Source organism: Lycium barbarum, chromosome 4 (genome assembly GCF_019175385.1).
Source record: "Lycium barbarum isolate Lr01 chromosome 4, ASM1917538v2, whole genome shotgun sequence".
Lineage (NCBI taxonomy): Eukaryota > Viridiplantae > Streptophyta > Magnoliopsida > Solanales > Solanaceae > Lycium > Lycium barbarum.
Genome location: NC_083340.1, coordinates 101379181 through 101451269, shown reverse-complemented (window position 1 = coordinate 101451269; position 72089 = coordinate 101379181).

Below are 72089 nucleotides of genomic sequence, written 5' to 3'. Positions count from 1 at the left end.
ATGGTTCTACAAGGCTAATGATCCATATTATGATCCATTGATGTTGTTCATTGAATAAACTCACCTTATATATGCTAATTCCTTCAAGGTAAGGCAAAATGCTTATGAATGCTCCATAATGGAATCGGCGGTTCTCGACCTTATGTCACCCCGACATTGTTATAGATTGTCAATAAGCTCTAATGCATGTCCTACGACCAATGTTCCGAAAAGTTACGAGTCTATGTTCATAGAGGACTTCATATGAGATAAAGGTAAGAGATATGCTATTGAAACGATAATGTAATGATAAGCCTAAGTCTAGAGATTATAAAGTCTATCATACGATATTTATACGAAGTTCATGCTACGGATATGATATGGTTTTCATAGATTGTCTGTAAATTCAAATGTATGTTGTATGAAAAGTCATGATAAGTTATGAGATATATGTGATGATAATAATGACGATGTTGATACTGATGATGATAAAGATGACGATGATAATAGTGATGACGCTAAAGATATTTGTGGGCTTTTATGTATATATGTGCCTATGTATGGCTATTACGAAACCTAGAGCTCATATGGTCGGGTAGAATGTATATGTATATATATATATATATATATATATATATATATATATATATATATATATATATTTATGTAACGTGCGCGCACCTCTGCAGTTCGGTACGGATAACCCTGAATCCTTGGTAGGGCTAGGTATGTGTAACCCTGATGCTTTGGTAGGGCCAGGCACATATAACACCAAGCTTTATTATAGCTGGGCATGTAAAACACCGACCCTATATGGTCGGGCACGATACTACTATGATTATATATATGATATATGTATGAAAAGCCCGGAAAAATATGTATGTGATATTGTCGAGCCACTACGTGGCCGAATGCGGATAACGTTTAATGTGTGTGAGCTGATACGGTATTATGATATATGTATGATACGATGATGTATGCACTATGATGATACATTCACTGTGGTTATATATGATATAGGCATGAAAGGTATCCTCTCTTAAAAGTCAAGCAGGTTGTATCTTCATCTTATGTATTATGATTTCTCTATGATATTCATTTCATTCATGCCTTACATACTAAGTATAATATTGGTACTAACGTCCGCTTTCTTTGGACGTTGTGCTCATGCCCATAGGTAGATAGGGAGTCGACCCAGATTTATAGAAGCCGTTATGCAGACTTTTGAGGGCACTTCATTATTCCGGAGGTGCGATTGATGTACTATTTTATGTACATATATGTTTTGGGCACGACGGGGTCCTGTCCCGTCCATATATCTAGTACTCTAGTAGAGGCTCGTAGATACGCATGTGTGGGCAGTATATTTATCCAAGAGGGGCATCATTCTCTGGACCAAACATATGGCCATACATACAGCCCGTATAAATTTTACGAATCGTATGTTGGTCCGTATATCTCGGTCGGGACTGAGTTCATGATTTAATATAGGGACCCCTCTCTCATTTATTTCATTTCATCTAACTCCTCCACATAAGATACGGGTTCATGAATTCTTTTGAAGGTAGAAACGTGAGCATGGAAGGAGGACAATCAAGTGATGGAATTGTTAAACAAAAGACTCTTAAGGCATGACTCTTATGGTATGAATCCTCCCATATCTCCATTATTTTCTACATATTGGGATCTATGAATCTACGAGTACTAAGGACTTCCTACAAGATAAAGAAAACATATATGTTACGAACATAACAATACCGATGATGAATCTAAGTCTAGAAGTCATAAAGCACATGATATGATATTCCTACGAAGCTAATGATCCCAATATGATTCCTATAATATTATTTCCTTACCTCTCCACGACTTTCCTACCTTCCAAAAAACTAAGAGCCTATGTTCATGAGTAGCCATATGGGATAAGATAAGAGGTATGTTATGAATGCGATAACGATGATGATGAGTCTATGTATAAGGATTCTAAGGCCTATAATATTATGGTTCTACAAGGCTAATGATCCATTGATGTTGTTCATTGAATAAACTCACCTTATATATGCTAATTCCTTCAAGGTAAGGCAGAATGCTTATGAATGCTCCATAATGGAATCGGGGGTTCTCGACCTTATGTCACCCCGACATTTTTATAGATTGTCTATAAGCTCTAATGCATGTCCTACGACCAATGTTCCGAAAAGTTACGAGTCTATGTTCATAGAGGACTTCATATGAGATAAAGGGAAGAGATATGCTATAGAAACGATAATGTAATGATGAGCCTAAGTCTAGAGATTAGAAAGTCTATCATACGATATTTATACGAAGTTCATGCTACGGATATGATATGGTTTTCATAGATTGTCTGTTAATTCAAATGTATGCTGTATAAAAAGTCATGATACGTTATGAGATATATGTGATGATAATAATGACGATGTTGATACTGATGATGATAAAGATGACAATGATAATAGTGATGACGCTAAAGATATTTGTGGGCTTTTATGTATATATGTGCCTATGTATGGCTATTATGAAACCTCGAGCTCATATGGTCGGGTAGAATGTATATGTATATATATATACATATGATCGGGCACGATACTACTATGATTATACATATAAGGTAGGTTTTATGGTATTTACATGTTGTTTAAGGTATTAAAAAGTTGAGAAACATGGATTGTTGAAGAATATAGAAAATAGGTCATGAATGTGGGAATAGTGTCACTTTTGAGTAATAGCTTGAATTGAGTCATGATTCATGATGTGTTGTGATATGGTCACGTTATAAATGATATAAAGGACATGGGATAAACATTATATGTGAGAAAATGTACTAGTATACTATGACCATGATTATGGATGAATTGAAGTGGAATTTTGAAATGAGGGTAATGTAGATGAATGACGATTGATGGTTATGATACTGTGAAAGTTATTATAAATGTTTGGGAGTTGATATACGATATGGGAAAGGTTGTATAAACAAAGGAAATTCTTCCCAATTTTCTTTAGCTTTAATAAGCACGTTCATGTAATCGATTAGCTAATGTGAATGTGAATTCTCTTGAAGGTAGAAACGTGAGCATGGAAGGAGGACAATCAAGTGATGGAATTGTTAAACAAAAGAAGTATGTAAGGCTAGTCCCTTCTTTCTAAGGAATGACTCTTATGGTATGAATCCTCCCATATCTCCATTATTTTTCTACATATTGGGATCTATGAATCTACGAGTACAAAGGACTTCATACAAGATAAAGAAAACATATATGTTACGAACATAACAATACCGATGATGAATCTAAGTCTAGAAGTCATAAAGCCCATGATATGATATTCCTACGAAGCTAATGATCCCTATATGATTCCTATAATATTATTTCCTTACCTCTCCACGACTTTCCTACCTTCAAAAAAACTAAGAGCCTATGTTCATGAGTAGCCATATGGGATAAGATAAGAGGTATGTTATGAATGCGATAATGATGATGATGAGTCTATGTCTAAGGATTATAAGGCCTATAATATTATAGTTCTACAAGGCTAATGATCCATATTATGATCCATTGATGTTATTCATTGAATAAACTCACCTTATATATGCTAATTCCTTCAAGGTAAGGCAGAATGCTTATGAATGCTCCATAATGGAATCGGGGGTTCTCGACCTTATGTCACCCCGACATTGTTATAGATTGTCTATAACCTCTAATGCATGTCCTACGACCAATGTTCCGAAAAGTTACGAGTCTATGTTCATAGAGGACTTCATATGAGATAAAGGTAAGAGATATGCTATAGAAACGATAATGTAATGATGAGCCTAAGTCTAGAGATTATAAAGTCTATCATACGATATTTATACGAAGTTCATGCTATGGATATGAGATGGTTTTGATAGATTGTCTGTTAATTCAAATGTATGCTGTATAAAAAGTCATGATAAGTTATGAGATATATGTGATGATAATAATGACGATGTTGATACTGATGATGATAAAGATGACGCTGATAATAGTGATGACGCTAAAGATATTTGTGGGCTTTTATGTATATATGTACCTATGTATGGCTATTATGAAACCTCGAGCTCATATGGTAGGGTAGAATGTATATGTATATATATATACATATGATCGGGCACGATACTACTATGATTATACACCGACCCTATATGGTCGGGCACGATACTACTATGATTATACATATGATATATGTATGAAAAGCCCGGAGAAATATGTATGTGATATTGTCGAGCCACTACGTGGCCGAATGCGGATAACGTTTAATGTGTGTGAGCAGATACGGTATTATGATATATGTATGATACGATAATGCATGCACTATGATGATACATGCATTGTGGTTATATATGATATAGGCATGAAAGGTATCCTCTCTTAAAAGTCAAGCAGGTTGTATCTTCATCTTATGTATTATGATTTCTCTATGATATTCATTTCATTCATGCCTTCCATACTCAGTATAATATTTGTACTGACGTCCGCTTTCTTTGGACGTTGTGCTCATGCCCATAGGTAGACAGGGAGTCGACCCAGATTTATAGAAGCCGTTATGCAGACTTTTGAGAGAACTTCATTATTCCGGAGGTGCGATTGATGTACTATTTTATGTACATATATGTTTTGGGCACGACGGGGTCCTGTCCCGTCCATATATCTAGTACTCTAGTAGAGGCTCGTAGATACGCATGTGTTGGCAGTATATTTATCCAAGAGGGGTATCATTCTCTGGACCAAACATATGGCCACATATACGGCCCGTATAAATTTTTCGAATCGTATGTTTGTCCGTATATCTCGGTTGGGACTGAGTTCATGATTTAATATAAGGACCCCTCTCTCATTTATTTCATTTCATCTAACTCCTCCACATACCAAGAATCCTCTAGAACCTTCTCCATTATTCATCCACAAGAAATCAAGGGACAACCATGATCAACTACACCAAATCCATGAAATCAAGTGTATGAGACCTATTAAAAGTTCATCTACACCAACAAAACTCAAGGGAAGTGAGTTAGGGTTTTGGTGAAAGAAGAGAAGTTCCACTCAAGGCCTATTCTTCCATTGTTTAAGGTGAGTTTTATGATCATTCTTGGTTGTTTAAGGTGTTGAAAGTTAAAAGCACTTGGATTGTAGAAAGATACAGGAAATGAGTCATGAATGTGTGAATAGTGACATTGTTGGGTGAAGGTTTGGATTGAATTATGGATATTGGTATATTGTGGTTGTAAGTATGTTGTGAATGACATTTAAACCATGGAATAAGTATTATATATGAGAAAACGCAATAGTGAACTCTAATCATAATTATGGAGAAATTGAAAAGGAAGTGTGAAATGTGGATAATGTAGATAAATGATGATTGTTGTCTATTAGATTGTGAATGTTGTTATGAATGTTTTGGAGTTGATAAAGAATATGGGAAAAGTTTTATAAACAAAGGAAATGCTGCCCAATTTTCTTTAGCTTTAGTAAGCACGGTTAAGTAATCGATTAGCTAATGTTCATGCGACTTTTCTTGAAGGTAGAAACGTGGGCATCAAAGGAGAACAAGCAAGCGATAGAATAATTAAACGGAAAAGGTATGTGAGGCTAGCCATTTCTTTCTATGGCATGAATCCTATAGCATGACTTCTCCTTCCTCTCCATGAATCTCCTACATTCCGGAAAACGATGAGTCTATATTCATGAATAGCTATATGTGATAAGAGATATATTATGAGCCTAAAAATGATGATGATCCGCTCGAGTCTAAAGATTCTAGAGTTCATGATATGATGTCCCTATAACGCTAATGATGTCATTTATTGTATACACTCACCTTATATGCTATTCCCTTAAAGGTGAGGCAGAATACTTATAAATGCTCCATAATGGAATTAGGGATTCACGACCTTTTGTCACCCCGATAGAGTATAATTGTCTTAAGTTTCCAGTCCTGCATTATGATAATAGTGTGATGTGAATATGGTAAGTCTATGATATGTACATGATGCTATCACACCGCGCCTATATGGCCGGGCAGACACCGCTAAGGCAGGCAGCGTATACACCATGTCCAGATGACATGGGCAGACACCACTAGTGGGCGGCATGAGATGGTACCCCGGACGCGGGAGGCCTGGACGCAGGCTAATGATTATCACAGCGTACCTATATGGACGGGCAGCTTATTCATTTATGCATACATGATATGAGAATGATTGTGAGTAAGACAACATGTATTTTTTCTTTTATATATGATAGTCAGATACAGATGTTTCTTATTGATGCTTGCTTTATCTCATTGACGTATCCTTACTGTTTATGCCTCTCATACTCAGTACAATGTTCGTACTGACGTCCGTTTTCTTTGGATGTTGTGTTCATGCCAACAGGTAGACAGAGAGGTGATCTTGATCCAGACTCGTGGGAGCTAGTAGCTGATTTGAGAGCTCTCCATTATTCCGGAGGTGCCTTGATTATTCTTTTGTGTACATATGTATATTTTGGGCACGACGGGGTCCTGTCCTGTCCCTATGTATAGCACTCTAGTAGAGGCTCGTAGATATGCAGTGTGGGTTATATGGTCTCACGAGGTTGATATTATGTATATACATATATTATTTTGATAGCCGAAAGGCTTATGTATATAAAAGCATTTATGTTCTAAAATGAAGATGATTTTCTTATGACTTGAGTATGAATTTGATAGAAGAACGTTTAATGAATATGATATGTAGTAGAACGAGTGGTGCTCGGTTGTTAGCCCCGGGTACCCTACGCGGCCCCTAGTCTGGTCGTGACAAAAGTGGTATCAGAGCAGTTCAGTCCTAGGAAGTGTCTACGAGTCGTGTCTAGTAGAGTCTTGTTTATAGTGTGCGCGCAACATTAATAAACAGAAGGCTAAGGGCATTTAGGAAAAATGACCATCTTTCATCTTAAGAGATCGTGCGATAGAGCCATGTTATAAGATTTTCTCCTCCCTAGTAGTGTGCTGTGATTTTAGAAATGCCGCAAAAAAGAAAAGCTACAGCCGCCCAGAAAGGCAAGACTACGACAAAAAGGCGGGTGGAAAGAGAGCCGCCAATGAATGTAGAAGAGGGCGAGTCAGATAACGAGGACCCATCTAATGCTTCCTCATATGACGAGTAAGCCTAAGATATGGATGTAGCAATAATGATGATGATAGTGATGACGATAATAATAATAATGATGCTAAAGGTGCCTACGGGCTATTATACTTATATGTGCCTATGAAGGGCTATAATGATACCCCGAGCTTATAACGCCGGGTAGGATATATGTATATGATTATGTATAAAGTATGTATACGATTACGTAACGCGCGCACACCTCTGCAGATGGTACGGATAACCCTGAAGCCTTGGTAGGGCCAGGTAGAAATAACATTGAGCCTTGGTTGGCCAAGTACCTATGAAACACCGAGCCTTATGGTCGGGTACGCTATGTATGTATATAAGTGTATGGCTATGTCTACGATATGAATATGAATGTGAAAAGACTATGTATATGAATGCGAATAGGGGCATATATACGAATACGAGCACTATTATGAAATATGCATGAGAAATGGAAAGTCCCTATGAAAGGCAGGTAAGTGCCATGATGATGATATTATTGTCTTCCCTCCTATGCCACTTCATATATTGTCTATGATGCTTCTTTATTGATGTTAATCATGCTTTACATACTCAGTACATTCTTCGTACTGACGTCCTTTTGTTTGTGGACGCTGCGTCATGCCCGCAGGTGCACAGGGAGACAGGCTTGATCCATAGCTGCTTATCCAGAGATTGCATAGCAGAGCTCTATTTATTTCTGAGCCGCAACTTTTGGGTACTCATTCTTTTGTGTACGTAATTATGGGCATAGCGGGGTCCGGTCCCGCTCATACGATATGTCATACTCTTAGAGGCTCGTAGTCATGTGGATGTGGGTAGAGATGTTCGGCCATGTTGGCCCCTGTTTTGTATACCTTTTGTTGGCCTCGTCGGCCTTGTAATTATGATGTGGCATAAATGCCTATGATATGTTAAATGATGACGGTCGTCTAATGGGATCAATATGATTAGCGATAAAAAAAAAGCATGAATTGACTTATGGTTCACATAGATGTTATGTTATGTACGATAAGGGGGTGCCCGGGTGGGGTAGCACCGGGTGCTCGTCGCGGCCCCCTAGCCGGGTCGTGACACTTAGATTATTAATGAAGTGATAAACAAGTGTTAAGAAGGTTCTTTAAGGATTGGGGATCAAACGAGTCGACGAGAACGAAATCGGATCAGCTGGGCATTATAGGGCCCAACATACTGGCTGTTTAAATTATACTGGCCATATGTTAGGCCGTATATTTCGCCAATATGGGCAACCCTCACTGGACCAAACATACGGCCCGTATAAAAGATACGGACCGTATGTTGGTCTGTATATCCGTGACGGCTCAGATTTTTGTGTATTAATAAGGGATCCAAGTTCATTTCATTTCATTTTCCCTTCACACCCCTTCTCTCTAAAACATCTCTCTACTCTTCACCCACAAGAATGCAAGGGATAATTGTGATCAACTACATCAAACCAAGGAAATCAAGTGTAAGAAACTCATTAAAGTTCATCAAAGACAAAGAATCCAAGCGAAGGTGAAACTAGGGTTTTGCTCAAGTGAAGTGTTTGCACTGAAGGTTCATTCCCACACAATATAAGGTAGGTTTTATGGTATTTACATGTTGTTTAAGGTATTAAAAAGTTGAGAAACTTGGATTGTAGAAGAATATAGAAAATAGGTCATAAATGTGGGAATAGTGTCACTTTTGAGTAATAGCTTGAATTGAATCATGATTCTTGATGTGTTGTGATATGGTCACGTTATAAATGATATAAAGGACATGGGATAAACATTATATGTGAGAAAACGTACTAATATACTATGACCATGATTATGGATGAATTGAAGTGGAATTTTGAAATGAGGGTAATGTAGATGAATGACGATTGATGGTTATGATACTGTGAAAGTTATTATAAATGTTTGGGAGTTGATATACGATATGGGAAAGGTTGTATAAACAAAGGAAATTCTTCCCAACTTTCTTTAGCTTTAATAAGCACGTTCATGTAATCGATTAGCTAATGTGAATGCGAATTCTCTTGAATTTAGAAACGTGAGCATGGAAGGAGGACAATCAAGTGATGGAATTGTTAAACAAAAGAAGTATGTAAGGCTAGTCCCTTATTTCTAAGGCATGACTCTTATGGTATGAATCCTCCCATATCTCCATTATTTTTCTACATATTGGGATCTATGAATCTACGAGTACAAAGGACTTCATACAAGATAAAGAAAACATATATGTTATGAACATAACAATACCGATGATGAATCTATGTCTAGAAGTCGTAAAGCCCATGATATGATATTCCTACGAAGCTAATGATCCCTATATGATTCCTATAATATTATTTCCTTACCTCTCCACGACTTTACTACCTTCCAAAAAAGTAAGAGCCTATGTTCATGAGTAGCCATATGTGATAAGATAAGAGGTATGTTATGAATGCGATAATGATGATGATGATTCTATGTCTAAGGATTCTAAAGCCTATAATATTATGGTTCTACAAGGCTAATGATCCATATTATGATCCATTGATGTTGTTCATTGAATAAACTCACCTTATATATGCTAATTCCTTCAAGGTAAGGCAGAATGCTTATGAATGCTCCATAATAGAATCGGCGGTTCTCGACCTTATGTCACCCCGACATTGTTATAGATTGTCTATAAGCTCTAATGCATGTCCTACGACCAATGTTCCGAAAAGTTACGAGTCTATGTTCATAGAGGACTTCATACGAGATAAAGGTAAGAGATATGCTATAGAAACGATAATGTAATGATGAGCCTAAGTCTAGAGATTATAAAGTCTATCATACGATATTTATACGAAGTTCATGCTACGGATATGATATGGTTTTCATAGATTGTCTGTTAATTCAAATGTATGCTGTATGAAAGGTCATGATAAGTTATGAGATATATGTGATGATAATAATGACGATGTTGATACTGATGATGATAAAGATGACGATGATAATAGTGATGACGCTAAAGATATTTGTGGGCTTTTATGTATATATGTGCCTATGTATGGCTATTATGAAACCTCGAGCTCATATGGTCGGGTAGAATGTATATGTATATATATATATATATATTTATGTAACGTGCGCGCACCTCTGCAGTTGGGTACGGATAACCCTGAATCCTTGGTAGGGCTAGGTATGTGTAACCCTGATGCTTTGGTAGGGCCAGGCACGTATAACACCAAGCTTTATTATAGCTGGGCACATAAAACAACGACCCTATATGGTCGGGCACGATACTACTATGATTATATATATGATATATGTATGAAAAGCCCGGAAAAATATGTATGTGATATTGTCGAGCCACTACGTGGCCGAATGCGGATAACGTTTAATGTGTGTGAGCTGATACGGTATTATGATATATGTATGATACGATGATGTATGCACTATGATGATACATTCACTGTGGTTATATATGATATAGGCATGAAAGGTATCCTCTCTTAAAAGTCAGGCAGGTTGTATCTTCATCTTATGTATTATGATTTCTCTATGATATTCATTTCATTCATGCCTTACATACTCAGTATAATATTGGTACTAACGTCCGCTTTCTTTGGACGTTGTGCTCATGCCCATAGGTAGATAGGGAGTCGACCCAGATTTATAGAAGCCGTTATGCAGACTTTTGAGGGCACTTCATTATTCCGGAGGTGCGATTGATGTACTATTTTATGTACATATATGTTTTGGGCACGACGGGGTCCTGTCCCGTCCATATATCTAGTACTCTAGTAGAGGCTCGTAGATACGCATGTGTGGGCAGTATATTTATCCAAGAGGGGCATCATTCTCTGGACCAAACATATGGCCACACATACAACCCGTATAAATTTTACGAATCGTATGTTGGTCCGTATATCTCAGTCGGGACTGAGTTCATGATTTAATATAGGGACCCCTCTCTCATTTATTTCATTTCATCTAACTCCTCCACATAAGATACGGGTTCATGAATTCTTTTGAAGGTAGAAACGTGAGCATGGAAGGAGGACAATCAAGTGATGGAATTGTTAAACAAAAGACTCTTAAGGCATGACTCTTATGGTATGAATCCTCCCATATCTACATTATTTTTCTACATATTGGGATCTATGAATCTACGAGTACAAAGGACTTCATACAAGATAAAGAAAACATATATGTTACGAACATAACAATACCGATGATGAATCTAAGTCTAGAAGTCATAAAGCCCATGATATGATATTCCTACGAAGCTAATGATCCCTATATGACTCCTATAATATTATTTCCTTACCTCTCCACGACTTTCCTACCTTCCAAAAAACTAAGAGCCTATGTTCATGAGTAGCCATATGGGATAAGATAAGAGGTATGTTATGAATGCGATAATGATGATGATGAGTCTATGTATAAGGATTCTAAGGCCTATAATATTATGGTTCTACAAGGCTAATGATCCATATTATGATCCATTGATGTTGTTCATTGAATAAACTCACCTTATATATGCTAATTCCTTCAAGGTAAGGCAGAATGCTTATGAATGCTCCATAATGGAATCGGGGGTTCTCGACCTTATGTCATCCCGACATTGTTATAGATTGTCTATAAGCTCTAATGCATGTCCTACGACCAATGTTTCGAAAAGTTACGAGTCTATGTTCATAGAGGACTTCATATGAGATAAAGGTAAGAGATATGCTATAGAAACGATAATGTAATGATGAGCCTAAGTCTAGAGATTAGAAAGTCTATCATACGATATTTATACGAAGTTCATGCTACGGATATGATATGGTTTTCATAGATTGTCTGTTAATTCAAATGTATGCTGTATAAAAAGTCATGATAAGTTATGAGATATATGTGATGATAATAATGACGATGTTGATACTGATGATGATAAAGATGACGATGATAATAGTGATGACGCTAAAGATATTTGTGGGCTTTTATGTATATATGTGCCTATGTATGGCTATTATGAAACCTCGAGCTCATATGGTCGGGTAGAATGTATATGTATATATATATACATATGATCGGGCACGATACTACTATGATTATACATATAAGGTAGGTTTTATGGTATTTACATGTTGTTTAAGGTATTAAAAAGTTGAGAAACATGGATTGTAGAAGAATATAGAAAATAGGTCATGAAGGAGGACAATCAAGTGATGGAATTGTTAAACAAAAGAAGTATGTAAGGCTAGTCCCTTCTTTCTAAGGCATGACTCTTATGGTATGAATCCTCCCATATCTCCATTATTTTTCTACATATTGGGATCTATGAATCTACGAGTACAAAGGACTTCATACAAGATAAAGAAAACATATATGTTACGAACATAACAATACCGATGATGAATCTAAGTCTAGAAGTCATAAAGCCCATGATATGATATTCCTACGAAGCTAATGATCCCTATATGATTCCGATAATATTATTTCCTTACCTCTCCACGACTTTCCTACCTTCCAAAAACCTAAGAGCCTATGTTCATGAGTAGCCATATGGGATAAGATAAGAGGTATGTTATGAATGCGATAATGATGATGATGAGTCTATGTCTAAGGATTATAAGGCCTATAATATTATGGTTCTACAAGGCTAATGATCCATATTATGATCCATTGATGTTGTTCATTGAATAAACTCACCTTATATATGCTAATTCCTTCAAGGTAAGGCAGAATGCTTATGAATGCTCCATAATGGAATCGGGGGTTCTCGACCTTATGTCACCCCGACATTTTTATAGATTGTCTATAAGCTCTAATGCATGTCCTACGACCAATGTTTCGAAAAGTTACGAGTCTATGTTCATAGAGGACTTCATATGAGATAAAGGTAAGAGATATGCTATAGAAACGATAATGTAATGATGAGCCTAAGTCTAGAGATTATAAAGTCTATCATACGATATTTATATGAAGTTCATGCTACGGATATGATATGGTTTTCATAGATTGTCTGTTAATTCAAATGTATGCTGTATGAAAGGTCATGATAAGTTATGAGATATATGTGTTGATAATAATGACGATGTTGATACTGATGATGATAAAGATGTCGATGACAATAGTGATGACGCTAAAGATATTTGTGGGCTTTTATGTATATATGTGCCTATGTACGGCTATTATGAAACCTCGAGCTCATATGGTCGGGTAGAATGTATATGTATATATATATATATATATTTATGTAACGTGCGCGCACCTCTGCAGTTGGGTACGGATAACCCTGAATCCTTGGTAGGGCTAGGTATGTGTAACCCTGATGCTTTGGTAGGGCCAGGCACGTATAACACCAAGCTTTATTATAGCTGGGCACATAAAACACCGACCCTATATGGTCGGGCACGATACTACTATGATTATATATATGATATATGTATGAAAAGCCCGGAAAAATATGTATGTGATATTGTCGACCCACTACGTGGCCGAATGCGGATAACGTTTAATGTGTGTGAGCAGATACGGTATTATGATATATGTATGATACGATGATGTATGCACTATGATGATACATTCACTGTGGTTATATATGATATAGGCATGAAAGGTATCCTCTCTTAAAAGTCAAGAGGTTGTATCTTCATCTTATGTATTATGATTTCTCTATGATATTCGTTTCATTCATGCCTTACATACTCAGTATAATATTTGTACTGACGTCCGCTTTCTTTGGACGTTGTGCTCATGCCCATAGGTTGATAGGGAGTCGACCCAGATTTATAGAAGCCGTTATGCAGACTTTTGAGAGCACTTCATAATTCCGGAGGTGCGATTGATGTACTATTTTATGTACATATATGTTTTGGGCACGACGGGGTCCTGTCCCGTCCATATATCTAGTACTCTAGTAGAGGCTCGTAGATACGCATGTGTGGGAAGTATATTTATCCAAGAGGGGCATCATTCTCTGGACCAAACATATGGCCACACATACAGCCCGTATAAATTTTACGAATCGTATGTTGGTCCGTATATCTCGGTCGGGACTGAGTTCATGATTTAATATAAGGACCCCTCTCTCATTTATTTCATTTTATCTAACTCCTCCACATAAGATACGGGTTCATGAATTCTTTTGAAGGTATAAACGTGAGCATGGAAGGAGAACAATCAAGTGATGCAATTGTTAAACAAAAGACTCTTAAGGCATGACTCTTATGGTATGAATCCTCCCATATCTCCATTATTTTTCTGCATATTGGGATCTATGAATCTACGAGTACAAAGGACTTCATACAAGATAAAGAAAACATATATGTTACGAACATAACAATACCGATGATGAATCTAAGTCTAGAAGTCATAAAGCCCATGATATGATATTCCTACGAAGCTAATGATCCCTATATGATTCCTATAATATTATTTCCTTACCTCTCCACGACCTTCCTACCTTCCAAAAAACTAAGAGCCTATGTTCATGAGTAGCCATATGGGATAAGATAAGAGGTATGTTATGAATGCGATAATGATGATGATGAGTCTATGTATAAGGATTCTAAGGCCTATAATATTATAGTTCTACAAGGCTAATGATCCATATTATGATCCATTGATGTTGTTCATTGAATAAACTCACCTTATATATGCTAATTCCTTCAAGGTAAGGCAGAATGCTTATGAATGCTCCATAATGGAATCGGGGGTTCTCGACCTTATGTCACCCCGACATTGTTATAGATTGTCTATAAGCTCTAATGCATGTCCTACGACCAGTGTTTCGAAAAGTTACGAGTCTATGTTCATAGAGGACTTCATATGAGATAAAGGTAAGAGATATGCTATAGAAACGATAATGTAATGATGAGCCTAAGTCTAGAGATTAGAAAGTCTATCATACGATATTTATACGAAGTTAATGCTACGGATATGATATGGTTTTCATAGATTGTCTGTTAATTCAAATGTATGTTGTATAAAAAGTCATGATAAGTTATGAGATATATGTGATGATAATAATGATGATGTTGATACTGATGATGATAAAGATGACGATGATAATAGTGATGACGCTAAAGATATTTGTGGGCTTTTATGTATATATGTGCCTATGTATGGCTATTATGAAACCTCGAGCTCATATGGTCAGGTAGAATGTATATGTATATATATATACATATGATCGGGCACGATACTACTATGATTATACATATAAGGTAGGTTTTATGGTATTTACATGTTGTTTAAGGTATTAAGAAGTTGAGAAACATGGATTGTAGAAGAATATAGAAAATAGGTCATGAATGTGGGAATAGTGTCACTTTTGAGTAATAGCTTGAATTGAGTCATGATTCTTGATGTGTTGTGATATGGTCACGTTATAAATGATATAAAGGACATGGCATAAACATTATATGTGAGAAAACTTACTAGTATACTATGACCATGATTGTGGATGAATTGAAGTGGAATTTTGAAATGAGGGTAATGTAGATGAATGACGATTGATGGTTATGATACTGTGAAAGTTATTATAAATGTTTGGGAGTTGATATACGATATGGGAAAGGTTGTATAAACAAAGGAAATTCTTCCAAATTTTCTTTAGCTTTAATAAACACGTTCTTGGAATCGTTTAGCTAATGTGAATGTGAATTCTCTTGAAGGTAGAAACGTGAGCATGGAAGGAGGACAATCAAGTGATGGAATTGTTAAACAAAAGAAGTATGTAAGGCTAGTCCCTTCTTTCTAAGGCATGACTCTTATGGTATGAATCCTCCCATATCTCCATTATTTTTCTACATATTGGGATCTATGAATCTACGAGTACAAAGGACTTCATACAAGGTAAAGAAAACATATATGTTACGAACATAACAATACCGATGATGAATCTAAGTCTAGAAGTCATAAAGCCCATGATATGATATTCCTACGAAGCTAATGATCCCTATATGATTCCTATAATATTATTTCCTTACCTCTCCACGACTTTCCTACCTTCCAAAAAACTAAGAGCCTATGTTCATGAGTAGCCATATGGGATAAGATAAGAGGTATGTTATGAATGCGATAATGATGATGATGAGTCTATGTCTAAGGATTATAAGGCCTATAATATTATGGTTCTACAAGGCTAATGATCCACATTATGATCCATTGATGTTGTTCATTGAATAAACTCACCTTATATATGCTAATACCTTCAAGGTAAGGCGGAATGCTTATGAATGCTCCATAATGGAATCGGGGGTTCTCGACCTTATGTCACCCCGACATTTTTATAGATTGTCTATAAGCTCTAATGCATGTCCTACGACCAATGTTCCGAAAAGTTACGAGTCTATGTTCATATAGGACTTCATATGAGATAAAGGTAAGAGATATGATATAGAAACGATAATGTAATGATGAGCCTAAGTCTAGAGATTATAAAGCCTATCATACGATATTTATATGAAGTTCATGCTACGGATATGACATGGTTTTCATAGATTGTCTGTTAATTCAAATGTATGCTGTATAAAAAGTCATGATAAGTTATGAGATATATGTGATATTAATAATGACGATGTTGATACTGATGATGATAAAGATGACTATGATAATAGTGATGACGCTAAAGATAATTGTGGGCTTTTATGTATATATGTGCCTATGTATGGCTATTATGAAACCTCGAGCTCATATGGTATGGTAGAATGTATATGTATATATATATACATATGATCGGGCACAATACTACTATGATTATACACCGACCCTATATGGTCGGGCACGATACTACTATGATTATACATATGATATATGTATGAAAAGCCCGGAAAAATATGTATGTGATATGGTCGAGCCACTACGTGGCCGAATGCGGATAACGTTTAATGTGTGTGAGCAGATACGGTATTATGATATATGTATGATACGATAATGTATGCACTATGATGATACATGCACTGTGGTTATATATGATATAGGCATGAAAGGTATCCTCTCTTAAAAGTCAAGCAGGTTGTATCTTCATCTTATGTATTATGATTTCTCTATGATATAAATTTCATTCGTGCCTTACATACTCAGTATAATATTTGTACTGACGTTCGCTTTCTTTGGACGTTGTGCTCATGCCCATAGGTAGACAGGGAGTCGACCCAGATTTATAGAAGCCGTTATGCAGACTTTTGAGAGCACTCCATTATTCCGGAGGTGCGATTGATGTACTATTTTATGTACATATATATTTTGGGCACGACGGGGTCCTGTCCCGTCCATATATCTAGTACTCTAGTAGAGGCTCGTAGATACGCATGTGTGGGCAGTATATTTTTCCAAGTGGGGAATCATTCTCTGGACCAAACATATGGCCACACATACGGCCCGTATAAATTTTACGAATCGTATGTTGGTCCGTATATCTCGGTCGGGACTGAGTTCATGATTTAATATAAGGACCCCTCTCTCATTTATTTCATTTCATCTAACTCCTCCACATACCAAGAAACCTCTAGAACCTTCTCCATTATTCATCCACAAGAAATCAAGGGAAAACCATGATCAACTACACCAAATCCAGGAAATCAAGTGTATGAGACCTATTAAAAGTTCATCTACACCAAGAAAACTCAAGGGAAGTGAGTTAGGGTTTTGGTGAAAGAAGAGAAGTTCCACTCAAGGCCTATTCTTCCATTGTTTAAGGTGAGTTTTATGATCATTCTTGGTTGTTTAAGGTGTTGAAAGTTAAAAGCACTTGGATTGTAGAAAGATACAGGAAATGAGTCATGAATGTGTGAATAGTGACATTGTTGGGTGAAGGTTTGGATTGAATTATGGATATTGGTATATTGTGGTTGTATGTATGTTGTGAATGACATTTAAACCATGGAATAAGTATTATATATGAGAAAACGCAATAGTGAACTCTAATCATAATTATGGAGAAATTGAAAAGGAAGTGTGAAATGTGGATAATGTAGATAAATGATGATTGTTGTCTATTAGATTGTGAATGTTGTTATGAATGTTTTGGAGTCGATAAAAAATATGGGAAAAGTTTTATAAACAAAGGAAATGCTGCCCAATTTTCTTTAGCTTTAGTAAGCACGGTTAAGTAATCGATTAGCTAATGTTCATGCGACTTCTCTTGAAGGTAGAAACGTGGGCATCAAAGGAGAACAATCAGGCAATAGAATAGTCAAACGGAAAAGGTATGTGAGGCTAGACATTTCTTTCTGTGGCATGAATCCTATAGCATGACTTCTCCTTCCTCTCCATGAATCTCCTACATTCCGGAAAACGATGAGTCTATATTCATGAATAGCTATATGTGATAAGAGATATATTATGAGCCTAAAAATGATGATGATCAGCTCGAGTCTAAAGATTCTATAGTTCATGATATGATGTCCCTATAACGCTAATGATGTCATTTATTGTATACACTCACCTTATATGCTATTCCCTTAAAGGTGAGGCAGAATACTTATAAATGCTCCATAATGGAATTGGGGGTTCACGACCTTTTATCACCCCGATAGAGTATAATTGTCTTAAGTTTCCAGTCCTGCATTATGGTAATAGTATGATGTGAATATGGTAGGTCTATGATATGTACATGATGCTATCACACCGCGCCTATATGGCCGGGCAGACACCGCTAAGGCAGACAGCGTATACACCATGTCCAGATGACATGGGCAGACACCACTAGTGGGCGGCATGAGATGGTACCCCGGACGCGGGAGGCCTGGACGCAGGCTAATGATTATCACAGCGTACCTATATGGACGGGCAACTTATTCATTTATGCATACATGATATGAGGATGATTGTGAGTAAGACAACATGTATTTTTTCTTTTATAAATGATAGTCAGATACAGATGTTTCTTATTGATGCTTGCTTTATCTCATTGACGTATCCTTACTGTTTATGCCTCTCATACTCAGTACAATGTTTGTACTGACGTCCGTTTTCTTTGGATGCTGTGTTCATGCCAACAGGTAGACAGAGAGGTGATCTTGATCCAGACTCGTGGGAGCTAGTAGCTGATTTGAGAGCTCTCCATTATTCCGGAGGTGCCTTGATTATTCTTTTGTGTACATATGTATATTTTGGCCACGACGGGGTCCTGTCCTGTCCCTATGTATAGCACTCTAGTAGAGGCTCGTAGATATGCAGTGTAGGTTATATGGTCTCACGAGGTTGATATTATGTATATACATATATTATTTTGATAGCCGAAAGGCTTATGTATATAAAAGCATTTATGTTCTAAAATGAAGATGATTTCCTTATGACTTGAGTATGAATTTGATAGAAGAACGTTTAATGAATATGATATGTAGTAGAACGAGTGGTGCTCGGTTGTTAGCCCCGGGTACCCGACGCGGCCCCTAGTCTGGTCGTGACAAAAGTGGTATCAGAGCAGTTTAGTCCTAGGAAGTGTCTACGAGCCGTGTCTAGTAGAGTCTTGTTTATGGTGTGCGCGCAACATTAATAAACAGAAGGCTAAGGGCATTTAGGAAAAATTGCCATCTTTTATCTTAAGAGATCGTGCGATAGAGCCATGTTATAAGATTTTCTCCTCCCTTGTAGTGTGCTGTGATTTTAGAAATGCCGCCAAAAAGAAAAGCTACAGCCGCCCAGAAAGGCAAGACTATGACAAAAAGGCGGGTGGAAAGAGAGCCGCCAATGAATGTAGAAGAGGGCGAGTCAGATAACGAGGACCCATCTAATGCTTCCTCATATGACGAGTAAGCCTAAGATATGGATGTAGCAATAATGATGATGATAGTGATGACGATAATAATAATAATGATGCTAAAGGTGCCTACGGGCTATTATACTTATATGTGCCTATGAAGGGCTATAATGATACCCCGAGCTTATAACGCCGGGTAGGATATATGTATATGATTATGTATAAAGTATGTATACGATTACGTAACGCGCGCACACCTCTGCAGATGGTACGGATAACCCTGAAGCCTTGGTAGGGCCAGGTAGAAATAACATTGAGCCTTGGTTGGCCAAGTACCTATGAAACACCGAGCCTTATGGTCGGGTACGCTATGTATGTATATAAGTGTATGGCAATGTATACGATATGAATATGAATGTGAAAAGACTATGTATATGAATGCGAATAGGGGCATATATACGAATACGAGCACTATTATGAAATACGCATGAGAAATGGAAAGTCCCTATGAAAGGCAGGTAAGTGCCATGATGATGATATTATTGTCTTCCCTCCTATGCCACTTCATATATTGTCTATGATGCTTCTATATTGATGTTAATCATGTTTTACATACTCAGTACATTCTTCGTACTGACGTCCTTTTGTTTGTGGACGCTGCGTCATGCCCGCAGGTGCACAGGGAGACAGGCTTGATCCATAGCTGCTTATCAAGAGATTGCATAGCAGAGCTCTATTTATTTCGGAGCCGTAGCTTTTGGGTACTCATTCTTTTGTGTACATAATTATGGGCATAGCGGGGTCCTGTCCCGCTCATACGATATGTCATACTCTTAGAGGCTCGTAGTCATGTGTATGTGGGTAGAGATGTTCGGCCATGTTGGCCCCTGTTTTGTATACCTTTTGTTGGCCTCGTTGGCCTTGTACTTATGATGTGGCATAAATGCCTATGATATGTTAAATGATGATGGTCGTCTAATGGGATCAATATGATTAGCGATAAAAAAAAAGCATGAATTGACTTATGGTTCACCTAGATATTATGTTATGTACGATAAGGGGGTGCCCGGGTGGGGTAGCACCGGGTGCTCGTCGCGGCCCCCTAGCCGGGTCGTGACACTTAGATTATTAATGAAGTGATAAACAAGTGTTAAGAAGGTTCTATAAGGATTGGGGATCAAACGAGTCGACGAGAACGAAATCGGATCAGCTGGGCATTATAGGGCCCAACATACTGGCCGTTTAAATTATACTGGCCATATGTTAGGCCGTATATTTCGCCAATATGGGCAACCCTCACTGGACCAAACATACGGCCCGTATAAAAGATACGGACCGTATGTTGGTCTGTATATCCGTGACGGCTCAGATTTTTGTGTATTAATAAGGGATTCAAGTTCATTTCATTTCATTTTCCCTTCACACCCCTTCTCTCTATAACATCTCTCTACTCTTCTCCCACAAGAATTCAAGGGATAATTGTGATCAACTACATCAAACCAAGGAAATCAAGTGTAAGAAACTCATTAAAGTTCGTCAAAGACAAGGAATCCAAGTGAAGGTGAAACTAGGGTTTTGCTCAAGTGAAGTGTTTGCACTCAAGGTTCATTCCCACACAATATAAGGTAGGTTTTATGGTATTTACATGTTGTTTAAGGTATTAAAAAGTTGAGAAACTTGGATTGTAGAAGAATATAGAAAATAGGTCATGAATGTGGGAATAGTGTCACTTGATGTGTTGTGATATGGTAACGTTATAAATGATATAAAGGACATGGGATAAACATTATATGTGAGAAAACATACTAGTATACTATGAAAATGATTATGGATGAATTGAAGTGGAATTTTGAAATGAGGTAATGTAGATGAATGACGATTGATGGTTATGATACTGTGAAAGTTATTATAAATGTTTGGGAGTTGATATACGATATGGGAAAGGTTGTATAAACAGAGGAAATTCTTCCCAGTTTTCTTTAGCTTTAATAAGCACGTTCATGTAATCGATTAGCTAATGTGAATGCGAATTCTCTTGAAGGTAGAAACGTGAGCATGGAAGGAGGACAATCAAGTGATGGAATTGTTAAACAAAAGAAGTATGTAAAGCTAGTCCCTTCTTTCTAAGGCATGACTCTTATGGTATGAATCCTCCCATATCTCCATTATTTTCCTACATATTGGGATCTATGAATCTACGAGTACAAAGGACTTCATACAAGATAAAGAAAACATATATGTTACGAACATAACAATACCGATGATGAATCTAAGTTTACAAGTCATAAAGCCCATGATATGATATTCCTACGAAGCTAATGATCCCTATATGATTCCTATAATATTATTTCCTTACCTCTCCACGACTTTCCTACCTTCCAAAAAACTAAGAGCCTATGTTCATGAGTAGCTATATGGGATAAGATAAGAGGTATGTTATGAATGCGATAATGATGATGATGAGTCTATGTCTAAGGATTCTAAGGCCTATAATATTATGGTTCTACAAGGCTAATGATCCATATTATGATCCATTGATGTTGTTTATTGAATAAACTCACCTTATATATGCTAATTCCTTCAAGGTAAGGCAGAATGCTTATGAATGCTCCATAATGGAATTGGGGGTTCACGACCTTATGTCACCCCGACATTGTTATAGATTGTCTATAAGCTCTAATGCATGTCCTACGACCAATGTTCCGAAAAGTTACTGTCACGACCCGACTAGGGGCCGTGACGAGTACCCGATACTTGTACCGAGCACCCCTTGCTTATCCTTTTACTTTTTCCTCTTAGCAGGCCGTATGAACTGTGCCATATTTTTGTTTTTGAACATTAGCAGCATCATTATGAGCATAGACTAGTCAACTTCATTATCACTTTCTACAACAACATTAACATGCTAGAACACCATATATATAACTATACCTGACTGACTGTACATAACTGTCTACGAGCCTCTAGACATAGTACACTTATACATAGAAAGGGTCGAGTACTGTCGTTCCCGAAAATACATACACAAAATAGTTCCACGAAAGTGGGGCTCCGGAACAACTGGAGCGCTGTCAACACTGCTGGTAAGGCTTCTAAGGATCAAATCCGCCTGTCTGCTGACCTGCGTGGCATGAAACGCAGCGTCCACAAGAAGGGACGTCAGTACGAATAGTGTACCGAGTATGTAAGGCATGAATAGTAGCATACGGAAAGTATAAAACGGAAATAACGACATAAGAGGATAATAGCACATGTCCTGAGGTAAAAACATAACCTGTATATATATATACCCTTGGCAGGTGCTACGCGTACTTAGCTTTCCTTTAAGAATCTTTCCTTGTTCATATACATATACAAATAAAATAGGACATCTCATATTGCCGAGGCGTCGGCAGCCGATCCATTTAACCATAAATATACACATCCCGCGTCCGGGCATCCCGCGTCCGGGACGATATCATATCATGTAATGCCAACTGATCAGGTGGATATGCGTTCATAACGCTCTGCCCTTACCTCCATTTCCCCCGTATACATATGCATATATCATGTACATATATCAACGTCTATAGCGCTCTAGCTCTTTTATCATATACATATACGTGTGTCATGTGCATGTATCAGCGTCTATAGCGCTCTAGCTCTTTCGTCATGTGCATATTTTAAAAATATATACACATATCTTACATACATTTACATGTCTTATATGCATTTACGTATCCTATATGCATATGTCTCATAGGCACGCAAGAAAGCCCAAAGAAGAATCATGTAGTCATCGGAGTGACGTAAGGTCGGTGACCTCCAATTATATTATAGAACACTCGTGATCGCTTTGTCTCACGTTGAAGGAACGAGTATTTTAAGGTGAGACTATCAACGGGGAATAATATTAAAGTAAACGTAGAATGAAATCGGGGCATCATAGATGACAGTTCATAGACTTTGAAATCTTTTAGAAAATAAAGTCATAGCTAGGAAATATAAATAATATTCAAAAATTAGTTTATCATTTTCATGTTTACATAAGATACTTAGCTTAGTCATCTTAGTCATAGAGTCGTTCCGGTAGTACGTATCATAGGCATATTCTCTTATCTAACATCATTGTTATCATTATCGTCATGGAAGTGCCCTCGTTAGAGGAGTCATAGTATTTATCATTTGATAACGAAATCGGGATCAAAGGTTCCCTTTGGATTCACTTCAAGTAAGTCAAGCAAGACTGTAAGGAAAAATCTGAGAGTAGCGGGCCCACCTCGGGCCGGATGAGGTAGCGTATACGATTTATGTATGTTACGTGTCATAGCGTTACTTGTGAGGGTCTTAGGGTAATCGGGTCCCATTTATACAAGTTCTAAGGGTGTAAGAGGTTTTTCCAACAATTGGCACACTTTCTAGTTCAATTCTATTGAACAAAAAGTGGAAAACTTTAGGTGCGGATTCTGGGGAACCGAGTTGTCCCCGAGGCTCGTACCCAACTTATTTCAACTAAGACATGCCATAGAAAGAAGGGTGAAGCCTTACATACCTCTTTCCGCTTCTTTTGCTATTCCGAATTCAAGCTGCAAATCCGCCAAAATCTGCGATTTGGTCACATTTACCCAAACTTTCATTAGGGTACTTAGAGTTAGAATCTTAAGGAAACACTTGGCTACCGAAATTTCGGCAGCATTTCCTCTGTAAATACACCATCCTCAACATTTACCTAGCAAGTTTTCAATCAACAACAACCCGGGAATTCAAACCCGGCCAAACTATTATCATAACTCAACCACACTAACAATTTCCATATTCAATCCAAGATACATTATAAAAACTTAATCAATTTACTACTTCTTTCAAAACCTTCCAACTCCAATGAAAACAATAACAACCTTATAATATATATTCCAACAACACCATACTAATATCATCATCTTCCATACATGTAAGAACATAATATTCGATTTACATAATCTTCCAAGACAAGCCTCCAACTACTAATACTTCACTAAGCTCATTAGGCTTTTGTTTGCAATATAAAATCCACAACACAACAACCAACATACTAAATAAAACTTGCTCACCATGCATTCATGATTCACCAAATATACACGGCTATACATGTGATATACAACTCACCGCCACACAACTATATTCTTGCTATTCATGAATTTCACTCACTTTTGCACACTACAACATGCAAAAATATCCATAACATGTAAAGAATAAGTTCTTATCTTCTTCCTTGATCTTTCACTTAGCTAAGACTTGCAACTTGCTAGAATATGAATTTTTCTTGCTCCAAAGACCACTCCACCTTGCTAGGAATCCTTTAATTGGTAGAAAATAATTTTTGAAGAAATTTTGTCAATTTTCTTGTCAATTTTTGCACTTGGCCGAAATGGCCTTGGAGATTTCTCCTTCTTTCCTTTTTCTCAAGTGTTCTTGAAGTTTCTAATGAGATATGACTCATTAATTGATCCTTTATATTAATTATCACATGGATAATTAATAAAATCATGGGCTTGGGCCATGTTGGCCGGCCATCCCTCACAAATTTGGGCCTTATTATTATTTTTTGAATTTTTTGGGCCAACCCGGTTGGTCCCGAGTTGGGCCTAGCCCACTGACCTTTCGACCTTAAAACGTCCATATCTCCTTGTACCGACGTCACCTGGGGACCCACGACCTATGGTTGGAAAGCTAATTCAATTATCTACAACTTCTATATCTTTGTACTCTTCCAAATTCCAAACTTATAATACCGTTTCTGCCGCTTGAAGTCAGATCACCCGAAAACGTTTTCTTAAAAATATTCGTTTGGAGGACTTCCACTTTGATTTGGCCCAAGGGTCCTTCTTGAGTCGTGTTTATCTTCTCATATGTGATTCATATGAATTTTTTTAGATGTCCCAAAAAAAATCTCGATGTGTGGGTCCCACCTCAGCAAATAATCTGACGTTCAAAAATATGGGATATAACATTCTCCCCCCCTTTAGAACATTCGTCCTTGAATGTTAAACTGGCCTCATAGTGTATCATAATACTTCGGGGAGGTCTCCTTCGTAGACATCTCGCATGTCGCTTAGGTCGCTTTTATGTCGTAAGTCCATTGAGTAAGCTCTGAACGTTGGCCCTACGTTAATAAGTCCCCTTTCTGTCACGCTTTCTCCTCTTCCGTTAGTCTTGTCTGTCTCAGCCTACATGACTTTTATAGGGTTTGTAACCACTCCACACACACTAATTTACATTGGACTACCTAGCTTCACATTCGTCTCTTGTTCCCACATTTGTGAAAATTTCAGCATATTTCCCAGGGGGTCACCCATCCTGAGATTGCTCTCACCCTGGCACGCTTAACCTTGAAACTCTGGTGCATTTTAATACGTGAACGCTGGTGTAATTTTACCGACTGCCCCATACGGCCTTTGTCACATTATTTAAAGTAAGTCGGGGTTCCAACAGCTCCCCAAACGTCCTCACGGCGGGTCCCGCTCTTATCTTCACTTTCCTAACCATACAACTACCATATTGCCTCTGCTTAAATCTTCGATATTTACTCCTATCCATACATATAACTATCTTTTACCGGGGTTTCTAAATTCACACTGGTGGCGGGGACATCTCAGTCGTCATTACTTATAACCGTTAAATCTTTGACCCCTTTTTGAATTTCTACCTGCCGTTATTAATTAGTATTCCTGCAGAGGTTACGTATACATAGAAAGTTTTAAAGAAAATCTCATATACCTGTAGTCGATCAATCTCGAGCCTGGCCCGGGGAACTACCATGTGAAGTATATTCTTCATTCTCGTCTGTCTGCTCATCGCTCGCCCGACCCTCGTCATTTCTCACGTCAGAATCCGAAGAGAATAGCGGTGATTCCTGGTTCTCTGATGGCCGGAACAAGGGACAGGAGAAATCCGTAGCACTCTCCGAGGTGGCCGGACTGGCACAGTCCTCCATCACGGGAGTAACTGGCGTACCCCCGGAAGCCTCCTCATCCGTCATCCCAGAAGAGTGCTCTGACGGGTCTGTGCCATAACTATCCTCCTCCCTGGAGGTAAGAAGCTCCGGGGGAGTCATCGTCGAATCCTCTGAGGGATCTGTATCATAGCCACTGTCTGTGGAGTCCCCTGCTCTAGGGGTCAGAATCTCTGGAGGAATTGTCGCTGGGTCCTCCGACGGATTCGTCTCATAGCTGTCCTCCGCGGGATCCTCCGCTCTGGGAGTCAGGAAATCCGGAGGAGTTGTGGCTGGGTCCTCTGACGGGTCTGACTCAATCGAATAGCCGAGGCTCCCCCTACTCGGCTCAGGAGATACTCTAGGGGCCTTACTGGTGCCCCCATCATCTGAAGCTGATCTCTTCATCGACAGTACTGAAACTATAGCATAGGATTAGGAAAGGAATGTAGAAGCCTGGTAGCATAGCTCTATCGCACGATCTTAGAAAACAAGGAATATCATATTTCCTAAATGCCCTGTAGCCTCCTGTTTATAAGTGTGGCGCGCAACACACCCATAAACAAGACTCTACTGGACACGGCTCGTAGACAAACTCCTAGGACCGAACTGCTCTAATACCACTTCTGTCACGACCCGACTAGGGGCCGTGACGAGTACCCGATACTTGTACCGAGCACCCCTTGCTTATCCTTTTACTTTTTCCTCTTAGCAGGCCGTATGAACTGTGCCATATTTTTGTTTTTGAACATTAGCAGCATCATTATGAGCATAGACTAGTCAACTTCATTATCACTTTCTACAACAACATTAACATGCTAGAACACCATATATCTAACTGTACCTGACTGACTGTACATAACTGTCTATGAGCCTCTAGACATAGTACACTTATACATAGAAAGGGTCGAGTACTGTCGTGCCCGAAAATACATACACAAAATAGTACCACGAAAGTGGGGCTCCGGAACAACTGGAGCGCTGTCAACACTGCTGGTAAGGCTTCTAAGGATCAAATCCGCCTGTCTGCTGACCTGCGTGGCATGAAACGCAGCGTCCACAAGAAGGGACGTCAGTACGAATAGTGTACCGAGTATGTAAGGCATGAATAGTAGCATACGGAAAGTATAAAACGGAAATAACGACATAAGAGGATAATAGCACATGTCCTGAGGTAAAAATATAACCTGTATATATATATACCCTTGGCAGGTGCTATGCGTACTTAGCTTTCCTTTAAGAATCTTTCCTTGTTCATATACATATACATATAAAATAGGACATCTCATATTGCCGAGGCGTCGGCAGCCGATCCATTTAACCATAAATATACACATCCCGCGTCCGGGACGATATCATATCATGTAATGCCAACTGATCTGGTGGATATGCGTTCATAACGCTCTACCCTTACCTCCATTTCCCCCGTATACATATGCATATATCATGTACATATATCAACGTCTATAGCGCTCTAGCTCTTTTATCATATACATATACGTGTGTCATGTGCATGTATCAGCGTCTATAGCGCTCTAGCTCTTTCGTCATGTGCATATTTTAAAAATATATAAACATATCTTACATACATTTACATGTCTTATATGCATTTACGTATCCTATATACATATGTCTCATAGGCACACAGGAAAGCCCAAAGAAGAATCATGTAGTCATCGGATTGACGTAAGGTCGGTGACCTCCAATTATATTATAGAACACTCGTGATCGCTTTGTCTCACCTTGAAGGAACGAGTATTTTAAGGTGAGACTATCAACGGGGAATAATATTAAAGTAAACGTAGAATGAAATCGGGGCATCATAGATGACAGTTCATAGACTTTGAAATCTTTTAGAAAATAAAGTCATAGCTAGGAAATATAAATAATATTCAAAAATTAGTTTATCATTTTCATGTTTACATAAGATACTTAGCTTAGTCATCTTAGTCATATAGTCGTTCCGGTAGTACATATCATAGGCATATTGTCTTATCTAACATCATTGTTATCATTATCGTCATGGAAGTGCCCTCGTTAGAGGAGTCATAGTATTTATCATTTGGTAACGAAATCGGGATCAAAGGTTCCTTTTGGATTCACTTCAAGTAAGTCAAGCAAGACTGTAAGGAAAAATCCGAGAGTAGCGGGCCCACCTCGGGCCGGATGAGGTAGCGTATACGATTTACGTATGTTACGTGTCATAGCGTTACTTGTGAGGGTATTAGGGTAATCGAGTCCCATTTATACAAGTTCTAAGGGTGTAGGAGGTTTTTCCAACAATTGGCACACTTTCTAGTTCAATTCTATTGAGCAAAAAGTGAAAAACTTTAGGTGCGGATTCCGGGAACCGAGTTGTCCCCGAGGCTCGTACCCAACTTATTTCAACTAAGACATGCCATAGAAAGATGGGTGAAGCCTTACATACCTCTTTCCGCTTCTTTTGCTATTCCGAATTCAAGCTGCAAATCCGCCAAAATCTGCGATTTGGTCACATTTACCCAAACTTTCATTAGGGTACTTAGAGTTAGAATCTTAAGGAAACACTTGGCTACCGAAATTTCGGCAGCATTTCCTCTGTAAATACACCATCCTCAACATTTACCTAGCAAGTTTTCAATCAACAACAACCCGGGAATTCAAACCCGGCCAAACTATTAACATAACTCAACCACACTAACAATTTCCATATTCAATCCAACATACATTATAACAACTTAATCAACTTACTACTTCTTTCAAAACCTTCCAACTCCAATGAAAACAATAACAACCTTATAATATATATTCCAACAACACCATACTAATACCATTATCTTCCATACATGTAAGAACATAATATTCAATTTACATAATCTTCCAAGACAAGCCTCCAACTACTAATACTTCACTAAGCTCATTAGGCTTTTGTTTGCAATATAAAATCCACAACACAACAACCAACATACTAAATAAAACTTGCTCACCATGCATTCATGATTCACCAAATATACACGGCTATACATGTGATATACAACTCACCGCCACACAACTATATTCTTTCTATTCATGAATTTCACTCACTTTTGCACACTACAACATGTAAAAATATCCATAATATGTAAAGAATAAGTTCTTACCTTCTTCCTTGATCTTTCACTTTGCTAAGTCTTGCAACTTGCTAGAATATGAATTTTTATTGCTCCAAAGACCACTCCACCTTGCTAGGAATCCTTTAATTGGTAGAAAATAATTTTTGAAGAAATTTTTGTCAATTTTTGCACTTGGCCGAAATGGCCTTGGAGATTTCTCCTTCTTTCCTTTTTCTCAAGTGTTCTTGAAGTTTCTAATGAGATATGACTCATTAATTGATCCTTTATATTAATTATCACATGGATAATTAATAAAATCATGGGCTTGGGCCATGTTGGCCGGCCATCCCTCACAAATTTGGGCCTTGTTATTATTTTTTGATTTTTTTGGGCCAACCCATATCTCCTTGTACTGACGTCACCTGGGGACCCACGACCTATGGTTGGAAAGCTAATTTAATTATCTACAACATCTATATCTTGGTACTCTTCCAAATTCCAAACTTATAATACCGTTTTTGCCGCTTGAAGTCAGATCACCCGAAAACGTTTTCTTAAAAATATTCGTTTGGAGGACTTCCACTTTGATTTGGCCCAAGGGTCCTTATTGAGTCGTGTTTAACTTCTCATATGTGATTCATATGAATTTGTTTAGATGTCCCAAAAAAAATCTCGATGTGTGGGTCCCACCTCAGCAAATAATCTAACGTTCAAAAATACGGGATATAACAGTTACGAGTCTATGTTCATAGAGGACTTCATATGAGATAAAGGTAAGAGATATGCTATAGAAACGATAATGTAATGATGAGCCTAAGTATAGAGATTATAAAGTCTATCATACGATATTTATACGAAGTTCATGCTACGGATATGATATGGTTTTCATAGATTATCTGTTAATTCAAATGTATGCTGTATAAAAAGTCATGATAAGTTATGAGATATATGTGATGATAATAATGACGATGTTGATACTGATGATGATAAAGATGACGATGATAATAGTGATGACGCTAAAGATATTTGTGGGCATTTATGTATATATGTGCCTATGTATGGCTATTATGAAACCTCGAGCTCATATGGTCGGGTAGAATGTATATGTATATATATATACATATGATCGGGCACGATACTACTATGATTATACACCGACCCTATATGGTCGGGCACGATACTACTATGATTATACATATGATATATGTATGAAATGCCCAGAAAAATATGTATGTGATATTGTCGAGCCACTACGTGGCCGAATGCGGATAACGTTTAATGTGTGTGAGCAGATACGGCATTATGATATATGTATGATACGATGATGTATGCACTATGATGATACATGCACTGTGGTTATATATGATCTAGGCATGAAAGGTAACCTCTCTTAAAAGTCAAGCAGGTTGTATCTTCATCTTATGTATTATGATTTCTCTATGATATTCATTTCATTCATGCCTTACATACTCAGTATAATATTTGTACTGACGTCCGCTTTCTTTGGACGTTGTGCTCATGCCCATAGGTAGACAGGGAGTCGACCCAGATTTATAGAAGCCGTTATGCAGACTTTTGAGAGCACTTCATTATTCCGGAGGTGCGATTGATGTACTATTTTATGTACATATATGTTTTGGGCACGACGGGGTCCTGTCCCGTCCATATATCTAGTACTCTAGTAGAGGCTCGTAGATACGCATGTGTGGGCAGTATATTTATCCAAGAGGGGTATCATTCTCTGGACCAAACATATGGCCACACATACGGCCCATATAAATTTTACGAATCGTATGTTGGTCCGTATATCTCGGTCGGGACTGAGTTCATGATTTAATATAAGGACCCCTCTCTCATTTATTTCATTTCATCTAACTCCTCCACATACCAAGAAACCTCTAGAACCTTCTACATTATTCATCCACAAGAAATCAAGGGAAAACCATGATCAACTACACCAAATCCATGAAATCAAGTGTATGAGACCTATTAAAAGTTCATCTACACCAAGAAAACTCAAGGGAAGTGAGTTAGGGTTTTGGTGAAAGAAGAGAAGTTCCACTCAAGGCCTATTCTTCCATTGTTTAAGGTGAATTTTATGATCATTCTTGGTTGTTTAAGGTGTTGAAAGTTAAAAGCACTTGGATTGTAGAAAGATACAGGAAATGAGTCATGAATGTGTGAATAGTGACATTGTTGGGTGAAGGTTTGGATTGAATTATGGATATTGGTATATTGTGGTTGTAAGTATGTTGTGAATGACATTTAAACCATGGAATAAGTATTATATATGAGAAAACGCAATAGTGAACTCTAATCATAATTATGGAGAAATTGAAAAGGAAGTGTGAAATGCGGATAATGTAGATAAATGATGATTGTTGTCTATTAGATTGTGAATCTTGTTATGAATGTTTTGGAGTTGATAAAGAATATGGGAAAAGTTTTATAAACAAAGGAAATGCTGCCCAATTTTCTTTAGCTTTAGTAAGCACGGTTAAGTAATCGATTAGCTAATGTTCATGTGACTTCTCTTGAAGGTTGAAACGTGGGCATCAAAGGAGAACAAGAAAGCGATAGAATAGTTAAACGGAAAAGGTATGTGAGGCTAGTCATTTCTTTCTATGGCATGAATCCTATAGCATGACTTCTCCTTCCTCTCCATGAATCTCCTACATTCCGGAAAACGATGAGTCTATGTTCATGAATAGCTATATGTGATAAGAGATATATTATGAGCCTAAAAATGATGATGATGAGCTCGATTCTAAAGATTCTAGAGTTCATGATATGATGTCCCTATAACGCTAATGATGTCATTTTATGTATACACTCACCTTTTATGCTATTCCCTTAAAGGTGAGGCAGAATACTTATAAATGCTCCATAATGGAATTGGGGGTTCACGACCTTTTGTCACCCCGATAGAGTATAATTGTCTTAAGTTTCCAGTCCTGCATTATGGTGATAGTATGATGTGAATATGGTAAGTCTATGATATGTACATGATGCTATCACACCGCGCCTATATGGCCGGGCAGACACCACTAAGGCAGGCAGCGTATACACCATGTCCAGATGGCATGGGCAGACACCACTGGTGGGCGGCATGAGATGGTACCCCGGACGCGGGAGGCCTGGACGCAGGCTAATGATTATCATAGCGTACCTATATGGACGGGCAGCTTATTCATTTATGCATACATGATATGAGGATGATTGTGAGTAAGACAACATGTATTTTTTCTTTTATAAATGATAGTCAGATACATATGTTTCTTATTGATGCTTGCTTTATCTCATTGACGTATCCTTACTGTTTATGCCTCTCATACTCAGTACAATGTTCGTACTGACGTCCGTTTTCTTTGGATGCTGTGTTCATGCCAACAGGTAGACAGAGAGGTGATCTTGATCCAGACTCGTGGGAGCTAGTAGCTGATTTGAGAGCTCTCTATTAATCCGGAGGTGCCTTGATTATTCTTTTGTGTACATATGTATATTTTGGGCACGACGGGGTCCTGTCCTGTCCCTATGTGTAGCACTCTAGTAGAGGCTCGTAGATACGCAGTGTGGGTTATGTGGTTTCACGAGGTTGATATTATGTATATACATATATTATTTTGATAGCTGAAAGTCTTATGTATATAAAAGCATTTATGTTCTAAAATGAAGATGATTTTCTTATGAATTGAGTATGAATTTGATAGAAGAACGTTTAATGAATATGATATGTAGTAGAACGAGTGGTGCTCGGTTGTTAGCCCCGGGGACCCGACGCGACCCCTAGTCTGGTCGTGACAAAAGTGGTATCAGAGCAGTTCAGTCCTAGGAAGTGTCTACGAGCCGTGTCTAGTAGAGTCTTGTGTATGGTGTGCGCGCAACATTAATAAACAGAAGGCTAAGGGCATTTAGGAAAAATGACCATCTTTCATCTTAAGAGATCGTGCGATAGAGCCATGTTATAAGATTTTCTCCTCCCTAGTAGTGTGCTGTGATTTTAGAAATACCGCCAAAAGGAAAAGCTACAGCCGCCCAGAAAGGCAAGACTACGACAAAAAGGCGGGTGGAAAGAGAGCCGCCAATGAATGTAGAAGAGGGCGAGTCAGATAACGAGGCCCCATCTAATGCTTCCTCCACCCCGCCTAATGTGGAAGAACAAGGAGGAGCTTCAGCTCCAATTCCTCCACCAGTCACTTCGGGTCAACAAGTGACCGAGGCTTTTCATCTATTGACACAGTTGGTGGCCGCCCAGGTACAGTGGCAGAATGTGAGTTCAAGTGATCGGGCAGCTAGTACCAGAGCCCGTGACTTTATGAGTTTGAATCCTCCGGAGTTTTTCGGGTCATAGCCGGATGAAGACCCGCAAGGTTTTATTGATGAGATGCTGAGAACATTGAGGATTATTCATGCCTCCGAAACTGAATCTGTGGAGTTGGTGTCACGACCCAACCCCGTGGTCCATGACTAGTGCCCGACCTGGACACTCGTATACATACCTCTTAGATATAGTCAAACAGAATCTAAGAACAATATGGAAACTTGCAAAAGAACTCCAAAGGTTCATAACGCCATCATATATATATATATATATATATATATATATATATATATATATATATATATATATATATATATATATATATATCCAGATAACCGGTCTCCTGAGGAGTCACAACTGATCAAAACATAATATGATACGCAAGCCGACAAGGCTACCATAATGTATCAACACGATACGCAAGCCGACAAGGCTGCCATTACAGATCAATACCATACACAAGCCGACAGGGCTGCCATTACAGACGAACATATCCATAGAAAATCGTATAGACACAGCTGAACAAACATATACACAACCCACACATATGTCTACAGACCTTTAAGAGTATCGATAGTGAAATATGACGGGACAGGGCTCCGCCGTACCCCTGGATAAACATATATATACATCATAAGATCTGTACCAAAAGCCTAGGCTCCGGAACAGTGGAGCTCTCCAAGACAGCTGAGTAGAAGTCCTAAGCTGGAGGGTCACCAAACCGACTATCTGTACCTGCGGGCATGAAACACAGCCCCCTCGAAGAAAGAGGGTCAGTACGAGATATGTACTGAGTATATAAAGCATGAAATACAATAAAGAGAATCATGACTGAAGTAGAGATCACAGGAGACAAGTATAATATCCAGAATACCAAAACACTTGCCTTATGAAACATAAATCATGCATGTCATTATCATATATCATACCCGGCCCTCTAGTGAGGGACTCGGTGAACAATGTAGTGAAACTGTGCACGATAACATATCCTGGCCCGGGACTCAGTGAAAGATATATTGAGGCATGCACGAGCAGAGTAGTGAGCAACCATATGCAAACTAAATCATATCCGAGACTCAATAGAATAATCAAAATGAACTATCATTGTAAAATCAAGACAATAGTCATATCAAGTACTCTTCGAATGTCAATATGGACTATATCAAAATAGAACCTCAGAAACCATAGATATGTATCAAGACATAATAAAGTAAGTTCTGGGAATCAAGAACATTAGCCATCCTAGTGGCTCTTAGAATAGAAGCTTTTTTTGAGTTATACATTTGTCATCTGTTTGTTTCATATGGATCATGCCAAAAAGAAAGAAGGGTTAGCTTAACCTTTAATGCTTATTTAAATGTCCAACGTCTACTTCTCGAACTCGTAGGTCTAAAATTAAGATAACATAAGCCACAGTTAGATCATCCAGATCACTTTCTAACCAATCCAAGTAAGAATGAAACTTAACGAAATTCGGGCAGCATTTCCCCTGAAAATTTAACAATTCCCGAGATTCCAATTTAGCCAAACATCAATCAAAATACCAACAACACCAACACCAACAATTTCATATCAAACTAGAATTAAATCCATTCTTAAATCACTTCCAAAACAGCCCAATATACATTCGTATACCAATGCTTGTATACATTGCTTTATTTTCGTATATCTATAGTATAACAACACAACAACAACAACAACTACAGCCAATCCCACGATATTCCAGCCCACAAAACAATTCATAACAACCACCAAACAGCCCCAAAATATTGTCACAAAACAGCCATGAAAATCATATAAAAACAGCTTGGTATACGCTTTGTATATGATATCTTCATACACTTTATTCTCCCAAATTCAAGAACAGCAACTCGTCAACAACATCAACAATTATTATACATCATAACTCAGCTAATTCCATCCATTTAATCCAACTAAAACAGCCCCCGGTCCATAAATCTCAACAAAACAAGAAACGAATTTATAACGCTATTTTCTCCGTTCTAATCCATTAAAACTCTAAATAAACTTATTAATAATGAAAAAGGGGCCTTAATCTTACCTTAAGTATGCAGAAACCACGTCAACACTCTTCTTCTTGGCTGATTTTTAGCTCAAATTGAAGGCAACGCAACGTACAACACTTTTCTCTTCATGAGCTTCGGGATTCGGGCCTCAGATTGTGATCAAAATTTGGTTTCTCTCTCTAAAAGCTCTCTTACCCCTTTCTAGAATTTTCTGGATTTTTTTGGTATGAAAATGAGGAAGATAAGATGAAAATTTCCCTTAAATAGCAAGTGAAATGGGCCTGACCCGACTTGGAATCGGGTTGGGCCCATTTCACTGCCCAGCTTGACCTTTCTGCCTTAAAACGCCCATAACTCTTTATCCCGCTGTCACATACAGGCCCACGACCTATTGTTGGAAAGGTATTTCAATTATCTACAACTTTAATTTTAGGAGTTTTCCCATATTACCAAATAATGATGGGGTTATGGCCTCCCGAAGTCAGATCACCCGAAAACGTAACTTAAAAACATCTTTTTGGAGGGCTTACACTTGGATTTGGCTCAAGGGTCCTTCTTGAGTTGTGTTTAACTTCACATATATTGTCCATATAACTTATCATATGTCCTTTATAAAAATCCTATCATGTAGGCCCCACCTCAGCTTACGGTTACGAGGGCTATATATCTTTTAACGTATTATTCCAATCATATTGTACAAATTCCAAATATCATACTCATGCTACTACAGTAGAATTTCATTCTTTATACTTGTGATATTTGCTCCTCCTCGAGCTCACATTAAGCCGTCTGTAGCCTTAGTAACACGAAATTTTCTGGGGTGTAACATCCTCCCCCCCTTTGGAACATTCGTCCTTGAATGTTAAACTAATCCTGCACTTCCAATACTTCCTTAAACGTTCTTTTAATGAATTATGCCCTGCACATGCCTCCTTCGTTGGTCAATCCCTTCAGTTTATTATAACGCATTCCAGATCTCTAAGTAACCATTCCCATAATATTTGTTCTTGCTCTTGCCTCTCGAGGTGATAATTCCACGCTGTTGTCTTTACTCTCTTTTTCATTGCGCAGTTGGTTGACGATTGTATTGCGAGCTCTTCCGCTGAAATCTTACTCTCTCCTGGTGCACGTAGTCTTAACTCGACTCTTTATTCTTCTATAGTTACTCCTTTAAGACGTATCGTTCACTTCATCTTATCTCTCACTCGTAGACGTCCCTCGTCGATTTATTAGACTTTACAATACCTAGAGTATTTCATGCCTCTGGTAACCTGTAGACCCTTCGCAGACTCTACGAATAAGACGAAATTTCCCTTGGTGTAACGTTATTTTGCTTCAATAACCTTACATTGCTATGTGGTCTTTCTATTATTAACTGGTACAATTCTGGAAGAATTTTTTATTTTGACATATAAATTCAATGTCATCCAGTAACCAGTTTGTTCTGATCGTCTCGCTTGAACTGCTTCACCATTTCCCTTACTCCAACTTGTAACACTTTAGGCATATTATCCCGTGCCGCTTCTTTATTTTATTTTTCTCTTACCTTTTCTGTCACACATTATGTTGCGATCTTTTCAAGAGCATGCGAAGGTGCCCAAATACCTTAGCGTCATTTCACAGTCTTTATGCTTTACTTGCATTCTTCTCTTGTATCTTTCAATCGGTATCGGGGCTCAACTATGGCCATGTCCTATTTGCCCTCAGTACTAATTCTATCTCGGTAATCTAGCTCAAACCATCTTACGTCTTCCCTTAATGTATCTAAACTATCACAACCGCATTGTTATTACTGAATCCTTACTCTTCTTATCAAGTACTCACTTGGTCTCACCCTTAGAATACAAATATTCGTAGGTTGCATAACTATTCTTGTACAACTTATATAAAACATATCCAATCTTAGTCATAGCCTTTCCTTCTCCTGATTCATTGTGCTCTACTTAATTCATCCGTACTAAAACACGTTTGTAGCCTATCTTGTCATACTTCTTTCCCCTCCTTTATTCACCCTTTGATTTTCTCGTATCCTACTATAGGATATTCTCTACCCCTTCTCCTTACTACTTATAAGTCACAATATCATTAGCGAACAACTCTATTGCCAACTTCTTAGCCTTTAACCTAGTATAGCGTAGCTATCCTTTATAATATCTCTTAAGTTAATCGTTACCATTCTCTTGTCGTACTCTTTCTTTTTATAAGCACCCACTTCCTAATGTCATATCATATAAGATTTTTACAAATGATCCTCGGTCTTGTCTCAAATACCATCCTGACTTCTGTCCTGTCACGACCGAACCCCGTGGGCCGCGACTGGTGCCCTACTTAGGCACCCCAAACAAACTCACGACCCGATCATCGAATTCAAACTCAATCAAACTCAGCATACGCTATCCGAACTAGAAATGAGAAACAGACGCCAGACACAAACATTTATCGAACATTTATCTTAAGCGGTCGCCCGTTCAGATTAGTCAAATCAAAATTAGAAAGGTGGCGGAATATACGTCGCCCAAATGCACACACACACATCAGAAAGGGGCGGAATGTACATCGCCCAAATGCACACACACACATACAAACTCAGAGGCCGACTTGGCCATAGTAGCGTACGGGCCGCTTAAGATCGCAAAACAGACTCATATACAAACACACCGGACCCACGACCCACAAATCTGACTACAGGCCTCTAAACAAAACAGAACATATGAACAAATGACGGAACAGGGCCCCGCCGTACCCACACATCCACAATTGTACCGAACACACACATACAACAGAAGATATGTACCAAAAGTAGGCTCCGGATCAAGGGGAGCTCTCCAACACAGCAGAATGAGTAGCCTAAACTGGAGGACCACCCAAACGAGCTTCTGTACCTGCGGGCATGAAACACAGCCCCCGAAGAAACGGGGGTCAGTACGGGAGAAGTACTGAGTATGTAAAGCAGAAGGTACAGAAATCACAAACACAGCTGGAGTCAGAAAAAATAAACACACCGTCAACGTAAACAAAGCAGAACTGTGCGGGAGGCGAACGTACAAATGCAATCAAATCATGTATAGGGTTTAGGAACGTGGTCACCCCCCGACGCTGGTGCCACAACACATCATAACTCCAGAAGTTTTCAAATCTCCGTACAGTCTCCAGACACATCATATCACACACACATCACATCATCAAAACATATCAAATGCCATATCACATCATAACTCCATAAACGGTAACCGGCCCTACGGCGAGGCCTCGGAAACCGTAACACATCATGACTCCCGAATATGTTATAGAGCGCACGATCACAAAGTCGGCCCGGGTACCGACGAACGAAATCATAGCAGACAGCACGAACAGAGTAGTGCAGAAACCATATGCATATCAAAAATAATTTACCGGACTCAACATATAGTTTACATATAGGTATATACCGAAGCCAGAAGGCTCGGAGTAGGAATCGGATTAAGCAAAATTTGCGGGTAAAAGGTACGAAGTTCCAAACTGCCAAATCTTTAGAGAAAACTGTTTATAGGTCATTTTTCCGAAAATCTCACATCATTCAAAGTACAAAACGTTCACTAATGGCATAGGGAGTTTCAAACGCAGCATTGAGTCATAAACAAACGATCGCTGATCATAACGGACGCAATCGAACCAAACAAACCGAATAAGGGGAGCCTCGGGGCTCGCGGGCCCACCTCGAGTCAAATTGAGGCGGCGGACGCAAATCACAGACTTTAGGCTCCCTAGAGCCATCTACGAAAGTTTCGGAGGGTTTCGGACACAACAGCAAAAGTTATGACGATTCGAACATTCTTTGGACCAAATGCAACAAAAGGGTTCAATTGCGCTGGATGAATAGTGCCCAAACTTGAACCTAAATTTCCAAGAGCAGAGCTACCCCCGAGATTCCGATCTTAACCTAGTATGACTAGGACATGCCAAAAGAATAATAGGTAGGCTTTACATACCTGGTTGGCGCCTTACGCTCGTCAAATCGCGATTCCCGTTTCGTCCGAAAACTGCAAATGGTCACTTTTACCAGTTACTATTCATGAGAGTTAGCATTTTCATCTTTGGGGCTATACTTGGCTACCGAAATTTCGGCAGCATTTCCCCTATAAATCTAACACCCCCGAGACTTGGCTCGGCTCAAAATACAACAACAACAGCAATCCCAAACATCATTACACAATACAAACCACAATCAACCACACTAACTTCAAAATTGCACCTTATTACATAAGTTGGTAATTCTATATTCAAACTTCAAAATTCTAAATCTATTTCCACACTAGTCTATTCATTCACTCATTCACAATTATTCAAACACACCACCAACAATTTCCAAACCACATACAAACTTTCCCAAAGTTCATTACTTTCCATATTTCATTCAAAACACCAAAAGTTACGACGAAACATTCTAACTTGCGTCGTTTCATTCCGAATTCATTATCATCAACCATAAATCATATTTAAAGTCCTTAATATCATAAATATACTATGATATACACAAATATACCAAAGGTATACACTTTCCGATAACGTCCGAAATCATTTTCTAACACCAATTTAATTCTCCAAACATTCATTTACGTTATAAAGGCTATGACGACACAACTAACAACCTTAAACGAAATCAATTCACACTTGTTTTCCCATCTAAGGCACACGGCCAAACACACCTTTTTTCACACACACACGCCATGCACAAACACGACCCCATCCCATAATCTTCATGCTAATCCAATTACTAACACATACATATCCATTTCATAACATTAAAACCTAAAAATCTTACCTTGTTCTTAAGATTCCGATTCGCCGCAAACGTCGCCCTTTCGTCAAACTAATTGTACCACAACGAAGAGCACCTCGAGCTCATCAATCATTCAAAAGAGACTAGGTGTGTGGATTAGAAACAAAGGCCAAGATTTTTTATTTTTTTTTCTAACTAGGTTCGGCCGAGAGCCCTTCAATGGGTGTTCTTCAATTTTTTTTTCTTTGTTCTAGATAATTACCAATTACAAGGTGATATATATCCACTTATAGGTCATGTGCATAGCACATGACCTCAAGAAAATGGGCTTGGACCTTGCCCCCTTGGCCGGCTACTACACCATCTTGGGCCTCAATTTTTTTGTTGTCCAATCTTGGCCCAATTCATTAAGAGTCCCGTTTTGTAATTCCCGAAACTAATTTATGAAATTCCAAGTTTACCCTCGGCCTTTCCCAATGTCTTAACATCAATGATTCCATAACCAACATCGTCATATTCACCACAATTAAAATATTTCTTCATAAGGCACAAATCTTAATTATTTCTCAATTTTCACTTACACGAAACACGGGACATAACATTCTCCCCCTCTTAAGAACATTCGTCCTCGAATGTTGAATCGATCTCATGGGCGTCGTACTACTCCGAGAGGGTCCTCTTGATAGTTGTCCCTTATTGATTTTTCCGACATGGCTTCTTTACCAATACTAGGGGTAGATTTCTCACATCACCGATTCAAATGCCTTCATAATCCCCTTTCCTCATACCCTACGTAATCACCGAACCATACGTTATATTCTTGTAATGGACGAACGCTCCCCAGACATCATAGTCAATATCATTTTCTTGTCACACTCCTGAGTTTCCTTACCACATCGTCGTAACCTCACTTTACTTCATATCAGACACTTCATGCCAAACAGATTCAGAACTAAAGCCGGACGCGGATAAGCATATTGGACGGATTCATAATCGGAGGCAGACATACTCAACTATGGCGGACGGATTCGTAGTCGAAGTCAGAGGTACAAAAGTGTGTCGAACGAATCTGAGATCAGGGTCAGGCGTACGAAATCATATCGAACAGATCCGAAATCAGAATCAAATATACAGAATAGTTTCATACAGAGTCGTGAGCAGACAAACCGAAGTGTATCAAACACACGCGCGGTCAAAATCAAACGCACCGAAGCATATCAGACGGATTTATATCCAGAGTCAGACATACAGAGGTGTGCCAGACAGAAACGGATTCAGAATCAAACGCACAAAAGGTTCATCGGACGGGAACATAGTCAAACTCAGAAATGCAGAGGCGTACTAGGCAGAGCCTCATCGGGATCGGAAGTGCAGAAGCACCATAGATAGATTGTCGATTTAGGATCAAATCATTCATATTAAGGCTCCAATAGTTCATGAGAATTTCCCTTTATTCGTAACCTTATCTGCCCAGTTATCACACAAATTGTTTCGCGTCTCACGTATCGACTCTTTAAAAGATTCCAATTATTCACACTGCTTACCTTTTATCTATCACAACATTAGTTACCGGGGCTCGACTCTTAACCCACATGGCACTGAATGAAAATCATACACACAGATACACATACACGTACACATACACACACTTATTCGGACCTTACTGGAGAAATCTCTGGATGTTATTCAAGTTCATTCAATTTCCCAACAGTGTTGTACCTTTTTCTCTTTGCCCATTCAGTCTGCCTCGTTCCGCGCGACTCCCGAAAGGGCGCTAATTATTCCACACACATTCTATTTACCTTTTGGTTACCCCAAATTTCCATTTATTTTAATCATACTCTCATTCATGAAAAACTTTGCATCACTTCCCAGGGGGTCACCCATCCCAAAATTGCTCTGGCTTGAGCACGCTTAACCCCGAAACTTTCACGCATTTTGACGCGTTAGGGCTGATATAATCTCGTCAATTGCCCCGCACGACCTTTGTCACGAAAGTTTAGGCCAAACGGGGTCTTAGCAAATTTTTCGGAAATTGTTTTCGTAGCGGGTCCCACTCTGACCCAAAGAGGTCGTTTGCTTTTCTGGCGGTGTGGTTTATCGTTCTAGCCTTCCAAATTCCATATATTTTCCCTCCCACATGTACAGATAACTGCCTCGGATATTTTCATTAATTCGGATTCTTACCCTACTTTTACTAACACACAAAAAGAGAATATCGCATAATACTTAGGTACAGACCTATCATTGTGCATATTCATTCAGAAAAAGGTTAGTAATATACCTGGGTCTGCATCTGGGGGTGCCTCTGGGTCCCGCCGACCAGTCAAAGCATAGATGCGGTTCGAGGGACCGCTAGAATCTGAACCCCCGCCACGGCCTCTACCGCGGCCCGCCGGTGCTGGCATACCTCGCCCCGTGGAGCGCGAGGCCGAAGGGGTAGATGACGAACCAGCAACGGACCTCATCGGCGGTGCTGCGCTACCGGAACCGCCTGCCCACGGACAATCCCGCATGATATGGCCCTGGCGGCCGCAAGCAAAACAGGCCCCTGTGACCCTGAAGCACTCACCTGGGTGCGATCTTCCACAATACGAACACGGGGGCATAGGTGGCCTAGTCTGACTGGGACCCCTGCTCGCCTGAGGACCTGGGGCTCTGGAACTCTGGTCTGCCCTGGACGGTCCTGCGCCATCAAATCTCTTACTAACAGAGTGAGTGTCCCGGCCTGATGGAGGAAAGTACCCACTGGACTGATACTGAGGCTGCCCGCCCCGAGAATCTCCAGAATACCCCGCTGATCTGGCCCTCTTGGGCCGTCTCCCATCATACTCTCTGCTGGGCCGATTTGCTCGGTGCCGGTTCTCCATCCCTTGGGCGTAGGCCTGTAGACGGGCAATGTCCATATCTGTCTGTAATGACACCGCCATACAGCCGTCAATCAGGTAACGATCCAACCCCATAACATATCTATGCATCCGATCTGTCATATCTGCCACCACGGCAGGGGCATACCGGGCCAGGGAATCAAACTCCAAATTATATTCACGAACGCTTCGACCCCTCTGCTGCAGATGCAAAAACCGATCAGCTCGCTCCCGTCGTAACTCTAGGGGCAGAAAGTGGCGGGTGAAAGCAGTCACAAACTGATCCCACATAGCTGGAGGAGCACCCTCACCCCGGGATAGCTCCCAAGTCTCATACCAATGCGCGGCAACATCCCGAAGTCTATGCGAAGCTAGCTCAACCGACTCGGTCTCTGAAGCCCTGACCAAGTCTAATGCACGCCGCATCCCCCGAATGAAGTCATGGGGGTCCTCATCGGGCTTAGACCCGAAAAACTCTGGAGGGCCACATAATAAGAACTCCCGAACTCTTAGGCTGTCCCGCCTGTCCTCATCATCATCGTCCCTCCGCCCGCGTCTGCGAGCCTGTCCCGCTACTATCGTGGTCAACAACTGTACAGCCTCCCTCAGGGTCCTATCCTCCGCCCCTGGCTGAGGAGCCGGAGCCTCAGGAGCGGGTACACGGACCTCTGGAGCTGCTGAAGGTCCTGCTCCAGGCTGTACTAATGGGGGTGTAGCAGACCCCTCAGAATGAGGTGCAACCTCAGGCAAATCATACACACGAGCCCGAGTAGCTCGTTGTGCCTGACTGGTCTCTCCCACCTTCGCCTTGCCCTTCTGGGCCGCCGTTGCCTTCTTCGGAGGCATCACTGCAAACACAACAACGGGTCAGATCAGAATGACCCTAATAGCACAGCTCTATCGCACGATCTAAGATTCCAAAGAAAGGGTAACACAACATCCTAGATGTCCTGTAGCTTCCTGTTTATAGATGCGGTGCACAACACATCGATAAACAAGACTCTACTAGACACGGCCTGTAGACATTCCGAGGACAAACCGCTCTGATACCACTTTTGTCACGACCCAACCCCGTGGGCCGCGACTGGTGCCCTACTTAGGCACCCCAAACAAACTCACGACCCGATCATCGAATTCAAACTCAATCAAACTCAGCATACGCTATCCGAACTAGAAATGAGAAACAGACGCCAGACACAAACATTTATCGAACATTTATCTTAAGCGGTCGCCCGTTCAGATTAGTCAAATCAAAATTAGAAAGGTGGCGGAATATACGTCGCCCAAATGCACACACACACATCAGAAAGGGGCGGAATGTACATCGCCCAAATGCACACACACACATACAAACTCAGAGGCCGACTTGGCCATAGTAGCGTACGGGCCGCTTAAGATCGCAAAACAGACTCACATACAAACACACCGGACCCACGACCCACAAATCTGACTACAGGCCTCTAAACAAAACAGAACATATGAACAAATGACGGGACAGGGCCCCGCCGTACCCACACATCCACAATTTTACCGAACACACACATACAACAGAAGATATGTACCAAAAGTAGGCTCCGGATCAAGGGGAGCTCTCCAACACAGCAGAATGAGTAGCCTAAACTGGAGGACCACCCAAACGAGCTTCTGTACCTGCGGGCATGAAACACAGCCCCCGAAGAAACGGGGGTCAGTACGGGAGAAGTACTGAGTATGTAAAGCAGAAGGTACAGAAATCACAAACACAGCTGGAGTCAGAAAAAACAAACACACCGTCAACGTAAACAAAGCAGACCTGTGCGGGAGGCGAACGTACAAATGCAATCAAATCATGTATAGGGTTTAGGAACGTGGTCACCCCCCGACGCTGGTGCCACAACACATCATAACTCCAGAAGTTTTCAAATCTCCGTACAGTCTCAAGACACATCATATCACACACACATCACATCATCAGAACGTATCAAATGCCATATCACATCATAACTCCATAAACGGTAACCGGCCCTATGGCGAGGCCTCGGAAACCGTAACACATCATGACTCCCGAATATGTTATAGCGCGCACGATCACAAAGTCGGCCCGGGTACCGACGAACGAAATCATAGCAGACAGCACGAACAGAGTAGTGCAGAAACCATATGCATATCAAAAATAATTTACCGGACTCACCATATAGTTTACATATAGGTATATACCGAAGCCAGAAGGCTCGGAGTAGGAATCGGATTAAGCAAAATTTGCGGGTAAAAGGTACGAAGTTCCAAACTGCCAAATCTTTAGAGAAAACTGTTTATAGGTCATTTTTCCGAAAATCTCACATCATTCAAAGTACAAAACGTTCACTAATGGCATAGGGAGTTTCAAACGCAGCATTGAGTCATAAACAAACGATCGCTGATCATAACGGACGCAATCGAACCAAACAAACCGAATAAGGGGAGCCTCGGGGCTCGCGGGCCCACCTCGAGTCAAATTGAGGCGGCGGACGCAAATCACAGACTTTAGGCTCCCTAGAGCCATCTACGAAAGTTTCGGAGGGTTTCGGACACAACAGCAAAAGTTATGACGATTCGAACATTCTTTGGACCGAATGCAACAAAAGGGTTCAATTGCGCTGGATGAATAGTGCCCAAACTTGAACCTAAATTTCCAAGAGCAGAGCTACCCCCGAGATTCCGATCTTAACCTAGTATGACTAGGACATGCCAAAAGAATAATAGGTAGGCTTTACATACCTGGTTGGCGCCTTACGCTCGTCAAATCGCGATTCCCGTTTCGTCCGAAAACTGCAAATGGTCACTTTTACCAGTTACTATTCATGAGAGTTAGCATTTTCATCTTTGGGGCTATACTTGGCTACCGAAATTTCGGCAGCATTTCCCCTATAAATCTAACACCCCCGAGACTTGGCTCGGCTCAAAATACAACAACAACAGCAATCCCAAACATCATTACACAATACAAACCACAATCAACCACACTAACTTCAAAATTGCACCTTATTACATAAGTTGGTAATTCTATATTCAAACTTCAAAATTCTAAATCTATTTCCACACTAGTCTATTCATTCACTCATTCACAATTATTCAAACACACCACCAACAATTTCCAAACCACATACAAACTTTCCCAAAGTTCATTACTTTCCATATTTCATTCAAAACACCAAAAGTTACGACGAACATTCTAACTTGCGTCGTTTCATTCCGAATTCATTATCATCAACCATAAATCATATTTAAAGTCCTTAATATCATAAATATACTATGATATACACAAATATACCAAAGGTATACACTTTCCGATAACGTCCGAAATCATTTTCTAACACCAAATTAATTCTCCAAACATTCATTTACGTTATAAAGGCCATGACGACACAACTAACAACCTTAAACGAAATCAATTCACACTTGTTTTCCCATCTAAGGCACACGGCCAAACACACCCTTTTTCACACACACACGCCATGCACAAACACGACCCCATCCCATAATCTTCATGCTAATCCAATTACTAACACATACATATCCATTTCATAACATTAAAACATAAAAATCTTACCTTGTTCTTAAGATTCCGATTCGCCGCAAACGTCGCCCTTTCGTTAAACTAATTGTACCACAACGAAGAGCAGCTCGAGCTCATCAATCATTCAAAAGAGACTAGGTGTGTGGATTAGAAACAAAGGCCAAGATTTTTTTTTTTTTTCTAACTAGGTTCGGCCGAGAGCCCTTCAATGGGTGTTCTTCAATTTTTTTTTTCTTTGTTCTAGATAATTACCAATTACAAGGTGATATATATCCACTTATAGGTCATGTGCATAGCACATGACCTCAAGAAAATGGGCTTGGACCTTGCCCCCTTGGCCGGCTACTACACCATCTTGGGCCTCAATTTTTTTGTTGTCCAATCTTGGCCCAATTCATTAAGAGTCCCGTTTTGTAATTCCCGAAACTAATTTCTGAAATTCCAAGTTTACCCTCGGCCTTTCCCAATGTCTTAACATCAATGATTCCATAACCAACATCGTCATATTCACCACAATTAAAATATTTCTTCATAAGGCACAAATCTTAATTATTTCTCAATTTTCACTTACACGAAACACGAGACATAACATGTCCGTTTATTGCTGGCCTTCAGATCTTACTAATTTGTTTCGGCAAGGGATCTCACTTCAAGTTTAAGTCTCCATATCAAACATATTGCAGTGTGAATTGCTTCCATCTTACACTTGCTTTTTCTCACACCCGCTTCCCCCATTTAGGGTGTACTTATACCATTATCTGTTTATATTCCGCTCTACGTCCCTATTTCCAATCTTCAAATTCATCTGATCCCCTTTTTATTAATTCACATGGCACACTGTACCATATCCATATCTTTTCTTTATAATTTATGATTTTGATTATCCACGTACGAAACCTTAACAAAATCGTGAAGCGATGAGAACCTTTCAATATATAGTATAAAATCTTATCTGATAATTTGTACTCGAGTAATGCAATCAATGTAGCAACTCATCCAAGGCCACATTCCACTTACTCCAATCAATAATTAATTAGTACTTATAGTCTTTCCAAATTCTCAATTAGGTAGCACTTATATTCAGATGATAAGTGTCCAAAGTTCTCTTGTAGTATTATCTCTATTCCAACCTACATCATCTGTTTCCTTTAATAAATTCACAATACCTCATCTGTTCCTCAGGCCTACAGTCCTTATCCTTTAAGGATTTCACTACTTCCGAGGTGAAGTCATATACACGCAATACCCCCTTATGCCTTATACTCTTTTACCCTTGTTGTGTACCCAACACTGGCTTCTAACTTACTCAAAATCATATCAAGTTCGTCTTAATAATGGTCTTATCTTATCACCTTGTCGCCGTACTACACATTTAAGTTCATAGCTATATATTTCCCTTCTATTTTATACTTGTATTCAATTAATTACGCCTATCTTGGGTGTTTCCTTTAGCATTCCTTTCCATTTTTCCAGTCTATGTCCATCATTTATTCTGTGCACGAGGAATCTCATGCTACCTCTGTATCCTTCGGAAAGCACTACTCCTGTCCTGCATAATCCCTTTCTCTTTTTTAAAACGTATTCTGTTCATCCCTATTTGTTCTTACCATCCCAGTCATTTTCTAGCACTCATTCCACCTCGTTGCTCATCTTTCTGTAGTTTGGTCTTTCAGGATCCCATCACTTATATTACTCATGTCCTCGGCTATGTCATAACCTATTACTGCACTGTTATCTCGCTCGCTTCCTTCTTATTTCTTTCTTTTAATTACCTCCTTCTTTTCTTGTGCTCGCTTTCATTTCCGTTATCGCATAATCTTTATTCTGAACTTTCCCTATAGAACTTTATAAGTCTTTCTCATTCGTTCTATACCTTGCCTTTCCATTTCACATTTTCCTTTATACTTTAATCACATAGATCACGTCATATCCTTTAGTCACTTCCTCGCTAGGCTTTACTTATTTTCATAACAACCCTTATGATATTCACATTACATCCTGTTCGTAATCAATCCTATAGCGTAACACTTCTTAACCTTTTACCCTTTCTGGTCAATCTTATCTTTAATACCTCACAAGATGTCTTATCAATACATTTATATTCGTCACAATTCTTCTTCCTCCGTACTTTTATCTCAATCATACTATTACTCCTTTTAACTGTAAACTCGTCGTAATTTATCCCTACTTATCAGTTCACTCGATACCTCAATAAAATGTTATGTTAAGATTTGCCACCTTTTTCTAAATCATCCCTTAGTGTCACAAGCCCTTCCAAATTATCCTAGCATTTCACCAACAACACGTGAAACACATGATCTAAGACAGCCCACAAGTTTGAGTTTTCCTTCTACAAATTTCGTCTCCAATTAGTTGATTAAGAACTAATAAACTCAAGGACATAAAGATATGATGAAATGTTACCTCAAGAACTCTCCAACTCCAAGATTACGTCACCATGAAGAATCCTCCAAAACCATCACAAGAAGACGAACTAGAATCCGACAAGCACCACGGGACTTCTAACGCTTGATTCACATAGTTTACCTTCAGATTCGTCCTTGGGTCATGAACGAACTATTTAGTTCATAAACTACTTGCCGTATGCTTTGTACTCTTCAAATACAAATGAAACTTAATTGTGGACGTTTTTACTCTTCAACATGAGCCTCTTCTAAGGTAAAATGTGGTTGGAAAGTATTCTGATCCGTTCAAATGAATTCCAAACTTTGTTTCTCATATATGCTTCTTCGAAATAAAATTTCCCAAGTAAGAATGATGTCTCTTACGGATGACATGGAGGTTATCTCTTAAATCTTTAATCCAACATGATAAATTTACCCTATCGATATCGACCTCATAATTACTATTACTATCAATTCAATAGTTAACTTATTTCTCGAAGTCAGACTTGCAACTTGGTCAAATCCTATCATTACTGTTGACATGACCTTTCCAGACATATTATGAACTTATATCTCCTTCCCTTTTTATTTGTAGGAAAATTTTGGCACAGTTTCCCCTGTATTTCTTATTTTCCCAAAACCTGCACGCAGGAAATACCAACAATGCCTCACAGGGCCAACATATATATACATATATTATATCGTATCATAGCCACGCAGGGCTCTCCATATCTATATCAGTATGAAAATGATGAACTTACCTCGTATGTCCAACTCAAACTTTACCTGTTACACTCTCCTGTTTATTTTTCCTTTCAATCTTTAACTGCAGGTTTCAATCATGCCTGCAACATTCATACCGTATCTGACATGTACCCTGCTTACTTATTTTTTACTGATTCGTTCAGCTTCTTCTGTTCACACCTTATAACTGAACTTATCAACAATATATATACATTCAATCCATTTTCTTACTATACTTAAATAACTTACCTTGATGATGGCCAATTTTCCATTCTGTATATACAATTTCTGATAACATAACCTCAATGAAATATCTTACCTCTGTAACTCCCACCAACATTATTTACCTTCTCTTGTCGACACCATTCTCCTAAAAATCAAAGGTCAAAATATAAGGGATATCATTTCCTATCTCTTGGCTCTATCGCACGATCTAGAGTAAGAAGAAAAGATAACATCCTAAATGTCCTGTAGCTTCCTGTTTATAGATGCGGTGCACAACACAATGATAAACAAGACTCTACTAGACACGGTCTGTAGACACTCCGAGGATGAACTGCACTGATACCACTTCTGTCACGACCCAACCCCGTGGGCCATGACTAGTGCCTGACCTGGACACTCGTATACATACCTGTTAGATATAGTCAAACTGAATCTAAGAACAATATGGAAACTTGCAAAAGATATGTACTGAGTATATAAAGCATGAAATACAATAAAGAGAATAATGACTGAAGTAGAGATCACAGGAGACAAGTATAATATCCAGAATACCAAAACACTTGCCTTATGAAACATAAATCATGCATGTCAATATCATATATCATACATCATACCCGGCCCATTATGGGACTCGGTGAATAAAGTCATCACATGCCATCCTTGGCGCCATAGTCACATCATCATATCATCATATATATATATATACCGTACCCGTGTCACACCCTAACCTCGCTAGGGTGTGATGGGCACCCGACCCTTACTTAGGGCCGAGCGAACCCGCTGACTTTTACTACACACATAATCGCTTTGGACTGTTAAGTCAAATAACAATGAAATACATGATAAGGGCTTTCAGAAACATTCTTTTTTTCGTTCTCAAGTCAACTAAAATCTGTAATCATATGGAATCTATAACATAACGCAAAATGGTACATCGGCTTGCAGAGCCGCTTGCAAGACTGACGACCCACATACGTGACTCTGTCTTCAAAGTCTCTAACATTAATCAGGAATCATAACATATACGCTCAGACTCGGCAACACTCCAGAAGGAAATGGAGCTCGTCAATCGCGCTGGAACATCTTCTAGCAATGTCTTCTACTCATCTGGGTATACCTGCGTGGCATGAAACGCAGCCCCCGAAGAAAGGGGGTCAGTACGAAATATGTACTGAGCATGTAAGGCATAGAATACAGTAAAGAGGATCATAACTAAAATGGAGATTTACCAGAAACCAGAATGACTTTTAAAAACATCAATGCACGTGCCTTTTGAAATGAAAATCATGCATATCAACATCATATATCATATATACATATAACGTGTCCCAGCCCTCTAGTGAGGGACTCGGTGAATGGAATCATCATATGCCATCCTGGCCACCATCCCCGTATCATCATATCATCATATATATATATATATATATATATATATATATATATATATATATATATATATAACGTGTCCCGGCCCTCTAGTGAGGGACTCGGTGAACAATGTCGTGGAGTACGCACGAGAACGTGTCCTGGCCCGGGACTCAGTGAAAGATACATTGAGGCATGCACGAGCAGAGTAGTGAGAAACTATATGCACACAAATCAATTTTTAAGACTCGATAGATAAGTACACAAAACGACTCTTGAAGGAACGTAAACACGTTTCGGGTCAATCCGAGTTTGCATAAGAAAGTTATGACCATCATTTACTACAGAATCCTCTATGAACGTTTTAAAGCAATCCGAGACTATCTACGAAAGTTAGGGACATTAATACTTATAGAACTCTTTTAAAAACAAGGACTCTTTATGCTTTGCTCGTTATTCGATCACATAATAATCTTGACTATACTAAGTATACTCATATCAAGAAGTGAATAAGAATCGTAAACAAGCTCGGAATCAAGAATAGAGTTACCCCAAGATACGTATCATACCTTACTTAGCTCTAGGACATGCCAAAAGAAAGAAAGAAAGAAAGAAAGAAAGGGTAAGCCTTACATACCCGTTCCACCTTCTATGGCTATGCTTATGTGTCCGAGCTCGTAAGTCTACATTTAAGATGATTCACAGTAATGTTAGCCTTTTCATCGAACATTTGTACCATACTTCAAATTATACTATTTTATATTCTGTCGAAAATCGGGCAGCACCTCCCCTGTTTATATGCCTAGCCCGAATTCTCAATTCAACAACCAACACAACAATAATAATACCAACATCGATAACATCATTTCCCATATAAAATTATTCCATAGAACAGCCCATATGGTGTTCGTCCCATATTTTCACCAACAGAATTTATTTTACAACAATTTAACAGCTCCTTCTCCGTAAATAATTAAGATTAACACAAATAGAAAGAGATTCATACCTTTCCCTTGATAATAATGCTATATCTTCACTCCTCCACCTTGAACTTAAGCCACAATGTGTTAATACACAGTTTTGCAGTTGCAATTATACGCCGTCTTGATCGGAATTTGGGAATTATACCTGGTTTGGGCAAAAATTTGGTTTGGGGAGTTGGGGAGAACTCTCCAGAATTTTGGAGAATATTTAGGGGTGTTTGGTCCGAAAATAAGGGGTTAAGCCCCTTTATATAACGTTTTAGAAGCTGCCAGATCCGACTGGAAAAGTGTTCAGCGCGTTCGCGCTGGCCTTTTTTTTTCTGCCTGGACCTTCGTTAAGTAAAACGTTCATTACTCTTGATCCCGATATTGGTCCCTATATACAACTTTTATTTCTGGGAGTTTTCCCAAATTCCAAACTTATAATGCCGTTTTTTCCCTCGAAGTCAGGTCATCCGAAAATGTTTCCTTGAATCGCCCTTTTGGAGGGCTTATGCCCATTTTTGGCTTAAGGGTCATTCTTAGGACTTGCTCAACTTTCCATATACTATTAATATGTCTCATCATATGTCCTTTATGAAGCTCTAGTATGTGGACCCCACTTAGCTTGCAGCAGCATGGGTTTTTTTGTCAAATAACATATGAACTAATTTACACCATACGGTCTCCAAATGTCATTTATATGTTATTATTACCTTCTTATAACACCACCTTCATTCCGAACTTGATTTTCAATTTTTTGTGCAGCGCGTTCGCGCCACGTGGGGGCACGTTCGCGCTGTATTGGCCCTTTGGCCTTCTGCGCGTTCGCGCCACTCCCTGGTGCGTTCGCGCATACCACTTTCCTGGCTTGCCATCCAACTTGTAATGTCCATATCTCCTTATCCCGATGTCTGATTGAGCAGCCGCTTGTTCCGTTGGAAACTAGACTTCCCGAACTTCACTTTAAGCTTTTCTTTTACTTCAAAACCCTCAATATACTAGAACATATCATTTCCTCCATTTAGACCAAAACTTTCATATCAGACCTTGCCTAACTTTCATTCAAAGCCTCGGAAGCTTAACCTCCTTAATCCTGTCATAACTTTACTCTTCCTTTGGCCCATACTAAGCTGTCTACAGTTTTGGTAACGCGAAATTTTTCCGGGGTGTAACATCCTTCCCCCCTTAGGAACATTCGTCCTCGAATGTTCAAACTAGTCTTGTAGTCTGTCCATAATCCTATTCTCGGGTACATCCCGTTATCGGATCATTCTTCCTTTAATGCGGTTATACCATAATAAGCATGTTTGTTACTTCAATATCTTGTTAACATTTACCCCCCTTCATTGGAATATCGCTCAATTCTTTTATTCCTAACAAATTATTTTTTATTCCGATCTTAAAAATACCCTTCAATCACTCTATCCCTTTGCTGACTAACCCCTGGATCTCATTGAACTCGTTTCTACAGAAATTCTCGCTTCGGACTACATCTATTTGTCATATCTGAGTGCGTTTAGAATCTTTGCGCTCTATTCACTTGTTTTCTCCTTATGAGTCTTACCTTACGGTGCCTTCAAGACAAATCAACACTTCAATCATAAATCCTTACTTTCAATTTTTTAGCTTAATACGTTCCTTTCATCGATTCCCTTAATGTCCACACTGAAATGCATAACGATAACGGCTGTATCATTTCCGTATAAATTTCACTTTTGTTTTGGGGCCTATACTTATCACATCTTGGAATTCGTCGTTTCAATCTCTTCACTTACGCTTTCCTTACTTGCTTCCCCCCTTTTAGGGTCTCACTTATATCATTCGCAAATCCATTGCCTGACCTCCAAATCTTGAATTCATGCACCCCTCGTACGTCATAATTTTTTATTCTTATGTGGTACTCAGCATTGATTTCAACGACAATCATAATCATATCTTTACTTGTCATTGATGATATCCTTACTTTATCGCCTTATTGTCATGTGGGAAACTCGCAACTCATAGCCACATGTTTCCTCCCAGCTTATTCCTTTAGGTACTTTATCTGTCCTTTCTTAATATAGGGTATCCATAGGAGATGCATCCTCCTTTTCCCATCATACGACTACTCCTTAAGCTTGCGTACTTCACATATTTCCTTTTCTTTCTATACCCATACTTACTCCATTTTATAATTAATCCTTTATTCTTCGCACAAGGGATCTTATTCTTAACTCCGTACTACTTTGTCCTTCAAAATATATTACTTCTATACAATCCATTCTTCGCTCCCCACACTCATCCTACTCATTCCCTCTCATCCTTATTATGCTGATCCTTTCCCTAACAAGGTCTCATAAACTTTCCTATCCACTTCTTGATGGCTCGCTTATTGGTTTCATACTTGCATCCACTCTCTATTCATATAGGACATGTCACCTCTTTAGTCGTCTCCTCGCTATACTTTATTTACCTTGCATTACAGTTCTTGCTACGTTCTCACCACATCCCACTCATGATCAATTCTATAAAGTACCACCTTTTTGCTCTCATTTGTAACAGTGCCTATAAGACAGAATAAACCTTATGGAGTAAGCATACTTAACCTGTAATTCTTTCTGACTGACCCTATTACACTTACCACATAAGTTGTCTTACCCAGTTGTTCATATCCGTCTCTACTTCTTTTTGATACCTTCCTAATATACCGATAGGTTTCGAACTCTGGCCCCTAGCTAATAAATTTCCCTTCTGGAGCTTGAGAGCATCATAATTCGTTTCAAGTCCAATACGTTCTCCCCCCCTTATTAAAGAGGTCCTAATACATCAATAGCCTCCAAACGTCCATCATCTTCGACAATTATCTACTTCCCTTCACTATCTTCTTAAGGTCGGGGTTCCATCATCGTATGTTCTGCCTTATTTATCCTCTTGTTAGTTACAGTCTTGTATCCATTCAGAATACTTATAAGGGTTAGATCCAATTTCGATGCCTTCAATATACAACTACGCCGGTTGCTGGGGTACCCATAACCGTTGATACCATCACATATGGGATATCATACGCATTCATATATATATATATATATATATATATATATATATATATATATAATTACTACCATCTCGCCTACAAAATATTTCCCAAGTACTATTCAAACTCACCCTAATTCTAGAGCTATATGCATCTTCTTTTTCTTCACCGGTCTAGTCTGCCTCGTCCTATGCGACCTCTTAAGGTTTCCAACCATTCCGTATACTCTAATTTCCCTTAGGCTACTCTAGCTTCCCATTTGCCTCTTATGTCTAAATCTATAGGACTTTTAGTACACTTCCCAGGGGGGTCACCCATCCTAATGCTTAACCTTGAAACTTCGATGAAATCCGGTGCATTAATGCTGACATAATCGCATCCACCTCACCGCATGACCTTCACTACATGATCTGGAGCAAGTTGAAGTCTTAACAGATTCCGAGACATTCTCGTAACACATCTCTCTCCTTTAACAATTACTATTTTAGCCTTTTCAATCCCCAATATTAACCTTTCACCTGTGTGTGTGACTACCTTTCATCCTGTATTTCCAGATTCTTGATGGTAGGGAACACAACTTCATCGCCATTACTTATAAATACTTGGTTATCAGCCAGTTTGGATTTCCACTCCCCATTCTTATATAATAATCTACAACAGAACTCATTTGTCGACTTTCCCTGAATCCCCCAATAGGCCTTGCTCATACCAAACCTCGAATGTAACCCATTTTAATCCTTCGGACTGCTAATCGTCTTTCTCGCAATTATTCTTCATGCCATGCCAAGTCTATAACTCCTCTAAAACAACGCATCCCACTTATTGTCTATTTACGATATTTCCTTTCCACGCTTCTTCCTGTTAGGTGTACCTACCTAAATGACCTAGTTTTGAAAAATTCTGGAAGAGTCTCCTTTACAATTCTTACTATCCAAAACCTGCATGCAGCAATTACCAGCAATGCCTCACAGGGCATATATATATACGACATACCCCAGCCACCCAGGGCTCCCAATTTCAGGTAAAAGAACAAAAATATAAAAATTTACCCCTGTGACTTTCCATATCATCACTCACCTTCTCCCGTCGATACTGTGCTTCTGCTGAGATCAAAGGTTAGTGCAAGGAATCTCATTTCCTATGCCATGGCTCCATCCCACGATCTAAGACAAAAAGAAGGTCAACGATTCCTAGATGCCCTGCAACCTCCTGTTTATAAATGTGGCCGGCTTCGCACCCATAAATAGGACTCTACCGGACACGACTTTGCAGACAACCCCTAGGACGATGTCACACCCTAATCTCCCTAGGGTGTGATGGGCACCCGACCCTTACTTAGGGCCGAGCGAACCCTCTGACCCTTAATGCACACATAATATTTTTGGATTTTTAAATCAAATAAAGATGAAATACATAGTACAACTTTCAGAAATATTCCTTTTCGTTGTTCTCAAATCAAACAAAAGTTTGTAATTATATGGAATTTTATCACATAAAACAGAATGACATATCGGCTGATGGAGCCGCTTACAAAACTGACACACTATACCCACAACTCTGTCTGCAAAGTCTCTAACGTTAATCAGAAACCATAGCACATATACTCTGACTCGGCAGCACTCCAGGGGCAAATCGAGCTTGCCAACGCTGCTGGAACATCTTCTATAATGGCTTCCACTCATCTGGGTGTACCTGCGTGGCATGAAATGCAGCCCCCGAAGAAAGGGGGTCAGTACAGAAAATGTACTGAGCATGTAAGGCATGGAATACAAAAAACAGAATCATAATCGAAACAAGCAATACAAAGGTAATTACATTATTCAGAATACCAAAATGCTTATTTTTCCAAACGCAAATCATGTATGCCGAAGTCATATGTCAGAAGAAGTACAGGAAGTAAGTAAATCATCCAGAGTGCCAAAATGCTTACGTTCCAAACCCAGATCATGCGTACCGACATCATATGTCATCATAAGCATCTACATATAACCGATCCATTTGTAATATCATGGTGTCGAGGAACGTACGGCCCGATCCATAACTATAATATATTAGTGCCGAGGAACGTATGGCCCGATCCATAACTGTATTATATTAGTGCCGAGGAACGTACGGCCCGATCCATAACTATATTATATTGCTGCGGAACGTGCAGCCTGATCCGTACATATATATATGATATTGCTGCGGAACGTGCAGCCCGATCCATACATATATATTATATTGTTGCGGAACGTGCAGCCCGATCCATTTATCAATTCTAAGACTCGATGGACAAGTATACTTAACGACACTTGAAGGCTCAGAAACAAGTTTCGGGTCAATCCGACTTAGTATAAGAAAGTTATGGGCGTTTGAAGTACAAAACCTTCTACAAACGTTTCAGAAGCCATTTTTGGAAAATCAAAGCAACAATCATGTCAAGTACCTTTCGGATATCGTTACGGATCAAATCAAATAGAGCTTTTGGAACCATATGTACGTATCAAAATATATCAAAGATTCCATGGAATAATCAAACGTGCTATCATTTGAAGATCAAAACTTTAGTCAAATCAATTATCTTTCGAATGCCATTCGGAAACATATCACACAGAACTTCGGACATCATAGATACGCATAAAAACCATATGAAACGGCTCATGGAAATCAAGGATATTAGCCATCCTAGTGGCTCTAAGAATAGGAGTTTCTTTGAAATCATACATATGCGTCATCTGCTCGTTTCATAAAGATCATGCCAAAAGAAAGAAGGGGTAAGCCTTACATACTTGTTCCACGTCCTATTAGCTACGCTTATTTATCCAAGCTTGCTAGTCTACCTTCAAAAGAATTCACACAATCATTAGATTCGTCGCCATACTCTTGCCTTAGTTTCTCAAATAAATTCACTTATAATCTACCGAAATTTCGGCAGCATTTCCCCTGTAAATACAACCATCCCTGAGGATCCAATTCGGCTAAATCATCGACAACAATACCAATAGTTATTCTAACAATATCCACAAGCAATTCAAAAAGCATACTAACGTTAGCAACTTCTTTCTACAAACTTCGACGGCGTTTCACTTACGTTCAATTCATAATTGCTTACATATTCAAGTACTAATCCGTAACCATTCAAACAATATTCAAGAATACTTCAAACAATCCGTACAATATTCAAAACAATTCAACCAATACTCTACTTCATCCGAAACCTTCCAAATGCAACAAGAACAATAGCAACACATTTCCTTCCTTCAAATTCATGAACTACACCAACAATTCACACACTAACAACATTGTTTTCCATAAATACAAGAAATGGCTTTTAACATCACATTAGCTTCTAAACAACTATCCAACACTTACAACTTCAACTAGAATCATTAAACTTTCATTTCCATCATAGATTCCATTTCAACAACAACCAAAATACTTAAGAAAAATTGATTCATTCTCTTCCATACCATACAACAACCACACGGCCACAACATATATCCATATCTTTATGAATTTCATCCACTTTTACCTACTACAACATACATAATCATCCATAACATATAAGAAGAGGATTAATCCTTACCTTTTTCCTTTAACTTCTCACTTTGCTAAGATTTGTAGCTTGCAAGAATGAATACTTTACTTGCTCCAATGACTATCTCATGTTAAAGAGGACCTTCAATTAGTAGGAATGCTTGAAGAAAATAATTTTTGATCAAGTCTTTCCAAGGTTCTTGTTTGGTTAAGGATGGCCGAATGGCCCTTTGTATTTGGCTGCTCCAAGTTTCTTGAACTCTCCAAGGATGAAGATGAATAATATGACTAATAAGTCATCTTTTGGGCTATTTATTTTATGCATCCATGTGGGCCTTGGCTCACACCATACTTGGACGGCCAAATGGCCCAATTTATTCAAGCCCACTTTTCTTTTGTTTTGTAATTTATGAAAATTTATTTTCCAAATTCCAAGTTTTCCCCTAGCCTTCCTCCATATTTCTATGAGCCATCTTGCGAATTTTACGCCTAGCCTCTCTTAATATTTCCACATCAATAACTTTCATAAACAACTTATGTGCTAAACAAAATAAAAAATATAGCCTTGCTCTTGACTTCCCGCAATTTTATTGAATTATCCGAATGTACAAAATACGGGCTAGAACATCCTGGCCCCCCCGCCCCCCCTTTAGAACATTCATCCTCGAATAACCCTTCGGGGGGTCCCTCTTATAGTTGTCCTTTTCTTCATGCCCATTCCTTATCTATTACCGTATTTTCCTTATAATCGAACTCCTCGGTCTCTACATGAGTCCTCGTTCCGTATCATGGGTTTTCTAATCCACTGCGCCAACTCATTATCCTTGTCCTTCCCAGATCATCTCTTCTCTGTTACTGTTTCGTCAATCGTTATTCCTTGTTGGCTCTCCGGTGTGGATCCCCTACAAATATGATCGAGTATCGCTTCACGTCGATGATTCATATAATTTCATAGCGTGTATTCTCATGCTCCATATAATCAAAGGTCCATGAACTACTTTCTAGTGTCCGATAAGCTATTTTATTCCCTTCACAGGCGTTGCGTTCTTTCTTTCCTTCAAAAATTTTCAAACTACCAATCGTTGATACTTTCGTTATAATTGTCACCCGAAATATCCCTTGAGTATTATCATTTTCTCCATTATCCTTTGTGAACTTAGCTAGTAGCCCTTTCCTGCTCTTTTTATTACTCCTTAAAACATGTCGCTGCGTATTTAAGTACGGTACCAATTTGCCCGATATGAGGGATTCAAATCATGGCATAAACATATCATAATTCATGTTGGCATGAAGCATTCTTTCAAGGTGTCTTCCATCCTTTCCCTTCATGTCGGCCTTACGGTACACTTCATTGTCAACTCATTTCTATTCCTTTCATGCATTCTCTTGATATGCCGATATGTTTTGAACTCTGGCCCCGAGTTAATAAATTTCTTTTTCTGGCGCTTGAAAGTGTTGTGATTCTTTTAGAGTGATGTAATATATTCTCCCCCCCCCCCCCCCCCCCCCCCGCCTTTTTAAGGGGCTCCTTATATGCCAACAGTCCTTTTGTGAAGTCTTCATCTAGTTTATACTTTACTCCTTATCTTTCTTTCCAACTCTGTGCATAACATATCGAAACTTCTTACCATAAGTTTTCCTTTCATTTTGCGCCTATATCATCATTCTTGTCAATATTCCCATATCTTCCTATCCACTATTAGTCCCTTTCACCCATTTAGCTCACTTACTCGTAATTTTCCTTAACTACGCCTTTGCGTCACAGCTGTGCATCCATGTTGTCTCGAGCGTCCTGCTACTTTTGCTCTTAGCACAAAATCCTTACAGTTTATACTCTCTCTATCCTTGCTCATTGAGCCTTTGACCATACTTATGATACTATGACCGAGCGGTCTTCCATGCACATTCTTTATATTTCATTCCATTTCCTCTAAGATCAAATCTTTCAGACCTCACATGAATTCTCATTCCCTATCATTAATTTCCTAATTAACAATGTCGCCCCTTCATCCTTATTTTTCTCTTATTACGTAATCGAGTTCCTATTATTTTACTCCCAAACGTTCTCTTCTCCTTTTGCCGTTTGTGGCATCGGCTCTGAAGTTTGTGAAGTTTTACTTTAAACGCACAATTCCGTTCTATTCTTAAATTATCCTTTTGGTAAGTATTTCCATGTTCGAGAAAACCACATTAATATAGTTGCACATTTTATTCCTTTATATACCTTTCAAGGGCTTAAATCTCCTAACATCATCACAAGGCTTAATCATTCTTTCTCTTACTTCACATCCCCTGTCCTAGTCACTATTCTTTTAGCCCCACTTATTGAGATTGGTCCTCGAACCTCACACATTCCTATTTTGTTTCGTGCTTTGCCGATAGTTTCTCTCGGGGCTTCACTCACTAAGGTTTCTTACCTTTTACCTTTTTCCGACATTTTGATCTCCTTATCTTCTATTTACTCACTCTCTTTCTTTTCCAAGTATCGTTGTATTAGAACTTTCCAATCTTAACCCGTAGTGAAAATAACATCAGCTTACCTTATAATACTTGTACCATATCTTTTTCTTGTTACTTGGACTTCGGTACCCTTGCTCGATTGAGGCCTTCCATACCGTAACACCGGTTTCTGGGATACACATGCCCGCCGATACAATCATATATGAGATATCATACGCATTCATATATATATATATATATATATATATATATATATATATATATATATATAATTACTATCAACTAGCCCACAAAATACTTCCAAATGCTATTCAAGCCTATCCTAATTCCAGAGCTGTGATGCACTTTTTGTCTCTTGACCAGTCTAGTTTGCCTCGTCCTGCACGACCTCTTATGGTCTCCAACCACACCGTATACTCTAGTTTCCCTTAGGCCACTCTAGCTTCTCATTTGTCTCTTATGTCTGGATATATAGAATTTCTTGCACCTTTCCTAGGGGGTCACCCATCCTAAGATTTCTCCCACCTTAGCACGCTTAACCTCGAAACTTCGATGGGATCCGGTGCCTTAATGCTGATATAATCGCGTCCGCTTCCTCGCATGACCTTTATTACATGGTCTAGAGCAAATTGAAGTCTTACAGATTCCGAGACATTTTCATAACACGTCCTTCCCTTTACAATTACTATTTTACCCCTTTCGATCCTCAATATTAACCCTTCACCTTCATGTATCACTACCTTTCGTCCTAGATTCCCCGATTCCTGATGGTAACGAATATACCTTCGCCGCCGTTACTTGTAAGTACTCGGATATCAGTCTCTTCGGATTTCCACTCACCATCCTTACATAATAATCTACAGCAAAACTGATTGTCGACTTTCCCTGAATCCTCCAGCAGACCTTGTTCTTACTAAACCTCGAATGTTATCCATTTTAATCCTCTGGACTGCTAATCATCTTTCTCGCTATTATTCTTCATGTCATACCAAATCCATAACCTTTCTGAAACAACTCATCCCACTTATTGTCCTTTTACGATATTTTCTTTCCACGCTCCTTCCCGTTGGCATACCTAACTAAATAACCTGATTAACAATTTCGGCAGGATCTCTTTTACCATTTTTACTATTCGATAGCTGTACGCAGCAAATATCGACAATACCTCATAGAACATACAGTCATACGACATATTCCAGCCACCCAGAGCTTCCAATTTCAAGTAACAGAACAAATATATCAAGGCTTACTTCTATAACTTTCCATATCATCACTTACCTCTTTCCGTTGTATGTAAGGCTTATATAAGGAATTTCATTTTCCTATGACTTGGCTCTATCGCACGATCTTAAGACAGAAAGAAGGTCAACAATCCCTAGATGCCCTGCAGCTTCCTGTTTATAAATGTGGCCAGCTTCACACCCATAAACAGGACTCTACTGGACACGACTTTGCAGACAACCCCTAGGACAACCCGCTCTGATACCACTTTGTCACACCCTAATCTCCCTAGGGTGTGATGAGCACCCGACCCTTACTTAGGGCCGAGCGAACCCTCTGACCCTTAATGCACACATAATCTTTTTGGATTTTTCAATCAAATAAAGATGAAATACATAGTACAACTTTCTGAAATATTCCTCTTCGTTGTTCTCAAATCAAACAAAAATTTGTAATTATATGGAATTTTATCACATAAAACAGAATGACATATCGGCTGATGGAGCCACTTACAAAACTAACACACTATACCCACAACTCTGTCTACAACGTCTCTAACATTAATCAGAAACCATAGCACATATACTCTGACTCGGCAACACTCCAGGAGCAAATCGAGCTTGCCAACGCCGCTGGAACATCTTCTATAATGGCTTCTACTCATCTGGGTGTACCTGCGCGGCATGAAACGCAGCCCCCGAAAAAGGGGGTCAGTACGAAAAATGTACTGAGCATGTAAGGCATGGAATACAAAAAACGGAACCATAATCGAAACAAGCAGTACAAAGGTAATTACATTATTCAGAATACCAAAATGCTTATTTTTCCAAACGCAAATTATATATGCCGAAGTCATATGTCAGAAGAAGTACAGGAAGTAAGTAAATCATCCAGAGTGCCAAAATGCTTACTTTCCAAACCCAGATCATGCGTACCGACATCATATGTCATCATAAGCATCTACATATAAACGATCCATTTGTAATATCATGGTGCCGAGGAACATACGGCCCGATTCATAACTATAATATATTAGTGCCGAGGAACGTACGACCCGATCCATAACTATAATATATTAGTGCCGAGGAACGTACGACCCGATCCATAACTATATTATATTAGTGCCGAAGAACGTATGGCCCGATCCATAACTATATTATATTGCTGCGGAACGTGCAGCCCGATCCATACATGTATATTATATTGCTGCGGAACGTGCAGCCCGATCCATACATATATATTATATTGCTGCGGAACGTGCAGCCCGATCCATATATACATATATTATGTTGCTGCGGAACGTGCAGCCCGATCCATTTATCAATTCTATGACTCGATGGACAAGTATACTTACCGACACCTGAAGGCTCAGAAACAAGTTTCGGGTCAATCCGACTTAGTATAAGAAAGTTATGGGCGTTTGAAGTACAGAACCTTCTACGAACGTTTCAGAAGCCATTTTTGGAAAATCAAAGCAATAATCATGTCAAGTACCTTTCGGATATCGTTACGGATCAAATCAAATAGAGCTTTTGGAACCATATGTACGTATCAAAATATATCAAAGATTCCATGGAATAATCAAACGTGCTATCATTTGAAGATCAAAACTTTAGTCATATCAATTATCTTTCGAATGCCATTCGGAAACATATCAAACAGAACTTCGGACATCATAGATACGCATCAAAACCATATGAAACGGCTCATGGAAATCAAGGATATTAGCCATCCTAGTGGCTCTAAGAACAGGAGTTTCTTTGAAATCATACATATGTGTCATCTGCTCGTTTCATAAAGATCATGCCAAAAGAAAGAAGGGGTAAGCCTTACATACCTGTTCCACGTCCTATTAGCTACGCTTATTTATCCAAGCTTGCTAGTCTAAATTCAAAAGAATTCACACAATCATTAGATTCGTCGCCATACTCTTACCTTAGTTTCTCAAATAAATTCACTTTTAATCTATCGAAATTTCGGCAGCATTTCCCCTGTAATTACAACCATCCCCGAGGATCCAACTCGGCTAAATCATCAACAACAATACCAACAGTTATTCTAACAATATCCACAAGCAATTCAAAAAGCATACTAACGTTAGCAACTTCTTTCTACAAACTTCGACGGCGTTTCATTTACGTTCAATTCATAATTGCTTACATATTCAAGTACTACTCCGTAACCATTCAAACAATATTCAAGAATACTTCAAACAATCCGTACAATATTCAAAACAATTCAACCAACACTCTACTTCATCCGAAACCTTCCAAATGCAACAAGAACAATAGCAACACAGTTCCTTCCTTCAAATTCATGAACTACACCAACAATTCACACACTAACAACATTGTTTTCCATAAATACAAGAAATGGCTTTTAACATCACATTAGCTTCTAAACAACTCTCCAACACTTACAACTTCAACTAGAATCATTAAACTTTCATTTCCATCATAGATCCATTTCAACAACAACCAAAATACTTAAGAAAAATTGATTCATTCTCTTCCATACCATACAACAACCACACGGCCACAACATATATCCATATCTTCATGAATTTCATCCACTTTTACCTACTACAACATACATAATCATCCATAACATATAAGAAGAGGATTAATCCTTACCTTTTTCCTTTAACTTCTCACTTAGCTAAGATTTGTAGCTTGCAAGAATGAATACTTTACTTGCTCCAATGACTATCTCATGTTAAATAGGACCTTCAAATTAGTAGGAATGCTTGAAGAAAATAATTTTTGATCAAGTCTTTCCAAGGTTCTTGTTTGGTTAAGGATGGCCGAATGGCCCTTTGTATTTGGCTTCTCCAAGTTTCTTGAACTCTCCAAGGATGAAGATGAATAATATGACTAATAAGTCATCTTTGGGACTATTTATTTTATGCATCCATGTGGGCCTTGGCCCACACCATACTTGGACGGCCAAATGGACCAATTTATTCAAGCCCACTGTTTTTTTTTGTTTTGTAATTCATGAAAATTTATTTTCCAAATTCCAAGTTTGCCCCTAGCCTTCCTCCATATTTCTATGAGCCATCTTGTGAATTTCCCTTTTTACCCCTAGCCTCTCTTAATATTTCCACATCAATAACTTTCATAAACAACTTGTGTGCTAAACAAAATAAAAAATATAGCCTTGCTCTTAACTTCCCGCAATTTTCTTGAATTATCCGAATGTACAAAATACGGGCTATAACAGACGACCTGCTCTGATACCACTTTATCACACCCTAACCTAGCTAGGGTTTGATTGGCACCGGACCCTTACTTAGAGCCGAGCGAACCCGCTGACTCTTACTACACACATAATCGCTTTGGACTCTTAAGTCAAATAACAATGAAATACATGATAAGGGCTTTCAGAAACATTCTTTTTGTCGTTCTCAAGTCAACGAAAATCTATAATCATATGGAATCTATAACATAACGCAAAATGGTACATCGGCTTGCAGAGCCGCTTGCAAGACTGACGACCCACATACGTGACTCTGTCTGCAAAGTCTCTAACGTTAATCAGGAATCATAACATATACGCTCAGACTCGGCAACACTCCAAAAGGAAATGGAGCTCGCCAATCCCGCTGGAACATTTTCTAGCAATGTCTTGTACTTATCTGGGTGTACCTGCGTGGCATGAAACGCAGCCCCCGAAGAAAGGGGGTCAGTACGAAATATGTACTGAGCATGTAAGGCATAGAATACAGTAAAGGGGATCATAACTAAAATGGAGATTTACCAGAAACCAGTATGACTTTTAAAAACATCAATGCACTTGCCTTTTGAAATGAAAATCATGCATGTCAACATCATATACCATATATACATATAACGTGTCCCGGCCCTCTAGTGAGGGACTCGGTGGATAAAATCATGCATGTCAACATCATATATCATATATGCATAACGTGTCCCGGCCCTCTAGTGAGGGACTCGGTGAATGGAATCATCATATGTCATCCTGGCCACCATCCCCGTATCATCATATCATATATATATATATATATATAACGGCTCCCAGCCCTCTAGTGAGGGACTCGGTGAACAATGCAGTGGAGTACGCACGAGAACGTGTCCTGGCCCGGGACTCAATGAAAGATACATTGAGGCATGCACGAGCAGAGTAGTGAGAAACTATATGCACACAAATAAATTTTTAAGACTCGATAGATAAGTACACAAAACGACTCTTGAAGGAACGTAAACACATTTCGGGTCAATCCGAGTTTGCATAAGAAAGTTATGACCATCATTTACTACAGAATCCTCTACGAACGTTTTAAAGCAATCCGAAACTGTCTACGAAAGTTAGGGACATTAATACTTATAGAACTCTTTTAAAAACAAGGACTCTTTATGCTTTGCTCGTTATTCGATCACATAATAATCTTGACTATACTAAGTATACTCATATCAAGAAGTGAATAAGAATCGTAAACAAGCTCGGAATCAAGAATAGAGTTACCCCAAGATACGTATCATACCTTACTTAGCTCTAGGACATGCCAAAAGAAAGAAAGAAAGGGTAAGCCTTACATACTTGTTCCACCTCTTATGGCTATGCTTATGTGTCCGATCTCGTAAGTCTACATTTAAGATGATTCACACTAATGTTAGCCTTTTCATCGTACATTTGTACCATACTTCAAATTATACTATTTTATATTCTGCCGAAAATCGGGCAGCACCTCCCCTGTTTATATGCCTAGCCCGAATTCTCAATTAAACAACCAACACAACAATAACAATACCAACATCCATAACATCATTTCCCATATCAAAATATTCCATAGAACAGCCCATATGGTGTTCGTCCCATATTTTCACCAACAGAATTTATTTTACAACAATTTAACAGCCCCTTCTCCATAAATAATTAAGATTAACACAAATAGAAAGAGATTCATACCTTTCCCTTGATAATAATGCTATATCTTCACTCCTCCACCTTGACCTTAAGCCACAACGTGTTAATACACAGTTTTGTAGTTGCAACTATACGCCGTCTGGACCGGAATTTGGGAATTATACCTGGTTTGGGCAAATATTTTGTATGGGGAGTTGGGGAGAACTCTCCAAAATTTTGGAGAGTATTTAGGGGTGTTTGGTCCGAAAATAAGGGGTTAAGCCTCTTTATATAACGTTTTAGAAGCTGCCAGAACCGAATGGAAAAGTGTTCAGCGCGTTCGCGCTGGCCTTTTTTTTTCTGCCTGGACCTGCGTTAAGTAAAACGGTCATAATTCTTGATCCCGATATCGTGTGAGGGCCCACGACCTATGGTTGGAAGCCCTTTCCATTATCTACAATTTTTATTTCTGGGAGTTTTCCGAAATTCCAAACTTATAATACCGCTTTTTCCCCTCGAAGTCAGATCATCCGAAAATGTTTCCTTGAATCGCCCTTTTGGAGGGCTTATGCCCATTTTTGGCTTAAGGGTCCTTCTTAGGACTTGCTCAACTTTCCATATACTATTCATATGTCTCGTCATATGTCCTTTATGAAGCTCTAGTATGTGGGCCCCACTTAGCTTGCCGTAGCAAGGGCTTTTTTTTTTTTTTTAACATATGAACTAATTTACACCATATGGTCTCCAAATGTCATATATATGTTATTATTACCTTCTTATAACACCACCTTCATTCCGAACTTGATTTTCAATTTTTTGTGCAGCGCGTTCGCGCCACGTGGGGGCGCGTTCACGCTGTATTGGCCCTTTGTCCTTCTGCGTGTTCGCGCCACTCCCTGGCGCGTTCGCGCAGACCACTTTCCTGGCTTGCCCATCCAACTTGTAATGTCCATATCTCCTTATCCCGATGTCCGATTGAGCAGCCGCTTGTTCCGTTGGAAACTAGACTTCCCAAACTTCACTTTAAGCTTTTGTGTTACTTCAAAACCCTCAATATACTAGAACATATCATTTCCTCCATTTAGACCAAAACTTTCGTATCAGACCTTTCCTAAATTTCTTTCAAAGCCTCGGAAGCTTAACCTCCTTAATCGTGTCATAACTTTACTCTTCCTTTGGCCCATACTAAGCCGTCTACAGTTTTGGTAACTCGAAAATTTTCCGGGGTGTAACAACCCGGCCCTTTAGTAAGGGACTCGGTGAACAATGCAGTAAAACTGTGCACGATAACATATCCTGGCCCGGGATTCAGTGAAAGATATATTGAGGCATGCACGAGCGGAGTATTGAGCAACCATATGCAAACTAAATCATATCCGAGACTCAATAGAATAATCAAAATGAACTATTATTTGAAAATCAAGACAATTGTCATATCAAGTACTCTTCGAATGTCACTATGGACTATATCAAAATAGAACCTCAGAAACCATAGATACGTATCAAGACATAATAAAGTAAGTTCTGGGAATCAAGAACATTAGCCATCCTAGTGGCTCTAAGAATAGAAGCTTTTTTGGAGTTATACATTTGTCGTCTGTTTGTTTCATATGAATCATGCCAAAAAGAAAGAAGGGTTAGCTTAACATACCTTTAACTCTTATTTAAATGTCCAATGTCTACTTCTCGAACTCGTAGGTCAAAAATGAAGATAACATAAGCCACAGTTAGATCATCCACATCACTTACTAACCAATCCAAGTACGAATGAAACTTAACGAAATTCGGGCAGCATTTCCCCTGAAAACTTAACAATTCTCGATATTCCAATTTAGCCAAACATCAATCAAAATACCAACAACAACAACACCAACAATTTCATATCAAACTAGAATTAAATCCATTCTTAAATCACTTCAAAAATAGCCCAATATACATTCGTATACCAATGCTTGTATACACTTCTTTATTTTCTTATATCTATCGTATAACAACAAACACAACAACAACAACAACTACAGCTAATCCCACGATATTCCAGCCCACAAAAAAATTCATAACAACCACCAAACAACCCCAAAATATTGTCACAAAACAGCCACGAAAATCATATAAAAACAGCCCGGTATACGCTTTGTATATGATATCTTCATACACTTTATTCTCCCAAATTCAAGAACAGCAACTCTTCAACAACATCAAAAATTATTATACATCATAACTCAGCTAATTCCATCCATTTAATCCAACTAAAACAACCCCCGATCCATAAATCTCAACAAAACAACAAACGAATTTATAACTCTATTTTCTCCATTCTAATCCGTTAAAACTCTAAATAAACTTATTAACAATGAAAAAAGGGCCTTAATCGTACCTTAAGTATGCATAAACCACGACAACACTCTTCTTCTTGGCTGATTTTTAGCTCAAATTGAAGGCAACACAACGTACAACACTTTTCTCTTCATGAGCTTCGGGATTCGGGGCTTAGATTGTGATCAAAATTTGGTTTCTCTCTCTAAAAGCTGTCTTCCTCCTCTCTAGAATTTTTTGGATTTTTTTGGTATGAAGATGGGGAAGATAAGCTAAACATTTCCCTTAAATAGCAAGGGAAATGGGCCTGACCCGACTTGGAATCGGGTTGGGCCCTTTTCACTGCCCAGCTTGACCTTTCTGCCTTAAAACGCCCATAATTCTTTATCCCGATGTCACATACAGGCCCACGACCTATTTTTCGAAATTTATTTCAATTATCTACAACTTTCATTTTAGGAGTATTCCCAAATTCCCAAATAATGATGAGGTTATGGCCTCCCGAAGTCAGATCACCCGAAAACGTAACTTAAAAAAATCTTTTTGGAGGGCTTACACTTAGATTTGGCTCAAGGGTCCCTCTTGAGTTGTGTTTAACTTCACATATATTGTCCATATAACTTATCATATGTCCTTTATAAAAATCCCATCATGTGGGCCCCACCTCAGCTTACGGTTACGAGGGCTATATATCGTTTAACGTATTATTCCAATCATATTGTACGAATTCCAAATATCATACTCATGCTACTACGGTAGAATTTCATTCTTTATACTTGTGACATTTGCTCCTCCTTGAGCTCACATTAAGCCGTCTGTAGCCTTAGTAACACAAAATTTTCTGGGGTGTAACAGTTGGCATCTTATAGACTCCGAGATATGGCGGTATTGTGGTATAATAATTGGCTAGCATCAAGGAAGGAAAATGAACCTCCTCCCGGGTGGCAAGAATTTATAGATGCTTTCATCCGTCACTATTTGCCACCCGAGGTCCGCCGAGCTAGAGCGGATAGGTTCTTAAATCTAAATCAAGGAAACATGAGTGCTCGGGAATATCGCCTTCAATTTAATTTGTTGGCTAAGTATGCTCCAACTGTGATGGCCGATATGGGAGATCGAGTGCATCACTTTGTGAGTGGCTTAGGGCCACATTTATTTAAAGATTGCTTAACGACTTCATTGTAAGATGGGATGGATATTTCCCGAATACAAGCCCATGCCCAGAACTTAGAGGGACAACAACAACTATAAAGGGGTGATCGTGATATTGATAGAAGGCAAAGAAGGAGGGCTAGATCTATGGGGGCAGGCAGTGATTATAGAGGGGGATTAAGGCAGACACATTCTAGACACTCAAGCCAGTCGGTGACTAGTGCACCTCCATGATTTACAGGTAGGAGATTTGATCGCTCTTTTCGTTCAGGACAGGGTCAGAGTTCGAGGGCCTCAGATTCTCAGTTCAGGGAAGATAATAGTCAGAGGAGACCCCTGGTACCGCGATGCAGCCAGTGTGGTAGACTACATTCCGAACAGTGTCGCTAAGGTTCAGATGCTTGCTATGCCTGCGACTAGGTTGGGCATATGATGCGAGATTGCCCATCGGTGAGTGATAGAGTTGGGGTTCAGCCCACAGGATCAGTGGCTGGTTCCTCTTCAGTGCGCCCGGTAGGGC